The sequence below is a fragment of the Zalophus californianus genome, chromosome 16 (genome assembly GCF_009762305.2).
Source record: "Zalophus californianus isolate mZalCal1 chromosome 16, mZalCal1.pri.v2, whole genome shotgun sequence".
Taxonomy (NCBI): Eukaryota; Metazoa; Chordata; class Mammalia; order Carnivora; family Otariidae; genus Zalophus; species Zalophus californianus.
In genome coordinates, this window is record NC_045610.1 from 24,380,368 (window position 1) to 24,450,675 (window position 70,308).

Sequence of the window (70,308 nt, forward strand, 5' to 3'; positions counted from 1 at the left end):
CATGCCTAATCATACTGGGAGCACTCATTTTTAGCCCTGGATTTGATTTCTATTTCAAATTCTATATTAACTTGTCAGCAAATATCTCTTCAACTATATCAATTAAACCCACAGAATGCAAATCTGTGGTTAATAACAGCAGGAAGCCACGGAGAAAAGCTAGGCTGGCATTAGCAAGGGGATTCAGCCACAGTCAAAGTAAAAAGATACCCCCGTCCTGCCTCTCTTCCTTCTGGCTTCTGAGGGACCATTCAGCTCCCCATCAGGTCTCCCCTCTACTTGTTAAAACATCGAATAACACACCGATTATCTAAACATCAGATTTTCTATTTTTATTAAAAACTCACAAATTTATTCAACATGTTTTCTTTCATACAGTGAATGGTCTAATATGCACTGGAGGTCACACAAGCTTAGGTTTATCAGAACAATAAAAGACATATGAGAAATTTAATATATAAAGAAAAAAGTAGCAGCTGTTGACTGCATATTTGACCATAAAATTTAAATATTTTGGACTTTTATTTTAAAGACACAAAAATAAAACCTGTGTGGGTCTATATAAGTCATATTAACAATTCCATGAATGTTCAACAGGACTAAAAATTAGCAAAGATGTTTTTTTTTTTAAACCTTGTAACACTTTTTTTTTTTAACACTTTCTCAGGTTGTGGTGCTAGGCACCTTTACAGTATTTGTGCTATAATTATTCTATTTGGCAAGTGTCTGAATATCATGTTTTCTCTTTGCCTTGTGTAAACAACACCTTTTTACATACTAGCACAGTGAGCTGCGAGCCCTGCAAATCTGTCAGAACATCTACAGGAAAAGAAAATGAACAATTTTGGTTGATTGCTCAAAACATTTTGTTTTTGAACAAGAGGTTTCAAAACAGGATATATTAATAAAACACTGAACTCCTGAATTTAACATTATACGTAAACAGTTGACTGTTTTTAGTTCAATAGTCTTTTTTTAAAACTTTTTTTTTTGTATGTGTGAAGGTAGAATACTTTCTTGTACAGTTGATGTTCAAGTCATTTTACTGAGAGGTCTGGCTGGAGACCATCCTATCCAGGGTGTTTGCGTGTGTGTGTGTGTGTGTGTGTGTGTAGAGCTTTGTGAAGGTAGAAGAGTTGATACTGAGGGCTTTACATTTAGAATTTTGCAATTTTGGCAAAAACAAAAACCAAAAACCCAGATAGACAAAAAAAATATATATATATAGTCCCACCTGATGCACAGCAGGTCGGCGTTTCTGAAGCTATAAGAGTTTGTTGTCGCTGTTCCTGAACACTGAGACAACACTAGTGAGAGATTTCCCAGAGCCAGAACCCTCCTGGCTGGCCCGGGAGCGCCCCGGGCTGCTTCTCCTCCCTCGCCCGGCTGTGCCTCTCGGCCTCCCTCCCTGCGGCTCCTGGCGTCACCACCGGCTGTGCGCTCCCGCGGCCGCCGTGGGTGTTCCTGTGCCGCCCTCTGGCCGGGCGCGCACGCTCGTGGAGTCTGTCCCCGCATCCGGGTCCAGGTGGAAGATGGGGAGAGGTCTGCATTTCCCTTCGGGAGCCCCAGTTCTGCACCTCGCCAGCCAGCGCACGGATCCCAGTTCTACCTCCAGGCGGAATTGGATCCTGTTTCTTGTCCCCCTTTCCCATCCGGACTCCCCAGACGGAAAATGGTCCCCGAGGCTGAAGGAAGTGTGTGTGTGTGTTGGGGGGGGGGGGTGACTTGCTTTTTATGTGTTTTTTTTTTTCTTCTTTTTTCTATTTTTCTTAAATAAAGGTTCATTTCTGTACAACCACGAACTCCGCGGACCGTGCGAGATCCCGCTACCACACGGCCGCCTCGTTCATTTCGGGGGGGTGAGACAGGTGGTTCCCATAGCTCGCCCCGCCGTTGACCGACAGCGATGAGAAGGGCGGGCTGGGCCCGAAGACCTCAGCCGACATTGAGTGTAGAGGCCCGGGCAGGCTGGGCTCAGGGCTGGGCGAGTCCCCGGGGGGATGCGCCAGGATGTCAGTGAACCGCTGCGCCTCGCTCGACGGGTGGTGGCCGGGCAGCGGGTGCTCCAGGCCGCCCAGAGGCGTCCCGGAGGGCCCGGACGACGGCACGAAGGGCAGGTCCACTGGCGTCTGAGCCTGCGAGGACGGGGGGCCTTGCGGGAAGAAGTCGTAGTTGCCCCCGGGCCCGTAGTACTCGCTCTGGTAATCTGCGGAGCAGCGGGGAGGAGGAGGTCAGGGCGGAGGAGGAAGGTCGAGAAAGGCAACTCCGGGAACTCGCGGTTGGCGGGCTCCCCCGCGGGGCTGGCAGCGGGGGGAAGCCTGGTGCAAACACTGGAGCTGCTCCCTACCAGCCCACCCGCCTCGTTCACCGTCGGGAATTCGGCCCTCGGTCTCGACTACCGACCCTTGATTGACTCCCCAGCCTTTTCCACCTCTCCCCCACTCGCCACTTCTCTAAAGAAAACCAGGAGCGCCTCCCGCGCTGCCACCCGCTTCCAACGAAGCCAACCCCGGCTGGCCCCGCCCTGCCACTCGGCAGCACACTCACCTCCGTAGAAGGAGAAGGGCCCGTTGGGGATGAGCTCGCCCGGCTCCAGGCGGTCCACGAGCGGCCGCATCCGGCGCGGACTGCGGAAGAAGGCGTGGCGCCGGGCGCCCAGCGCGCTCAGCTGCTTCATCCTCCGTTCCTTGGAGCGTCTATTCTGGAACCAGACCTGAAGCACACACGCGGCGAGGTGAGGCCCCGACGATCCTCCCCACTCCCCCATCCCTCACTTCGGGTGCGCGGCTGATCGGCCCCTAACCCCTCCAATAGCTAGCTCGGTTCAGGGCTCTGAGAGTGTGTGTGTGTTGTGTTGTGCTGTGTTGTGTTGTGGGGGTGTGTCTCTGAGTAGGGCCGCGCAGGGCGGCCCTTGGAGCCAATGATATACGGGATTCCCGACTGGGGACCTGGGCAAGCCTCCCTGCCCGACATGAGGCAGTTGGAGTTGTTTCCAACAGTCACACTATCACAATTACAGCTCCTGGGGCCTCTCCACACACAGACACTGAACCTCCCCCAATAGTGTCGGACACACGCAGATTCCAATTCACCGTCCCTGGCAGCCCCCTTCCTGCATGATCGTGACAGAGAACTAAACAGCCTCCTGCTGACACTCAGTCTACCAAGGATAGTGACACCAAAACCCACAATCTCTTTTTCACATCCACGCAAATCTCCCAGTGCCAAATATACTTATCCACAGCCTCTCGCTGACGAGGACACAAACATGCAACCTTCCATTCACAGTGCACACGTCGGCACAGCCTCCCGGGTGCTGCAAGGCCTCTCATGGAGGTCAGCTGCATATGTGTGCCCATGCACACTCAGCCTCCCAGGCACAGCCGCCACATCCTCGAAGAGCCCCCGCAGGTGAACCAGACACCTAACCTTGGGCGGGAGACTCAGGCCCAAATCACACACAGTCCCAAGTCCTCACAACACACTGGCACAGATGCCCAGATGTCCACCTCCCTTCCCTATCCCACGGTAGACTGCCAGAAGCTGAGCTGACTCCAGCCCGCGCCTTTCCCCCCCGCAAACCAGGATGCCCCATCTCTCTTTGGAGAAGACGTCTCTGCTCTGGGGCTTGTCTAACTGAGGCAAGAGATCCACAAAGTAGGTGGGGGACACAGAGAGAGATCTATGTTATGGAGAAGCCGGTGAAATTGATTAATTCTGGCATGCTCAGAGACCTCTGGGCTCCTTCCAAACAAGGTGCGTGGTGCAGAAGAAAGGGTCCCAACTCCCTAGCGGTGTCCAACAATGTCCCCTCCTCCAGCCTCATGCTGAGCTCCCCATCCCTCCCCCTCTGCCACTACTGTCACCAGCTTCCAGTTGGGAAATGGAGGGAGCCTAGGGATTTCCAGATGCCCTATAAAATGGGGCAATACAACACAGGTGTCCCTCCCAGGACTCAGTCCCCTCCTTGAGGCTGGGTTTCCACAGCTTGGCCTGGGTGCCTGCTTAAAGGAGACATGTCGGTCTGGATGGGGGGCGGGGGGATGAGTGGCATGCCCAGGCCCTGACCTGGATGACACGCATGTTGAGGCCAGTCTCCTGAGCCAGCTGCTCACGGATATGGCGCGTGGGCTTGGGGGTAGCAGCGAAGGCCGCCTTCAGAGTTTCCAGTTGCTTCGCCTTGATGGTGGTACGCGGGCCCCGCCGCTTGGCGCCCAGGTTCTGGTCGTCATTCTCATTGCTGCCCCCTTCCTTGTCTGATACGTTGGCACTCTCTGAGTCCTTGGCATCATCCTGTGATGGGTCTTGGGAGTCCGGAGACAAACTGGGGTCACTGCCCGTGGTGGCTGGGGAGAGGGAAGGGACAGGTGAGCAGTGGCCTCAGTGGGCCTTCTTCCCCCAGGACCCGCCCGCCCCTAGCGAGCTGGGAATTGGGGCCTCACCCGAGTGGAGGCTGTTCTCTTTGGCGACACTGCTGTTGCTTAGGTAATCCTCTTTGCAGACAAATTTGTTCTCGTCGATGATATAGAGCTCCTCGCCAGTGGAGAGCTGCTTGTTACACATCATGCAGGTGAAGCAGTTTAGATGAAACACTTTGCTCCGCGCTCTCCGCACCAGGTCGCTAGGGGAGATGCCCTGCGCGCAGCCGGCGCATTTGGTACCGAAACATCTGCAGGATGGGAGAAGACGGGTTGGTGAGGGGCAAGGGGAGAATGGAGGCCAGGAAAAAGATGATAGAGAAAGAGAGAAATAGAAAGTGGAGGAAGAAGAGAAGGAAGGGAGAAAAGAAGAGAGACAGCCAGAAAGAGGCAGAATGCCGACCGAGCAGTCAAGAAGGCAGGAGAGGACATGGGGCACAAGTGAAAAGTCAGTGAGGAGATACACACTGTTAGAATGAGAGCGCGAGGGGCCCGAGCTGCCCCCCTCCCTCCCAGCCTCATGCCCAGTGTTGTCCCAGAGGAAAAGAGCGCCTGCGGAAGAAGGCGGCAAGGCGGCGATTGGAAGGGGGAGGGAGGCAACTATTTTCCCCGTTTGATTCAGAGAACAGTCGAATTCTAATTAGAGCTCCATGTAAACGCATCCCGAGCGCTGCTTTTCTCTCCTAGTGTCGCCTTTCACCGCAGAGAGGGGTGCTTAAGCTGAGGGTTGGCAAGGTCCAGTCCTGCCGCGGATAAAGAAACAGCCGTGGAGCGCGCAGACGGCTGCAGCTGGGCCACCGCCACGTTCAAGCCCAAAGCCCGGCAGGTTGGCCCAAGCTAGAGCCACTGCTGGGGCTCTAGGTGCCGGGCTGCGCTTTGCGGGGAGCCAGGCCTCTGGGGCCCACTGGCAGCTAGGCACCGTTCGCCGTTCTCCAGTTCGGCTCCAGCCAGTATTAGGGACACCAGGCGCTGCCGGCCGGGGTTCAGAGACTCAGCCTGCGTTTGCTCGGGGCGATACCAGCCTGCCCAGCGCTTTTCTCCATGGTTCCCGGCAATCAGAGACACGCTTCCGGGGGCAGCGTTGGGGACAGCGCGTTCTGGGCCTCTGAGCAAAGCGACCCAGATGGCTTCGCACCCCTACCCCCGGGGTCCCAGTTTGACCTGTCACCAAAAACTCAGAGGAGAGCAGAGACCAAGTCAACCGAGTAAACTGGAAGGTTTCAAACCAGTACAGAGGAATTAAAATTCGCATTTGCTCCTGTTCTTCTCGGTTGACTTTTGTGTTTGTATGGATTTCATGGCACGATAGTGCGTTTAAGAGAATAAATTAAAATGCTAAACGAAAGAGGGGGCGTCTGGAGTAGTCTCCCGGCTCAGAAGAGCGGGGGCCTGGGTTTTTCCCGGTTTCGGCAAGGAGGTGGGGCAAGGGGATGGCGGGCAGTGCCTGGGAGAGCTCCGAGCGGAGCCTGCGCCACAAAGCCGAGGTTCGTGTTGGGCGGAGGCCGATCCTCCCGCCAACCCAGGCAGCCGGGAAGCGGGGGGCGTGGGGGAAGGTCTTCCCGGAGGCTGGAGCCTTGGGGCATTTCACAGGCACGTCGCGGTTTGCCCAGGCCGGCGCTTGGAGGCAGGCCGGTTGGGGTTTCAAGAACACCCTGGAATGTGCACCATAGGCATTAGGGCAGAGTTTTTCCCTTTTGCCGCCAAGGCAAGAGACTCAAACACTCCACGCGAAAGCCTCGGTGGTTCCCGCCAAGACCTTTCGGAGACGAAAAGGCAGTGGCAGGGATCTAGCCCGGGCTTCTAAGCTCAGCCTGGAGAGCCAGCAACCTGAGAGGCTCAGAGAATGCAGTTGCTGGTGAGCTCTGTGCAGGGAGGGAAAGACAGGAGCTGGGATTACAACGCCCCGGGTTGTGCTGCCTCCTTCTAAACTTGGAGGGGCTTCTGGGCTTAAGCGGACTCACACCCTTTCTTCCCAGGCACGTGCAGCTAAGCCGGGACCCACAATTTCCAGGGCGCAAGCAGGGCCGCGTCAGGGGCGCCCAGCGCGCCAGCTGGCGAAGAGGCGGGTGCTGGTGGGACTTGGCTGTCCTCTCCAAGGCTGCTCCTACCGCGGTTGCTTCGGCCACGCTGACCTCTGATCCGAAGCTGGTGGGGAAGAGCCCGCGGGGAGGAAGCAGCAGAGCCGCGCCAGGGAAGTACTCACCGGAAAAAGTCGTTCTTGCAGTAGAGCTTGCCTTCCCGGGAGAAGCACTTCTCGGTCAGGTTGCATTTACATTCACAGCACTGGACGCACTTGACATGCCAGGCCCTGTCCAGCACGTTCAAGAGGAAGCGGTCCAGGATGGGCCTTTTGCAGCCGGCACAGTGCACCATGGTCTTTGGTTTGGTCGGGTGAGGCCGGGAGAGAGAAGAGCAGGTAGAGCCTAGGGAATGACTCCCGAAGACGTCAGCAAGAACTCCCCAGCCCCTCCAAAAAGAGGAGACACACAGGGGGTGCAAGCCAAAACCCGCACCAGGAAATCAAAAGGGGGTGAAAATGAGGCTGATGGGGAGCGGAGGGCACCTCGATGGAGTGTGCAGCCTGGGAGTCCCAGGGCCCCGGGGCACAGCAGCGCCGCTGCAGCTCCTGGGGCGAGGAAGAGTCTCAGGCGGGCGAGAAAGCGGCTCTTCTGCCCAGAGCACGCGGAGGAGTGAAGGTCACCGAGAACGGGGACGGGAACAGAAATAAATAAAAAGGAGTCGGAGAAGGAAGAGGAGGACGCAGCGAGCTCGGGTTGCAGGGAAAGCGCCGTGGAGTTCTCTTGGGCTTGAGGTAGAGCTGTCAGAAGTCAAAGTGCATCTGCTTTTGTCGGGGTATGAGGGCGGGTGTGTGTGTGCCCGGCTGCTTGCCACCGACCGGGATTTCCCCTCCTCTTTTTTTTTTTTTTTTTTTTAAAGAAAAGAACAAAACGAGTGGAGAAGCTTTGGATCCTAAACTGCCGGCATCGCGCAGCGGGTCCGGACGCGCGGGGCGCCCGCGGTGGGCCTGGGGGGAGGGGGCGGGGGCAGGCCAAGGGAGGAGGGAGGGAGGGAGGGGAAGGCAGGAGGAAGATCTCGTTGTTGATTGTTGTTGCTGCTTAGATTCCCCCCGTTTGGAGAAGTGTTTGTGTCAATCGTGAACGCAGAGGGACAACTCCAGGCGGACGCAGCCAGGTGCGCTTGCTCGCTCCCCACCGCCCCAGCCCCGTCACCTCGGCCCGTGGCCTGCCTGGCGGCCTCCGTGTTTTCGGGACGGCCCTCCCTGCTCCCGGACTCCTTCGGGGAGGTGATGCGGTCTGGCTCCTCACCGCGCCTGGCCGTGCATCGTGGCTCCAGTCACAACTCGCGGCCGCCCGGGCGCGCAGCCCCGCATCGCTCGGCCCGCGCTCCGGCTGCCTGCGTCCAACCCCACAGTCGCTTGACTTTCTTTTCCTTTTCCCCCTTTTTTCGTTGTGGTGGCAAATCTGGGTTTCCTTTCTAGCCTCTTTCCTTCCTTCCTTCCTTTTTTTTTTTTTTCTTTTGCAGCGGGAGGAGTCGGGGGGAGGGGGAGTAGCTTGGAGAGCTTTGAAAAAACGTCCTGGTGCAGCAGCTATAGTTCTGTGCGGCTGGAACAGCTCAGCAAGGGCCGCTGCTGTCGCCGCCCAGGCCGCAGTTCGTTGCTGGCTGTCCCCGGACAAGCGTCCCTCTGTCCCTGGTCTCCTGGCCCAGTCCGCCGCCCTGGCGCGTCTCTCCCCAGCTCCGGCGGCTCGGTCACTGCTCCTGGCTGTTGGCTGAGCTCTGGAAGCCCCCTCGCCTTAATGCAGCGCCCGCCGACGTCACCGCGGCCTGCGACCAATCAGCGGCTCGCGGTCCCTCTGTAAACCATTCTGCATCCCCCGGCCGGGGAGAGTGCCGGGAGACCGCGTTTAGAGGATCAGTGGCGGCCGCATCCGCGGCCCCGCGCGGTGCGGGCGGCGGGCAGCAAGGTGCCCGAGCCCCTCCTGCTCCGGTAAGGCCTCGGTTTCTATGGGAAGGACTGAGAAAGCGTGGGAGTAGGCGCAGGCGGAGGGCGGAGTACTGTTGGAAGGTGGGATTAATCCAAGGTGGAGCCTTGTTGAAGGTTGGGGTGCAGAAGGGTCCGGGAACCCCGGAGGCCCTGGTGAACTGTTTGACTTTGCAATTCAGCGGGTGCTGGGCTTTTTTTTTTTTCTTCCCTTTTTCCCTTCCTTGTGTTTTCTTGGCCTAGAAGTTGGTCCCGAGCACAGCGAGCGTTTTAACGGGAGTGGGGGAGGGAGGGCTACAGAATCTTAACTCCTCCTGTCCCTCCGTGCCTCCTCCCCCAGTCCATCCAAAGTCCACAGGGTCTCGGTCTCGGGGAGATCTGGGTGTCTTGTTCCCCGCAGCGCAGTCTTGGAAAGTTGATTCCGGCGGTTTCCTGGTGGGGGCGGGGGAGACCGGAGGCGCGGCGCCGGGGAGGGGGAAAGGAGTGGGTGGGGAAGCGCCTCGGGCGAGGAGTTGCAACCCAGGCGAGAAGTTGTGAGAAAACTGTGATCCGGAGACACATTTTACATACAAAAACAAACGACTAGGCGGGAAACGACAGGGCTTCAGTGGCGGCTGGCGGGTGGTAGTAGCGGCAGTGGGGAGCAGGGACGTCTGGGGCTCCACAGAGAGGCTGCAATGGATTCGGGTGTGCAGCGCACGGGCTGAGCGGGCCCGGCTTCTCCTCCTCCCCTGTTCCAGGCTCCGGGCTAGCAACAGCTTCCCGAGACAACCGCAGACCACACCCCCTGTAGTTCACGCCTCAGGGAGCCCTTACCTTCCTAATTCCGAATAAAACCTCGGGACCACTGCCTGGAGGCAGATTATTCCAAACGTGGGGTTCAGGTCCGGGTCCTGAGAACCCTAAGCCTCGAAGAGTCACTCTGGTTTCCTGGCTTACGCCAGTCAAATACCAAATTCCGTTTTGATTAGCACCATTTCTGTGCCAACTCGGATTTCTCGTGAGGTCTGAAGGTGGCAGGGCTGGGCAGTCCTGTTTTTGCTCCTCGTTTTTTGTTTTTGTTTTTGTTTTTTGTGGGGGTGCTAAGAAGGCGCATTCAACCCTAGTGTGGAAGAAAATAAGGATGGGCAGCTAGCCGGGTCTAGCTGGAATTTTGGAATTGGCCTTTCGATCCCACTCATGGTGCGGGACTCAGACATCCCACACAAGGGCCCGGGACTAAGTTGGGGAAAATGCGCGCTGAAACGCAACTGCCATGAAACTGAGCCGGCCCGGGATCCAGGTCTCTGCAAATGGAATACCCTCTTTGGACGAACCGGGAAGCCGCTACAGAAAATTTGGTTTGCGCTCAGCGGGAGTGGAGTTTTAGGACTGTGCCAACAACCCCTTTCCTGCCTTCAAGCTTCTGTCCGCACCACCCTGCAACCCCGAGGCCGCCGGCAGCCTCCACCTTGCCCCCCGCGTCACCTTTTTATTGGAAGCCAAAGCCGAGGTCTGGCCTGCTCCTCTTTGGCGCTCCGCCCATCCTGACCTCTAAATGCGGGGCCTCTAACATCTTCTCCGCACCCTCTCTAAAAACACCTGGGCTGGGGTTCCCCCGCTACGGGGAGGGAGGAGTGTTGGGGCTGGTTATCTCTCTCGCATCAGTCCCCACCGTGGGCCTCTCTCAGGGCCCCGCTCGGGTCAGGAGTAAGGTGGGGAGGGCGGTTCTCCAACCCAGCAGGCGGGCTTCGCGAGATCCGACTAGGTTTTTGTGTTCCTCCTGCCGACCCAACGCTCTCAGGAACGAGCGGATCCGTAGCCAATACTCCAGCTCCCGCGGAGGCACTAGGAGCTACTTGGCTCAGGGGACCCCATCTCCTCCACCCGGAGCCCGAGGTGCCTCCCCAGCCCGCTGCGTTGGGTGAGACCCGCGGGGGAGGGGCTGGTCCAGTTGAGCGGTCCCCCACGCTCCCCCCCTCCCCCAGCTGTCCTGGTTCTCGCCGCTAGCGCCCTCGACCCAAGCGCCCCTTTCTGGAATCTAAAGCCGTCAGAGTCCCGAGTGGCTCAACCCCCGCCCCTGTCCCAGCTGGGCTCCTTCTCATGCAAAGCAGAGGGGCCGCGGGGGTGGAGGGCGGTCGGCGGAGACCTACGGGGCGACAGCTGGACCCGGCTGCCGGCCTTCCTGAACCCAAGGCCCGCTGTCTTCTTTCGGGTGGAGAGGAGGGGGCTGCTCCACCCGTTTGGGGGTGCTGTGTGTGATCTTGGGACCTCGACGTGGGGGGAAAGAGGGCCCCTCCCTGCGGGCGGACCAACGCGGTAGGGGAGTTGAGGACGAGAACGGGTCGGGGGCTCTGGGGCATCAGGCTCTGCTTGTCCCTGTGTCCAGATGGTTCTGTAAATAGGTCTGCGGGAACCAACCCCCGCGTCTACCAGGGAGTCCCGGAGCGCAGCTCTAGGCGCGCCTCTTAGCTCCTGATTCTAGGTTTAAAGTCCAGATTGAACGCCTCCACGGGGACAGCACACCATATTAATGTAGTTTGTTTGTTTGTTTGTTTCCATTGAGCTTTTATTTTAAAATATATTTGGTCGCACAGTCATGGAGAGAAAACTGACCCAGCTTTCCAAATTAGCCGCCTCTGAAGGCTCTCAGCCCAGCTCTGCATTTAAACCAATGGCTGCTCCGCGAAGAGCACCAGCCTTCCCTTCTTACCCTCACCGCCACACTTACTGCCAGCGGCCTGAAGTACACAGCGCTTCCCTAGGCAAGGACCTCCAAGTAGCGCAGACCCACAACCACGCACACCGCCCCCAGGGCGCGCAAGCTCTAGGCGCGGTGCTGTGAGGGTCAATTTCGCCGCCAAGTCTTCGCTCAGTGGCCGCGGAATTCTTTCCACCGCATCCCCAGGCTTTCTTGGAAAAGGCCCCAGAGGGGCCAGGCAGCGGCTTTCACAGTACAAGCTCTACTCCGGAGAAGCGCCTTGAGAGTCCTGAGAGGCGGGACCCCGCTGGGGAACTGGGGACCGAGCGGGTTCTGCTAGCCCTCCCCAGACGCCCTGCAGGTTGGGGGGATTGATGGCGCCCTCTCCTGCATCCGCTTTCCTCCCGTGAGCTCCGTGGTTCCCAGCCCCAGATCGCCTTGCTTCCTAACGTTCCCGAGTGGCTCGCGTGGCCCAAGGACCCGAGCCGGCCTGGCACCGTCAGCTGCTGTAGATGCGAGAGTGGCGATAGCCCCTGGCGGCTCCCCTCCTGGCCCAGCGCGCTCCCGTGCAGCTCGACACCCCCAGAAAAGCCCGGTGAGGCCGTGAAAGGAGGCGCTCGCGGCGGAGCGGACTCTAGGCGGTTAACAGAGCGGGGTTTCTGGCCTGGGGCGCAACCAGCTTTCCCCGGTCAGGCAGAGGGAGGAGGGAGGGAGCGGGTCTTCTGGAGGGGTCCGAGAGGCCGCACAAACTCCGCACGGACTCGGCAGGACGCCGCAGATGCGACGCCGGAAACTTTGGCCCGGGGCACTTGGATCTGATCCTAAGTCCCCGGCTCTCCTTTCCCTCTCTCTCGCCTTTGCTCCTGACTCAGGTTGCCTTAATCTCACTCCATCACTCACTCCTGGAAATGACCTACTTGTGTGCACCATTTTACAGTTTATATCGCTATCTCCCCTGAACCACATAGTGGGGGAGGGGGGATTGGTTTTAACTCCTTTTTCCCCGGGAAAGAAACCCAAGTTAGGAGGTTGGTCCGAGATCCCTGGGCCAGTGCACTATGGAAGGTGAGAAATTTGGGGTGGGGGCTTGTCACCCTGCACCGCTGTGTACTTTGCCCCAGCAGTAGTTTCCAAGTTGGGGATGGGAGGGGTGGGGAACAGCGAGGCCAGGAAAGGGCAGCATCCGGCCGGGGCTTCACGGTGTGCGCTCGGGCTGGGTAAACAAGGCTGGCTTCCCACGGGGACTGGGCGGGGCGGGGGGGACTCTGGGCTTGGAAGGGGTGGAAGGTCAAGCGTGGCGATCTCAAATGCAAGGCAGCGCTGCGGCGCAGAGACCGGTGGTGGGTAATCGTGGAAAGGAGAGGGTGAATGGAGGAGGCAGGAGAGAGAGAGAGAGAGAGATGAAATCGAGGGGAGAGGGACAGGGAAAGGGAATAAGGACAGAAAACCAGGGGAAAGAAAAGGAATGCAGAAAAGTAAGCAAGGATAAAAGGAGGGAAAATGCATTGGGGGAAAGGTGTGGAGGAGTAGACGAAAAGAAACAGAAGAGACCCAGAAAGACACTCAGCGACAAAAGAGGTGGCGGGGAGAGGCACACAGCTGGGCACCCTGCAGGGGCAGGGGGGACATCCGGCGGGACTGGAGGGTGCGCGGGTGTGTGACAGTCGCCTTCATAGGCGGGAGAAAAGGAGGCGGCATGTTTGGTGGGCGACTCAGCACCCGTGGAAAAACATGTGAGCGGCTCTGGGCAGGAATCCAACAAATAAATAAAACGTCTAAGACGGCGTGACAACAATGTGTATTTGGGTGCGTGCCCGTGTTCCTCTGTCTGAACACATACTCACACCCAGTAAGGAAGACAAACGGGGCTCGTGCCTCAGAGTAATTAATCCTCTCACTAATTGACTCTCTCCCCTTACCTAATGGTAGTGGTCACTGCAGATATCTGGAGAGATATCAAAGATGGAGGGGGAAGAGACCCCCAAAGCTAACCACATTTGGGACTGGGATTGAGTTCTTTCTGGACTTGGCAGTTCTAAGCCCCTCTCTCCTTTTGGGGGGGGGCAGAATTCAATAGATGTTGCTGCCTCACCAGCCTCTCCATGTTTGCATTTATAAAAATCTCCTCATATTAGGGGTGACCAGGAGCTGTCCACATATACACGGAAGGCTTTCATCAATCTCAGAGGCTGAAAGCCACCCACTGCCCCTCTGCAGGACGTTTCCTACCTTCAGGCAACACCAAAGTTCCCCCTCCCCTGCTGCTCCCCTGGGAGCCCAGTCCCTGCACCCCCTTCTTTCAGTCATGACTTAGTCTTCCCAGGGCCTGGGATGTGTCCTGCAGCCCCTAGTAGAGCAGGTGAAGTTTTGAATGGGCTGGGAAGCAGCCTTGGGTAGATGGAGGGAGAGCAGCGAAAGGGATGAGGCCAGGGCAAGGATGGGAAGAAGCTTCTAGAAACAAACCCACTCAGACACAGGTGGAGAGATAACAGAAGCACAGAGGAGAGCCGTGCACCTGGCAAGAGTGAGGCCTCCGGGGACAGAGGAGAAAGAAGGTAGACACTGTGCAGGGTGGGAGAGAGTGTCAAGTGTGCAGGAGGGCAGGCAGATGACTGTGTCTCCGTGACTGTGAGGGTGACAGTTCTTTCTGCGTGCGAGCATGGGGAGGGGCCCCTCCTACTTTCTCCCACAGCACCCTCAGTTCTCAGGACTGGAGAAAGAGGCAGGGGAGAGGGTGTTGGACTTGGAGCAACTCCTTGGTAGCTGGGCTGGCCAGAAGGGGCCCAAGGCCCACAGTTGGTTTGAGGATGCAGCTTTGAGGCTTGGGTTTGGGAGGTGAATGTCAACTCTCACCCCTTTTAGGTGGCAACTCTGCACTGTTGCCCTCCTCGGAGGCTAAATAAATAATTGCTGAGATCCATAAACTGCCTAGCATAGGGAGAAGAAGGAGCAGGGAAGGGTGGCTCCCCAGAAAAAAAAAAAAAAGTCCACTTCCCTCCCACCCCCCACTAAACACATTCTTAATTGTCCCTTGGGGACATTTGTACATTTGACCAAAGCAAATCCCCAAGCAGGAACAGCAAAATTCGTCATAGGGGCTGGCAGTCCTGAGAGAGCTAGGGGTCTGGGAAGGGGGAGGCGGGGAGACATGGGGGGCATGTCTGAGAGGCTGAGAAACTTGGCTCTTCTCTCCCTGTCTCTGTCATGCTGTAGAGAGAAAGTGAACGAGAGAAATAAAGTTCCAGAGGAAAGAAAGAGAAGGACATATAAAAGTCAAATCCAAACCAGAAAGGAAAGAAAGTGAAGAAGAAAGAAAAAGGCAGGGAGAGGTGGGGTGGGGGGGGAGACACGCTAATAAAAAAGGGTGAAGGCGGCCCCAGGAGGCTGGGCCTCGTCCCAAACCATCGGTCTTCATTGTCTCCGTGTGTGCAAAGGCAACTCCGGCATAAGGAAAAGCCACTATTGGAGCCGCGGCTTTATTTTATATCCTATACATCAGGAGGGAGGCAAAGCTTTATTTTCGCCAAGAGACAGATATTTTATTTCTCTCTTACGGTTTTATGTGTGAGAGATGTCAGGTTGCCACAATGGATGGCTAATGCATAGGCAAGAGGAAGCCGTGTTGGCATGCTGTGTGTCATGGGGTCTTGGGGGGGCGAGCGGGCCTGGGATTTAGGGCTGATGGGACACTCTGGGGGATTTCTGCTAAAACATCTCTCTTCATAAATCCAGAAGCATGGTCAGCTCAACAGGGAGAAGAAGGAGTTTTAGAGGGAAAAGAGTTGGGCTTAGAAAGAAATGAACACACAAAGGAGCCGCTTCCCTTCCAACAGGCTGGGGCAACGGGTTGGGTGGGGGCAGGGTGGCCCTGCGGAAAAGCGGAGACCCACGTCCAAACACACGTGCACCTTGGCGGGGAAGTGTTTTCCTACAGAATCCACTGTCATTGTGCTTCCTTTCCCCGTTTTATATTTTTCCACCCTGTTCTTCCCTCTCTTCACCAGAAATCTTTTTTTTTTTTTTTCCCACCTCCTCAGAGCCTCGGGGGGGGGAAAGAGCTATTAATTTGCAAATCATCTGATCTGTGAAAAGGATCAAGAAGCCTGTTTTTCACCGCTAAACCCAATGTCTTGGGTGGACACACATATGCACACGTGAGCCCATCATGCTGAGAATCCTGGGAGCGGAGGTGCCAGATTGCAATCCGAGAAACACGCCCCACTCCCCACTTCCCTCTGGGACCTATGACCGAATTAAGCCTTAGATCCCAAACTGCATAATGTTCATATTTTTGAACCCAGAGAGAAGGGAGAGATGAGGGGACAAAGAGAGAGAGGGAAGTGTGTTAATTGATGTGTGCCGTTCAGGACTTGGACTAGTCGCCCTACTCCCAACCCCACAAACCATTTCTTCCAAGAGTTCCAAGAGTTGTACTCATCCGCAGTTCCTCCTCTTCTAATGTTGTGATTTCTTGGTCTATAACCACTGTGGACCAAAAAGGCGATTCTGCTCTTTTCCTCCTTCCAGGGGATGAGAGGCGGCACTGGATCTCTAGACAATGAACATGGCGGGGGGAACCAACCACTGTCCTTAGCTGTGGCCTCTGGGGAAGTTATTTAACCTTCCTGGGCCTCAGTTTCCTCATCCGTATTGGGCTAAGTGATTGCTAAGGTCCCTTCCAGCTCCAACCGAATGAGATAATGTGTGAAAACATTTTGTAAACGCTAAAGCCGGACGAATGCCAAGGATTATTATTACGATTCTAATCAATCCTCTTTTCTCCACATGGATCTTGGCTGTTTAGCACCAGCAAGCAGGCTAAAGAGGGCTGAAAGCGAGAGAGCTTAGCGGAGATGGAAAAGCTCTGTGGCGTGGACAGAAAAAAAACCCTGCATCTGCAGAAACATTCTGTCTCTGTGTGCTCCCTGGGGCCTGGTGGGAAGGGGTGAGGAAGAAGAGGCGTGTCTTGGTATGACCCGTTGCAGTCTACACGGAGGCAGAGAGTATATTTCTCCTCAAGCATCGTTTGTCTCCAAGTGACTGACATAGGAACCCGATGTGAAGGCGAAGGCAGTCCGCAATTGTTTTTTTTCCAGGAAGAAAGGAAAGAGCAAGGTGTAGCTGATTAGCAAGTTAATTATTTCAGTCTCCCAAGGGTGCCAGTGTGTTGGTAAGTTGTCCAGCCCTGGTGTAATTTCACAGTCCATGCATTTCCTGGTGAGCACCTGGGGTGCCCTGGTCTGTCTCTCTCTCCATCCACCTGCTTCATGTCTTCTTGATACACCTGGGGAGATGGGCAGGGCTGGGGAGGGAGATGGCACAGTGCACACATTTGGCCTAGGCTGCCGGTGGGGGGCCCAGCAAGAGAACAGAGTGGAGGAATCCTCCTACCGCCACTGAGTGTTTAATTATCTGGACTTTACTTTTTTTTTTTTAAATCTTTTGTTTAATAAATATTAATGAAGCAGATTATCAGAAAGTGGAGGAGCTCTGAAGTCATTTTCCCCACACTCATTGCACAGAGCCATTTGGGTACGAGGGGTCCTTTTGCCTCTTCTCTTCTCCTAGCCCTGGCCCATCTCTCCAGCACTCAGGTTTGCTTTCTCAACTCTGGCCACCAGTTGGTCTGCGGTGGCCTCCTCCAGTCTGACTTCAAGATCTGATTTCCCCTTGGGGGAGGGGAGGGAGGATTGTGTGGTCAAACGGACGCCCCCCTCCGAGAGATAAGTTGGGGATGGGAACATGAGCCCCAGAAGGAGCAGCTTCTGCTGCTCTCTGCTGTCCAGGCTGGTAGGGCCAGCCCCCTGCCGCTCCTCCTGAGGTGGACCAAGGGAGGGCTCTGCCGTTTACTTAAGACTGGTCCCATCTGCTCAGACTGGCCTTTCATAAGGGGAGGGATTTATGCAATGTCCTTGTGCACAGACCTGGGATTTGCCTGAAAACCTCGGGCCTCCGAGAATATTGTTGAACGCTAAAATGTTCAGCCACGGAGATGATTCATGATTTGTGTGTATGGACAGGGTGTGTGTGTGTGTGTGTGTGTGTGTATGTGTGTGTGTGTGTGGGGGGGTAGGCACAAACATTGATGGGTACTTTTCACCATTCCTACCCCTAAATCCCAACATGAGGAAACTTCTTTTTCTGTATGTACTCAGGAGGCAGCCCACGGCACCAGGCTCCAGAGACCCAACTTCCTGACTTCAGCGGTGTGAAGATGGTCCAGTACTTTTTGATGCGGGCATGCAGCTGTCCCCCAAGCAGGTTGGCCGATATCCCTGCTGGTGGAAAGGGGTCGGGGGGGGGGCTATCTGGAAATGTAGTTCTGATGGCTGCTTCATTGTGGGTGGCAGAGGATTTGGGGAACAGGGCTGGGTGAATAGCTGTTCCAACTGCTTTTGGCTGTCTTTACCTTAGAGGCCTTAGGGATCTCAGTACAGGAGAAGTTAAACCTAGGACACAGGAAGGCAGGTGTAGGGCGTTCCTTGGCTCAGTCTTGGTGCCACACCAAGATGAAGCCCAGGCATGGTCAACAGAGATCCTATAGCGCAGGGTTTGGAGGTCCTACATGGGATCTTGGCCCTGGTTCCTGGGATATTAAGAGGGCCTTTGCAAGTTGTGGAAAGACCTACAAATTCCATTTATTCACCAGCGCTGGGAAGTAAATGCAACCTCTTTTCACTGCCTAGTGGCTGGGAAGACGCCTTTTTGTCCTCTGTGAGCCTCATTTGTGGTTCTACCATTTTCTTGCTCTTGTTCCAGTTTGGACTTCTCAGTTCTTGAGCTTTGTTTTCCCTCAGGCCATTCATAATTCAGCCAACGGCCTAGGCCAGGGGGCGGCACACATTTTGAAAGGTGAGCTTGGCAGGCCTGTAACTACGTGGAAGGTGGTTCTCATTTGGGCTCAAGGGATGATAGCGGCTTCCCCTTAAAAAAGAAGCATTTCTGTGACTCTTTTAATGAAGGATTTACTACTCATTTGATAAGTTCAACACTCTTTTGTATTCATTCTGAACGAAAAACTTTGTCAGTCAACCCCGAGGGTCTGCAGAACCTATAAAAATGCTTCCTTTGGTCTCCCGGTTTTAACACATGCTGGGGCTTGGGGCTGCCTCTGACAGACCGGGGAGGAGCAGAAACATTCCAGAGACCTGGTCTTAGAGTGTTATCTCTTCCCCTACCCCAAATCCTCACCCTCCATGTTATCTGTCTTTACGGCACATGCAGAGACCTCCTAGGGAAGTGTGAAGGGCTGGGTCTTAATCAGGTTTGGAGAAAGAAAGGGAATAAGTTGAGCTCAAAAGAAAGGTGGGGTGGTCGGAATGTTAGAGGACCCTCCTCTGTGGTACTTCTTGCGTGTTGTATATGACGGCCTGCAAATTACGCATCGGTTGCAGTCATCTCTCCTGTATAGGTTGGCATTTGCCAAATGCCGCTTCCGGCCAAAACAGTGTTAAATAAAATTGTAAGAAATGCTACCGGGGCTTGCATGGGTTATTTAATTCTATCAATGATAAACAATATTAATGTGGAGCATCTCAGCTGGCAGAATATCATGTTTCATTTATATATGCCGAGATATATTTAAGCATGAAAGATAGAGTTTTCCAACGCATATATTTCCCAGTGATTACTCTGAAGAAATGTGATGGAAGCAACAGAAACCTCTTCTCTCGCCGCATAAACTTGGTCCCCGTGCCCACCAGCTGCCAGTTGTACATATTTCCACGGCCGGCCAGCCACACACGTACTGTCACAGGGGGGCCTGCACTGGTAGATATAAACGTCGACACTGTAAGTGTAGGTCCAGCTTTCTGCCCTTGTGCACAACTACACAGACACAATATGCCCACATTTGAGGGTCTTTGGTGCATTCGCCCATAGGGTCTCACACCCTGCCGCGTAAACGGATGCCACTGTGAACACGCACACCGTCCCGCAGGTGGATATTTATATGCACATAGGTAAGTGTTCTCATGCAAGTGCCCCCGTGCTGGAGCCTCCAACATAAGTGTGCATCTACGTACACATGCACCTTTGTACACACGTCCTCCCACACCCTTGCTCTGGAGTGTCCACCAACAACACTCCATATGGCCACGGTGTCACAGCTGCCCCGTTATTCTCGGAGGCTCCAGACCTGGGGGACAGTATTTGAATTGGATGTTTGCCCTGTATGAGCCCTGAGGCCTCCAGAATGGAAGGCCAGAAGGAACGGGGTCAAGATGCCAGGCTGCCTGGCTTCTGATGAAAATAACATGAAACTGTGGGGGATGAGATGAGGGGTTGGGTAGCTGGTCTCTGCAGCTAGGGATGCCTCCAAAAGATCAATCTTTTATTTGCTCATTTAAACGTCAGGATACCCGAGTGGCTTCTGTGGTCCTGTTTCTGCTGCCACTTGTCCGTATGAGCCTAGGTAACCTGCTCTCTGGACTTCACTTTCTGTCTCTGTAAAATGAAGCACTGACCCAGACCTGTGGTTCTCAGCCCTGGGTACACAGAATCATCTGGGGAGCTTTTTAAAGAAACACAGGCACCTGGGCTCCATCCCAGACCAATTAGATCAGACTCTCTGGAGGTGGGTGCCCAGCATCTTATTTTTTTAAAAGCACCCCGGGTGATTCTATATTCAATGGATGTTGAGACCCACTGGCCTAGATACTCTCCAAGGCCCTTCCAGCCCTAAAACTCTGTGCTCTGGAGGACCTTTTATCTATAAAGCACCATGCTGGGCACCAGGGCACTCTGCTGGAAGTTCTGATTTACCAGCTTAAGATCCTACGAAGCCCCTAAAATCATTCTTCTTTCAGTTTAGGAAGAGGAGAATTTTTGCACAGACTATATGTATCCTGGAAAAACTCATGCCCGTGTTTCCAGTTGTCTCTTTGTTTCCTTCTATCTTTGTTCCCATCCGCCATCTCTCAGACTCTCCCTCATCAAACATTAATTATATGCCATATATGCAAATGCTATAGGCGGGTGCCTGATCACTGTGATAGAAACCTTGCTACCTGCCCGTATTTTATGTCTAGCTCCCCAACCCGATCTGGTGGGCGGCAGAGTATTGTTAGTAGGGTAAATGATAAGGAACATTCCCCCCCACCCCGTGGGGGGAATGCTTTCTCCCTCCCCCAGCTCTGAGTCAGGGAGCAGCCCCTCGGCCCATGCCCCAGTTCTGGAAGCTGGAGAGGTGGCTGAAGAAAGCCTTGAGCTGCGTGTCCTAGAAAGCTGCTGTCAGACTTGGGCCTTTGGGAATCCTACTTTAATATTCTCCAACAACCATTCCCCAGACAGAGCCAGTCCCCCTTGAAAACAAATCGGCTCATGGCCCTGCACCTGCCAGAGGAGGCTGAACCCAGCTGGGGCGCCTCATCCACGTGGGAGGTGGAAGGCAGAGCCGGGACGAGTGGGCTGCCCGCCTGTGGGCCCCATCTCTGGCTGGGGATGCTGATGAGAGCAGGGGCAGGGCTTCTGCCTTCCACCTGGCGGGTGGTGGAGGACGAGGGTTCATTCTAGATGGAGGACTTCCACTTCTGCCTCCGTGCTATCACTCCCCAAAGTTGATGTTTGGGGTGACTCTCCCCCAGAGAAACTCAGCACTGGCCTGTTCTCTCTCTCTCTCCCGCACTCTCTCCTCAGCTCCACTGGCCGGCTGACAAGATAGGCTTGGCTGGGTTGATTTTCTCCTGAAGGTGTTTGGACTAGTTTTCTTTTTTTCTTTTTTTAAAGGCTTTATTTATATATTTGAGAGCGAGAACAGGAGCAGAGGGAGAGGGAGAAGCGGACTCCCTGCTGAGCAGGGAGCCTGACATGGGCTCGATCCCAGGACCCTGGGATCATGACCTGAGCCGAAGGCAGATGCTTAACGACTGAGCCACCCAGGTGCCCCTGGACTAGTTTTCTTTAGGGGAGCTGCTCTGGCGTGCCAGGTGGGCACTGGAGGTCGTGATGGGGCCTGAGGCCTCTGTGGTTTCAGCTCTACGTCTCTCATCCACACGTGCTATTTCTCCATTTGCCTCTTGATTTTTCTCCCCCTCCCTTTCATTTTGTCCCCTGCGCCCCTGATGACATGCCAAGTCAGGTCTTGGCCCCCAGGGAGGCCTGCACATAGGGCACAAAAGGTTGCTGATCACAGCGGCCACCTCGGGCTGGGCTACCCTTCCTCCTGTCCCCTCATTTCTCCTGCACAGGGGCAGGCCTGTTGCTAAGGAGGGAGCCCCAGACACTGCACAAGATCCTCCGATTCTAAATCTAGATCCAGAGCCCAGTTTCCCACGCCTGCACCCCTTCCCAGGGCCTACCTCCCCTTGGGCCTGGGGACCATCACACCCCAGGACGTGATGGATTCCCCAGGCACCTTCAAAGGGCTTCACATTTGTTTGCAATGCAGACCTTGAATCCTGCTCTGGTCATAAATGTTGTTTATTTTGACTAGGACCTACTGAAAGGGGATTGGGGGTTAGGGAGGGCACAGAGAGGATGCCTAGGGAAGATCATAAAACCATTAGCAGGACAGGGCTTTTAGGGGTCACGGGATCATAGAATTTTCTGGCTGGAAGGAACGTAGGCCATTAGGAAGGTCAGAGATGACCCTCTGTCAGGAAGAGGTCTCTAGGTGCCACATGGAGCTAGGGTGGGGAGCTTTGGGCCTCTTTCTAGAAAGGGAACACAGGGTGTGGGGGCATGACCCCCCAATAACCTTACACGGGGTGGGGCAATAGTTTGCTGAACATGATGGATTTGCCCTCCCAGTGGGAAGAACCAGTTGCTTGAATGTGCAGTGGAGCTTCTTGTTCTGGGGAGTGGGCACAGCTCTGGGTAAAGGAAATACAATTCTGCTTTTACCATTATTTAGAGCAGGTAGGAGATACCAGGTGCGAAGCCTGATGCTCTTCCAGTACCTTCAAAACAATTTTGAAAGAGATGTTATCTCCATTTTGCAGATAAGATAAACTGAAGCTCAGAGAGGGGAGGTGGTTTGCCCAAGGCCACACAGCAAGTTAGTGGTAAGGCTGGGACTAGACCTTAAGACTTTGGAGTCTTAAACCTAATCTCCTTCCTGCCCCCCCCCCCGCCCCCATGCTTTGGTCTGGTCCTGAGCAACCAAATGGGAGCTGGGCTCCCTTCCCTCGAAAGCTCATGGTGGGGGCTCAGGAAAGCTCAGGAGCAAACCCCCTTCTATTAAGAACATCAGGGTCTAGGGCTCCTTCCAGCCCCTGGCATAGACCTGGCTGACTTTGCAGAGAGCATGCTCCCATAAATCCTGCCATAGTCAGGAAATCATCTCGGTTGCCCTTTATTAGCTGTGTGACTCAGAGCCAGTCACTTCACCTCTCTGAGCCACACCCTCGGGATCCACCTCCAGACCTCTGGTCTTCATAGAAGGTGAGGGTTGGTGAAGGTGGTGGCAAGTCGGTCCCTTTTGAGCTCCTTTGTGGTGTCATAGCTCTGGGGATAAGAGGAGATGAGATTTGGTTTTGCCCTCAAGGCTGACTCAGACCACGAAAAAGATACCTCAGAAGCAGGCGAGGCTAGGCTGGTTAAGATCCCTGCTGAGAACAGGAGGCTGAGAGCCAGGGCAGGGGCTGGGCTGTGAAGAGGCAGCTTAAGCCGCGAGTTATTCCCTGATCCCCTGACTGTGTAATCCAGTTGCTTGGAGAATGGAGAATCCCCTTCTCCTGCCCCCCACCCCCTCCCCAATAAAGGCCTCCTAATAGGCCTGCCAGCCTTGGGGCACTAATCTTCCCAGGCATCACTCTGGGAACAGGTTGCCAGGGGTTCCAATCCCACCCGTCCCTCAGTGGAAGATGGGGAAGGCTGGGAGGGGGCAGGGGTCTGGGGACTTGTGTGTGTGTGTGTGTGTGTGTGTGTGTGTGTGTTGGGGGGGGTGTCTCCTGCTCTCTGGCCTACCCAAAGGATTGGGGACACTGATGGGCCTCTGTGCTGAGGGAAACTTCAGGGTTGGGGACAGGGGCAGGAGGGCTGGGTCTTAGGGCAGAGGTGCCTTGCACAGGGCTTATTATTAAACATCCCCATTATTTCATCCAGCATGTTCCTTTCATTTTTATTTGAAGACGGCTCCCTCCCCAGCACCTTCGCCTCCCCACCCCCTACACTTTCACTCATCCGTCTCAGGAGTCCCTGACAGCTGCCCTGCGGGTGAACTCCTGATCCTCCTGCGGCTGGAGAGACCCTGGGGGGGGGGGGTCGGTCAGGCCAGAGCGTGCCCCCTTCCAGCTCCCCAGCCCTCCACATAGTCACTCCCTCACGACAGCGGCACCTCTGTTCCAGGAATGAGACCTAGAGGGAAGAAAATGAAGGAGGGAGGAACAGGCAGGAGAACCAGGAGGAGGAAGAGAATGAGAAAGGAAGAAATGAAGGGGGCGGTGGGGAGAAGAGGAAGGAAAAATACAACCAAGAAGCAGCACTGGAGAGGAAAAGAGGGGCCATGGGGAAGGAGAAGGGAGAGGAAGGAAAGGAGGGAGGGCTGCGGCCAGAGGATCGGGAGATGCTCAAGGGATGGGGGGAGCCAGACCGGGCTGGGGGCTGGGGGAGGGGGGGTTGCACCTGCTACAGGGAAGCCCAGGTTTCTCCAGGTGTGTGGGATGCTGGAGGGGGGCTCCCGCCCACCTAGCACTACCTCTGGGAACGCAGCCCTCCCTCTGGCTGAAGGGTAAGCACTAGGAGGACACGGACCCAGACCGGTGCCCTGGGCTGTAATCAGGGGGTCTCTTGCTTGTGGTGGTCGGGACAGCCAGTGGTTGGCACCTTCCCAGGATGGTGACTGCTTCTTCCTGGCCCACATGCCCATGCCCACCTCAGCTGGCCTCACGGCGGGCGGCCTCTGTCCTGCCTGCCCCTCTTTGGCTCCAGTGCCCATTGGGAATTGGTCCTAATTGTTGGGTGATGATGTGATGTTGGACAGGGCCTTAAAGACCAAGTATTTTCCACCCCTTCACATTACAGATGGGGAACTGAGGCCTAGAGATGGGAAGAAACTTGCTCACGGTCACATTGTGAGTAAATGGGGAGCCCTGCCTTTTTTTTTTTAATTTTATTTTATTATGTTAATCACCGTACATTACATCATTAGTTTTTGAGGTAGTGTTCCATGATTCGTTGTTTGTGTATAAAGGAGCCCTGCCTTTCTACTATCACAGGTTAACATGGAAACAACAGCCAAAGAGGAGTGGGGGCAGCCTGGTGTCTCTCTTGAGAGGGCCACCATTTGATCCCCTCTGCTGCGAACACTGCCACCATGTTTTGTATCTTAGCGGAGGGAAAACCTTTGTGATTACAATAGTTAACCACATTCTGAGTGTATGCCGGGAACTTTGACATGCATTATTCTCAATAACTCCTCACACATATCCTGTGTGGGGGATAGTCTATGACCTGCATTTACAGAGACATAAATCAAGGCCCAGAGATGTTAAGTAATTTGCCCAAAGTCACGAAGGTAGGAGTTCGAGCTGGGATTTGCTCATGCCATATTCTCTCTTGGATGATGATAGACAATGCTCTCCACCCCTCACCCTAGTCTCTACCCCCTCCCCCCATGCTCCAGGATTTAGATCAGAGTCACCCCCCTCTCCATGCTGTACAGGACTGATATTGTCAGGGAGAACCCAGCTGGGTGGAATCCCCTCTGACCAGACCCAGTGACTCCCACCAAAGACCCCACAAGGACAAGGGTAAGGTCCCCCGAGACTCTGTGTGATTTATCTGGCAATATTGTTATTTTATGGGATGGGCCAAAGAGGTGTCAGGAGGCAAGTTTGCTGTAAATCTCTTCTCTCTGCTCCCTTTCCCTCTGCATGTCCCCTCCTGGGATTTATGGTGGAAAATGTTCAGAACTAGGGACTTGGGGCTTGGGTTCAGGCTTGGGGTGGGAAGGCAAAGGACAATACATCTTCCTCCTCTGAGATCTGCTAAATGTGCGAGGGTGTGTGTGTGTGTGTGTGTGTGTGCGCGCGTGCGAGCACCAGCCATGCTCCATCGCAAGCCCGCCATGTATAGACCACAAAATCTTTATTAAGACCTCCACGGCACTTGAATGGCTCTGCGGACAGAGTGTATTGCCTGCACTCAAGCTGTGTGATGGGGAGCAACCCATAGGCTGGTGTCCCCTGTGTGCTTCCCTCACCGGTGGGTGTGAATTTCTGAATCAAGCCAGGAAATTGGGAGCAGAATCATCCTGGGAGCAGATGTGTGACCCATATGCAACCTTCGTAGATGGGAAGAAGCAGGGGGCTCCCCATGGGGCATGGGGCAGTTGGAAAGGAACCTGCTTCTGGGTACTTTTTGCGATTGGGGAGGCAGGTAGCAGGACAGTTTAAGTTTGCCTTTAAGAGACACCAAGGCTCCTGTCCCTGGGTAAAGGAGGCCCAGCTCCCTAGAGAGATGGAGCAAGAAGCTGCAAATCTGACTCCCTATGTGTAAAGAGCCCAGAGCGTGGCCATCTCCTTGCTGTAGGGTCTGTCCCAGGAGGTGAGCACGAGGTCACACTGGTGCACCATCTCCCCTTTCACACCTCTCCCCCCATCTTGAGATTTCAGGGCTGTGAATGCTGGGTTGTTTGCTCCCAGCTGAGCTATAGCCGGACGCCTAGAGACAGCTCAACCCAAAGAGGGACGAGGACCAGGAAGGAAAGGGAAGAAGAGCTGAGTAGGGGAGGGGAAGAAGGGGGGAAGCTAGGGAGAACCTTTCCTGACTTGTCCCACCGCTCCCTTCCCCAGACGCCTCTTCTTTCTGTTGAACCCCCTTCCCATCCCCGAGCTCCTTACACAGGTTCTGGTGGTCTCCACTTCTGGTCCCCTCCATTGCAGGGGAATTTCTCCAGAGTCTATGGCGGTCCGGAGGACACGGCTGGGGCACTCCCCAACTCACCACAGTCCCACATCCAAGGTACAGGACCTTAAGGAGCACTCAGTGAATCCTGCCAAATGAATCCAGGAGAAAAGCCGAGACGTCACCCTTCGTGTTAATACCGGGTCACTCTCCCACCCCATTTTTTCCCCCTGCTCCTCTCCCGGCTGCCCAGACCAGGGCTGTGCTGTGTCTCTGGTTAAATATATGGAATTATCTATTACAATACTTCAATATTTATTACATTGATTTCACTTTAAATGCTTTGTAAATCATAGCAAAAAATAATGGCCTTCCAACAGAGAGTCATATACCGTAATCAACTGGAAGAAAGTCGGCATTGTAATTTAAAATAAAAAAAAATCCTTATGTGAGTCTCTCGTTTAAATTAAGAGACAGGACGTGATTCAAATAATAAGACCCCAGTGAGGCTGGTTTTTCTTGGCAAATTAGTAGAGGTTTTAGCTGGAACTGAAAAGGAGTTAAGGTGGAACACTGACCTTATTAGACCTTAATTATTTTCTGTTGTTACATTCCTGGAGCAGAGGGTTTTTGGTTGGTTTTTTTTTTTCTTCCCCAAAGTGGCCATGTTAAGCCTCATCGCAGGAACTTTGGCTTTAGAGAGATAGCACTTCTCAAGAGGTATTAGTGGGATAAAGAGCAGATGCTGTGTCTGTGTCCCTTTGCTTCATGCCAGAGTTTCCAGGGCTCCCACAACTCTGGTTTGGAGGCCCCCTTCTTGTCCTTGAAAGCCGAGAATTCACCTCACCGCGCTCTACCTCCGGCTTCTTACATTCAGACGTCTAGTGTCAGCCTCCTCCCCTGGGACTATATCCTCCGTGGGCTCCTGAAACTTGCATCCACCTGGTGGAGAGGAGGGGCCTGTGCGCGCGCCTGTGTGCGTGTTGGGCGCGCGCGCGCGCGCGCGCGCACACGGGCTGTGGGGCACAGCCGGTTGCACTTTCCTAATCTTTCACTGTAACCATCCCGCTCCGCCTTTCGTGGCCAAATTTGGCTGATCGCTGGTCCCAAAGCTAGCCAGACCCAGCGCAAGATGCCCACGGCACCTGGAGATGCACTCAGAGCAAATGCCCTCCTCTCTAAGTGCCGATAATTCGAGTAAGTGACCTAGTGCTGTGCCGGGCACAGAGTGGGCATCCAATAGTGCTGCTTTTATTGTTTGCTGGAAGGGCAGTCAGAAAAAGGCCTTTTCTGGGGCGCCTGGATGGCTCAGCCGTTAAGCGTCTGCCTTCGGCTCAGGTCATGATCCCAGGGTCGTGGGATCGAGCCCCGCATCAGGCTCCCCGCTCCCCTGCTCTGTGGGAAGCCTGCTTCTCCCTCTCCCTCTCCCACTCCCCCTGCTTGTGTTCCCTCTCTTGCTGTCTCTCTCTGTCAAACACATAAAATCTTAAAAAAAAAAGGCCTTTTCCACTTGCTTCCAGAGCTTCCCCCACCCCCCGCCAGAACTCCCTGCAATATACCCCCCTGGCCCTGGGGTGGGGTGCAGTGGTAGGAAAGACATACTGAGCCCCAGGAAGCCCCAGTGCAGATTTCCATTTCCACACACTCCTCCTGGAAGATAACCCAGCTGAGCTCTTTTTATTAAACTCAATCAGCTGCATTCCTCCCACTGGCCTCCAAATTGACTTCAGATTTGATCAGAGTGAAGGAGAACTTTTTCCGAGGTCTGGTGTCGTGCGGACCACGTCTGGTGGTTCATCACTATGCAGGAGAAGGTTGGGGTGGAGGTGGAGGATGATGGAGAGTGACGGCAAAGGCCTGGGGGTGGGGGGACCCATTAGGCCATTACAGGTGAGAGGGATCCCCAAAGGAAGCGGGAAATCACGGCTTGCTTTGGTTGCCCATCAGCTGTGTCAGGGCATAGGCTGTAGACGTGGGACCTGTATTCTTCAGAGGATATCCAGAACCCTAGAACAGCGGGTCTGAAAGTGTTTTAGAGACTATCTAGGCAGACTCTCTGGCTTTATAAAGGGGATCCTGAGGCAATATGAAATGATCAAACACCCTGCCTGAGAATCCATGGGGGTGCAGAGTAGAGATTGTGAGGGAGGGAGCACAAAAGCTACAGGTGCCGTGGTCTCTGGCTGGGTGTGTGTGTGTTGGGGGGGGCGGGGACTGGCCGAGCTGGAGGCCTGGAACCTGGATGTACAGGCTTGTCCCAGCAGTACAGCTGGAGTGACCCTTTCTGGGCCCCATTCGTGTCTCTCATCACTCAGAAAGGTCATGGATAAGGACATTATGCCCAAAGGAGCCAAGGGTCTGGGCTGCAGCCTCAGCAGCTACATATGACCCAGGAAGCTCTTCCCCTATCTGAACCCGTTTCTTCCCTGCCCGGGGGTGGCTGTAAACTGTGATGTCCTACACACAGGTGGGAGGGACTATTGTGGCCAGCCTGGGTGTAGAGATCCAGATGTAGAGAAAACTTAATCAGACTTTGATTTGTAGGCTCAGATTGAGTTCTGCTTCCCTCTCCTACCTTCCTCGTGGCTTAACTCCAAATTCTGCCCCCAGCCCACCAAGATGGGACAAGGGAGGAAGCTTAATTTCCTAATAATATGACCGCAAGATAGGCGATAGGTATTCTTCTACCCATGTTATAGAGAAATAAACTGAGGCACAGGTAGATTAACCACCCAGCCCTCCCCTCTCCCCAGCTGCTGAGACGCAGAACTGGGATAGGAACCCAAGTGTGTCTGACCCTGGATCCATCAAAATCCCAAGTGAAAGGGTGATAATACACAGCGGAATATGGGCTCTCCAAGGGGCAGGGATTTGTAGATGCTTTATTCACTGCTGTATCCCCAGCCCCTGGAATAGTGCCTGGTACACAGCGATGAATAATTATTGTTAAATGATGAACGTCAACTTGAAGGAAAGGTTTGGTGTAGCAAAAGCTAGTTAGCAATAAACAACTTACTGGGGGCTTTATCTTACGTCACAGTTTCACAGAACGGCTCTGTGCAGTGGAGAATTTAGGGTAGCATTTCATTGTTCACGGGAGCCCCTTCTGGCTGTTTTTATATCTAGTTACCACCGTGCCAGAGGTTGGGGCCTCAGTCGTTAAGGAAAAAGGAAATAAAATGTAGAAACAGCAACACTGGCGGTAGAGTAGTATCTCTGTAGGCATTCAAGTGATGTCACAGAGGGAAATACTATCTTGTTCCTTGGGAGAGCCCCTGGGAAGACCTTATGGAGAAGAGAACTCTGCACATTTTCCTAATCAATTCATCCTTTAATTTTATGACTAAAGATATCGGCCCTTGATGCAAAGGCACCCAACCTTTCATTCAGCCAATTTTTACTGAGCACCTACTATAGGCCGTGCACTGGGTTAGGTCCTGGCAGGTGCAGGGAGGCCCAAGGCATGGCCCATGGGCCTCAGGAGCATGGTCAGTGCCTCAGGAGCCAGGCTTGTCCAGCAGCTTGCTTGGCTCTTCCTTCTCTCCTCCGTGGTACGCAGAGAGTCAGCATCTTGCTCCAGGTCAGCCTGAGGGTCTCTCTCTCCACTCCCACCCTCACTTCTCACCCTCCACCCCCAGCTCCCTAGCTGACTGAAAAGGTGCAAAAGGGAATCTGAGAGATTCTGTGCTGTTTGTTTTGGGTTCAATGGAATCTCATTTACACGTGTTAATTGCAACTAATTGGCACTAATTGGATGAACAGGAAACCCTCTGGGAACACTCATACCTTTAATTTGTAGTAAATATCATTAATTAACATATGCTAATTAGAACCAATTAACATTGATTAAGGGTTTCCAGCTACTTGGAAAGTACAACTCTGTGTCCTCCCTTGGTTGCCTGAAGTCAGTGCAAAATACACCATGTGAAGTCAGGAGAGAGAGGACTGCCCTTCTGGAGACAGCCCGCCCCCCAGCTGGGTGCTTGGAGGATGGCACCCTGTCCTCTCCTGCCCCAGGGCAGAGATGTATGCAGGGGTCAGGGCTGTGAGGTTAGCACTTCTCAGGGAGTGAGAGAGTCTGACTGTTGGGAGGTTCTCTGGGCCTGGCTCCCAGTGTGGGTTGAAAGGGCACACTAGAGGTCAGCCTAGCCGGGAGGGTGCGGCTGCTGAGACCAAGCAATGTTGAGCCTCCTCCCTCAAAGATGCTGGAGGGTGACACACCCATCAGCCTGAGTCCTATTTGGTGCACACACACACACACACCTCCTCCATCTGACAAAGTTATGTCGATGTTGACCTCCTCTATCTGACACTGATGTGCGAATGGGGATACCTCCGTGGTCTGACAGATGCATGGATGGTGGGACCATCTCAGTCAGAGATCTCCTTTGCCCATCTTAGGATCTTTCTCACTGAAGACAGGGATGCTGTTCAAATTATAATCCAGAGGATGGGTGTCAGATTAAAAAAAAAATCATGGGGCGCCTGGGTGGCTCAGTCATTGGGCACCTGTCTTTGGCTCGGGTCATGGTCCCGGGGTCCTGGGATCGAGCCCCACATCAGGCTCCCTGCTCAGCGGGAAGCCTGCTTCTCCCTCTCCCACTCCCCCTGCTTGTGTTCCCTCTCTCGCTGTGTCTCTCTCTGTCAAATGAATAAATAAATAAAATCTTTAAAAAAAAATCATTTGCCTGGGAACCAGAAGACTTCTCGGTCTACTTTCAGTTCTGTTACTAACTAGCTATGGGACTCTTGAATTCATTAAAATATCTATATAAATTATTTTTAGTCCAATTACAAAAAATTAAATGTTTACTGCAGACTGCCCCTCTCCCCCCACATCTAAGATTCCAGGCCCTGCCTTTCCTTTTCTGCAATATTCACCTTACTACATCATGTCTGATGTCCATCTTCCTCAACAAGCCACAAGTTCCCTGAAAGCAGGGTTTGAGGCTGGCTTGTTCACTCTGGCACTTCAAGGGCACTGAAAAAGCTGCTGCTGAGTTAAATAATATATGGGAGGAAAAAAATTGGTTGAACGAATGAATGAACACATACAACAAAGCCATCTTTAATTTCAACCACCACAGAGGGAACAACATTTGTGTGGTATGTGTGTGTATACTTACATTTATATATAAATAAAATAGGTTATATATATCAAATGCACACACATAACATGAATATCTATCCCAAAAAGCTTAATGCTGTTTTTGCTCTAATAACTTCAAAAGTATAAGTGTTCCAAACTTTAAAAACCAAAGAAATCACTTAAAACTTTATTTACATCCTTTGTGCATTAATTTTGTGAATTTTGAATAATACTTTTTAAATTTTAAATGTCTGTTTCAGTCCCTCTGAATGGCAGTAGCAAACAGTGACTCAAAAATTAAAACAAAAAGTTTATTATTAAAAATTCACGAGACTAAATATGTGTATTTCTGCCAGCCCTGAGAACTGTTCTCTTTCGACCACCAGGTACGTCCTGAAGCCAATTTTCTCATCTCTGCAATGTGGCTACGAGTACTTGTACTAACTCTCCAGGCTTCTCATGTGGGAAGTGTGGGTGATTTTGTAACCCCAGGAAAGGAGTATTCTCCAGGCCACTTGAGAAGAAAAGGCTCTCTAGCTCCCAGATCCTAGCTACTGGCTCTGATGGAAAGAGATGGGGGCCTGAATGGGGCAGAACCTCGCAGCATCCTCACCTCCCAGGGGACCTCGGTGGTAGATCCTTCCTTACCTAAACAGAGAAACAGGATTGCCCTGTGGCAGTGCGGGGTGTGGGGGATGTTTTGGGATTCAGGACAATGCAAATGCAAGGTGGGAAAGATTGCCCTGTGAGGGCTTGCCCCCACACAGGGAAAAGTGGATTAAAAGCCTTTGGGGTACATACATTCATTCACTTAATTCTCCTATAATCCCATGATACGGCACGATTATTAGCCCCATTTCACAGATGAGGGAACTGAGGCTCAGAGAAGTCATGTATGTGTCCTTGCTCACACAGCCAAGTGGCAGGACTACAATTTGAACTGAAGTTTGGCTGCTCGGTGCCGCCCCTTCCTCCCACCCGCATTTTTGGTGCCCATAGAATGGCTCCACGAGGCTGTAGCTCCTGGGGTGCTATCCCCAGGGCAGGGAGCTCCTGGTCCTGCTTCGGTCTCAGCAGCATTGCTGAGTGGACCCCTCATTCCCAGCTCCCTCCCTGTGGAAATCTGAGGTCTGAGGGAGGGCTGCTGACAAGGTTCACAGCAGCTTAATTACCAAAGTAATTTCAATTTGTTTTTGTTAATTGAAATCTCATTAAGCAAGTAATTTACTCCAACACAGCTCAGGAGTCCACAATTCCACGGATGAGGAGGCTAAAGGGGTTTTTAGAACTCGCCTTAATCTGGGGAGTGTGCTTCTCACTTTGTCCTGTGGCCTGTGTGTGTGTGTGTGTGTGTATGAGTGGGCACATGAGTGGGTGTGCACGTGTGCCCCCTGTGGAAGGGCCCCTCCAGCTGACCAGGGGCACCCTTTCTCCTTCTCGGCCTATACTCCCCTGTCCCACCACCGCAGGGCCCTGGACCCCACCTGCCTTGCCCCGTACCCTGGGATGATGAGAAAAAAGGGGACCCAGGCCTCACCCTCTGGGTGTGTGCACCCGGGAACAGGGCCTGTGGAATAGACACATGCACAGAGACACCATTTGGTATGCCAAGCACTGCTCTAGGCACAAACTGGAGACCCCGAGGGCATGGATGGCACCTTCTGAAGGACATCTTTTCTGAGCCCTGGTCTTTGTGAGTTCACCTGCCAGACGTCCCGAGTCGTCTTTCCTGACTCATAGCTCATGCACAGCAAGCCCCTTGCCAAAGTTGTGCTTCCTCGACTGTAAACTCCAAGAAGGCGGGGGCCCTTCTGCTTCCTCAGGGCTTCCTAACTGGGTCTGGGGTGGGCCAATTCTTTATTGAATGGGACGCTACTGGGAGCTGCAATCCTTTTTAGCATTCCTGGCTTGTTTATTTAATACCAGGAGCCCATCTCCAAATAACTGTGATGACCCAAACATGCCCTTCACCTGTTTCCAACCTCCTCCAAGTGCAAGGGTCCACACACTGCCTGGCACGTGGTAGGTGTTCCGTGAGCATCTGCTGAGCGGGTGACTGAACGTGGAGGAGTGGTGCCTCTGATCTGGTCCATGCTTGTCTCTGGGGTGTGTGTGTGTGTGTGTGTGTGTGTGTGTGTGTGTGTGTGTGTGTGTGTGTGTGTGTGTGTGTGTGTGTGTGACTGAGCCTCTGATCTGGTCCATGCTTGTCTCTGGTGTGTGTGTGTGTGTGTGTGTGTGTGTGTGTGTGTGTGTGTGTGACTGAGCATTGCACGAGCAGCTCCTCCGGCCTGTGCTCCTGGGTGCGCTGCGCCAGCAGTGGGTTCTGGGCCCTGGGGGTCCCAGTTCTCCAGAGCTTGGACTGCACCAGGTGTCTTCCCTCCCTCTCCCTGTGGCTTCGTTCCCTGGCTGCCTCTCCAAGGCCCCCGCCACCCAGCTGCCTTCTCCTTTTGCCCCTGACTATGGCCACTTGGTAGTTTCCCAGGTCTGACATTTCCAACATGCAATGCCATATGTATTACCACTCTCAGGTAATTATCACGTAAAATTAAGCTAGTCTTGTACATGAAACCAGCAATTAGCCAGGGATTGAAGGTCAGGGAGAGCTCGTTTATAGAGTCGCTAACAAAATGTTAAGTGGAAGTGTGTGTCAGATGGGCCAGGAGGCTGGATTAGCCGGGGTCGCAGCGGTGGGACTGGAGAGCCATGGAGACTCCCGGCTCTGCAGCGCTGGGCACAGCAGGAGGAGGTGGGGATTTATGGCTCACACTTTTCTCTTCCAGCTCTCAATCTGGGGCACGGCTTTGGGAAAGAAGGTTGCTAAGCCTGCTAAATCCTGTGCACACCAACACCCCATTCATCTGGAAACCTGGTAGGTCCTGCCTAAAAGCCTGGATGTCAATTCCACCTCCTGCCTGGCTGCCACCACCCCGGCATTTTGCACTCAAGCCCTTCTGATCTGTTTTGGGTATCTGAAGACAGGAAGATCTTTCAAGACTCAGAAACTTTGCACGTGCCATTCCCTTCGCTTGGAACACCTTTCCCTCTCTCCCATCAGCCTGAAATTTTTCTTTCTTTCTTTTTTTTTTAGAGAGAGAGCATGTGTGCACGCTCGAGCTGGGGGGAGGGGCAGAGAGAGAAAGAATCAAGTGTGGAGGCTGCCGCTGGGCTCGATCTCACGACCCTGAGATCATGACCTGAGCCGAAATCAGGGCCACCCAGGTGCCCCAGCTTGGAAGTTTTCTATTTCCCTTCCTGCAGTTTCGGTCCTCGCTTCTCCAGGAGCCTTCCCAGACCATCCCCACCCCCCCAACTTTATTTCAGAAGGGGCGATCTTTGCTTTTGTAACGTGAGCATGTTTCCACCATGGTGCTTATACTCTACGGCAATTTATCGGTGATTTGTCTGTCTCTACTGCTGGACTGTGAATTACTCATCTCTTCCTGGCAATCTGGAGCTGCTCAATAAATGTGTGTGGAATGGATATAGAGATTATTCTCTGTTTGCTTTGTTCTTTTGCATATCCTTCAAGGTCCTGCTCAAATACCACCTCCTCTGGGCAGCTTTCCTGAATTCCTTCCCTGGTAGAAGAAATCATTCCTTCTGTATTCCCATAGCACTTTGTGTACCTTTTTATTACTGCACTTACAAATTGTCTCATATTTCATTATGGGGCTACTTAGGGCTACCACGTTGCACAACTCCAGAGGGCGCCATTCACACTGAGCCAGGTAAGGCAGAGATGGTACCTGTACTTGCCCACGAGGCAGTGACCCTTAGCGGGGCCAAGATCCTATCCCTTTGCTAACAGCCTGCATATAGTGTGCTCTCATTGGCCACATTAGTGTCAGTTCAGAGGAGGTAAGCAATAGACATGCAATAAACATGTGTTTAGTTATTGAACAGGAACAGATGGTTCAGCAGAGAGAGCTCGGATTTGGAAACTGGGGAACTGCGTTCCAGTTCGGGCTCTGCCACTAGATTGCTGTGTAGCCATAAGTGAATCACTCAACCTCTCTGGTCCTTATCCTTTAAAATCAGGTTGTATGTGTCAAAGTGCCCGAGACACAGCCAGTGCTCACTGCATGTTAGTTTCCCACCTCCCTTTTTTCATCTGTAAAATGGGAATTTTAAGATTTCTTGTGGTGTGGAGAATTATGGGCTCTTAGGATTAGAAGAAGTTTTGAGAGACATCTGATGTAACCCCTGGCATCTCCGGTAGGTGGTCATCCAGTTCTGGTTTGTACATCTCTAATGCCAAGCAGCTCCCTTCCTCACAATGTAGGCCATTCTATTTTCAGACAGCTCTGCCTTAAACGAGAGCCCCAGTATCTGACACTTGGCTGCCCAGAGATTCCATTACAGGGCCTGGTTCTGCATCATGTGGCCAGGCCCATGGCCCAAGATGATATTCACAGAAGATGATCTGCTTCAGGCCCCAAGACACAGTCCCATCACCATCCCTCATGTGACTTAATTTCAAGTCTATTCACCCTCTTTGTTACCCTCCTCTGCGCTTGTTCCCCTTTGTCCAAAGACCTCTTGAGATGGGGCATCAGAGCAGGATAGGACTATCACCTTCCTTTGCCTAGAACCTGTACTTCTATTAAGAATCCAGGTTGGAGGGGCGCCTGGTTGGCTCAGTCGTTAAGCGTCTGCCTTCGGCTCAGGTCATGATCCCGGGGTCCTGGGGTCGAGCCCCATGTCAGGCTCTCTGCTCCGCGGGAAGCCTGCTTCTCTCTCCCACTCCCCCTGCTTGTGTTCCCTCTCTTGCTGTCTCTCCTCTGTCAACTAAATAAATAAAATCTTAAAAAAAAAAAAAAAAAAAGAATCCAGGTTGGAATCCAAGATCAATTTTTTGGGACCCATAGCTCAACCCTAGCAAACATTTCACCATGAGAGACAAAGCTGGGAATGAGCAAAATTGTTCTTAAATTCTATTTTACATTTTTAAAAAGTCTGCCAAGGGGCACCTGGGTAGCTCAGTCGGTTGTGTCCGACTCTTGATTTCAGCTCAGGTTATAATCTTGGGGTCATGAGATCGAGGCCCAAGTTGGGCTCTGTGCTGAGCAGCGAGCCTGCTTGGGATTCTCTCTCTCCCTCTCTCTCTGCCCCTCCCCCTGCTTGCACACACTCATTCCAATTTACTTTGCTCACGATTGCAGTTGCACTTTCCTAAATGAACCTAGTTCCTGAGGCCTCCCCCCCGCCACTCAATAATCTTTGATGGCTCCCTATTAAGTCCAAACTCCCCGTCCAGGGTCTCAGGATCTCCTGTCATCTGACCCCAATCACCCCACCACTCTTTCCTCATGGTCTTCACCACAGAAAAATGGAACTATTTGCTCTCCCCCCTGCCAATATCCAGGCTGTGCCTTGGACTGTGCTTCTTGGGAAATCGAGAACTGCTGCCCTCTGCTGCCACACGTCCTCCCCACTCTTTAAGACGCATCACACACCTCTTCCTCCAGGAGGGTGACCTCGATGCCTCGAGCTGGAGGTGGTCTCTCACTTTTTATCTGCAGCTCCCTTACAGCATATAGGTTTCTTTGAACCCTATAGTAAAGCTCTTCCCATACCTGAAAACTGTTCTCCTAAGCTATTGGAAGGAAGGCAGAGTTCAAGTTTGATTCCTGTTTGTATTGTCCTCAGAGCCCCGGGAAATGTCAGACACATAATAGGTATTCGAGAAATGCTAAAGGAATGCATAGGCCTAAGTCTAGTGGTGGGTAAGTCTGTCTGGTCTTTGTATCATCTGAGCCATCATTATCAGCGTCCTCATCAGCGGGGAAAAGACTTTCGCAGGCCTACTTGTGCACAGCCTGTGTGGGGCCTTCTGGAGAGTGGCTCAGCACGAGCCCACGGCAGCCCATCCACGCCCACCAGCCTGGCTGCAGAAAAGGGGCCCAGACGTGACCAGACGGTGAGGCAGCCACATTCCAGACGGATGAGGCACGCCTGGGAAGTCACATGTCTGGCTCACCAACCCACCTGCAGGCACTCAAGCTTTACAAACCCTCAGGCCGACCTGGGGTTCGAGTCCTCCCTCATGCTGTGTGACCACACAAATGGCAAGTCCCTGAGTGTCAGGGACATCACCTATGATAGGGGAACGGCCAGACCTGCCTCACGTGTCGCTTTGAGGATGGAGGAGAGTGGCAGTAGGTGCCTTGCTGTGGGCCTGGCATCTGGCAGGTTCTCCAGGGCTGATTACCCAGAACCTGGGCCTGCCAAGCCACAGACATTCAGGAAGTCACATCAGCCCAAGCTAAACCTAGAAAGGTAAATGTATTGCCAAAAACCCCATATGCCAAGCAGCTCTTTATTGCAAAGCCAAACAGATTTTTTTTTGGCTCAACCATTGTTTGGGATTATTTTGCCACAGTTAACGCTCTGTTGGTGAGAACACTCGAGACCTACCCAGGATGTGGTGTATATGATGGATACACACGTGAACGGACCGTGCCTGGGTACACAGACACATGGATATGTGTGCTTATTGTGAGAGGCGTGCACATCCGCTCCCATGCCTGTGGACTCTCCAGCGGTCACGCCTGTGAGTGCCCCTGTGACTGTCCATGTAGTCACACATGGACGTGTCTGCATGGGGCCATTCATATGGTAGTGTCAGCGTGGCGACCTGGGTCAGTGAGAATGCGCTGTCGGGGGGAAGAAAGGCTGGGTAGAGAGATGATGAGAAAAGATAGGGCCAAAGGGAAAAAGCCATGTAAAGACTAAAAATGTGGGCGAGGGGTAAAAGGCGGTAGGGGGAGGGGGCTAAGCATGAACTTGAACCTCTCCTGGGTTGAACCCTCCCTCGGCCGGCCGATGCCCAGCTCGTGAACTTGGGGCGGTGGGTCCCTCCATCTTTCTCTGCCTCAGTTGCTCATCTGTAAGATGGGGCCGAGAGCAACAGCGTGGCTCATCGGGACCATCTCGAGGACTGAGTGAACACAGGTAAAGCGCTCCTTGGAGCCAGGCACAAAGCAAAAGCAGGCGGGACACACGGCAGTGAGGGGTGTAGCACCCACCGGGCCTCTCTCCTCACCTCCCAGCTTCTGTCCCTCCTCCTCTCTCTCCGCCCCACTGAGCTCCCTCGGCACCCCACGGCACCCTGGTCTTTGCCAGAGCCAGGCTGGGAGCAGGCAGTGCGTGCCACAGGCAGGGGAAGAAAGCCAAAGGGAACAGGAGGAGGTGGGGACGCCGGCTTCTTCCCTGTGTCCCTAGCCATGCTCCCAGAGGCGGGAGGTTTGGGGGTGGGGGTGGGGGGGAGGGGCAGAGGGCCGGCTCCAAAGAACAGACAATCGCAGCTATTCCCTGGTGGGCTGGGGGTCAGGGCCCCTCCTCGCTCCATCTGCCTTTGCCGCAGCCTGTGCCATCCGGCTGGCCAGCCCGGCCCGGCCCGGCCCAGCCCAGCGGGCTGGGATCGCAGGCTGTGCCAGCCCGGGCCCGGCCAGGGGTGGGAGTGGGCTGCAGCCCCGGGGTCTGCGCAGGGTTCCGCCACTTTGCCTCATCGTCCCATATCCCCTCTTTGCTTTCAGAGCCCCGGTCTTTCCCAGCCCTGGGGCTCTGACTCGGGTCTGTGCCAGTCTCTGGCTGTCTCGTCCATCCCTGCATCTCTGCCACCACCTGCCCCGGGGGCCTCTGCCAGCTCTGGGCTCAGGAAGCATCAGGCTCTGTCACCCTCGGCTCCCGCACGCACCCCGCCCCGCCCCCTGGCTGAAGGCTGGCGGCCCCAGCATCAGGAGGGGCTGGCTCTCTGCTCCGGCTGCCCTGGGCCCAGGGTCCCCAATCCTGTTCCCCACCCCTCCTCCCCTCTCCCTCTCTCCCCAGCGACTAGAGTCTTCTTCCCACCCCTCTGCCTCCTCCCTGCCCAGGACAGCTTGCTTCCCTCCAGGCCTTGGCTGGAGGCTCACAATGAAACTGCCTCCCCCCACAGACTGGGAGGTGGAGAATCACCATGACAACCAAGAAAGCCTCTCCTCCCTCCCCTCCCCTTCCTTTCCTGGCTTCACTGAAGGGGCTAGAGGTCTGGTGGGGAGTCCAAGCTCTCAGGGATACAGGATGGAGAATGACAGGCAGACAGGAGTGGATGATGGGAATGTTTGTGAGAGAGCTGGCCAATTGTGGGACCACAACTCTTGAGGAACAGGGGCCAAGTGTGTGACGAGTGTGGCCTCGGCCACCAGTTGAGTTCCCCCAACATGGCTGCGATTCATCTGGGCAGCGGGGTAAATAAAGAGCCTCTGGTACCATGTGAGCTCTACTCAGGCCCAATCTCCAGAGTTGGGTCCTTGGAACCTGTATTTTAGAAATTCTCCCCAGGCGATTCCTACACATCCCGCAGTGGAAGACCCACCAGTATCCAGAAGGCTGGAATACAATGGACCCCTGCTTATTTTATTATTATTATTTTTAAAGATTTTATTTTTACATAATCTCTACATTCAACGTGGGGCCCAAACTGACAACGCCGAGATCAAGAGTCACACGCTCCACCGACTGAGCTGGCCAGGCGCCCCAGTCCTGTGTATAAATCCTAGCTTGCTCACGAAAAGTCAAGTGGCAAGTCTTGCCATCTCTCCAAAGCTCAGTTTTCACTTCTGTAAAATGGGATTACAGGATCAGCTCCGAAGGGTGTTTGAGAATTGGCCCTCCCGGATAAAGCATCTTCCACAGAGCTTGACCTCTGCTGTCTTCTGCACGAGGCTCTGCCATCTCCAGGGTAGGAGCTGGGGGAGGGGGCGGGAGTGTGACCCCCTCCCACCAGGGCCTGCCCCAGCCTGGGCCTTCTCTGCCATTATGTGTTACGAGACACTGCAAATTCTCCACACCAGAGCAACACAAAATCATTAAGGCAAAACAATAAATAAAGGCCCAGAAGTTATTACAGGGCTGACAAGCACACAATGCCGTCCTGCAAAGCAAATATGAATTATTTCAGAACATTTTAAGATGAAAAATCCTCTCTTCTTCCTGCCTGGCTCTGTAATCCATTAACTCCTCTTTTCACTCCCTTTTCCGGAGGGGGGCGGGGAGAGTGGCCAGGCCGGGGGTTGGGGGGGGGTCCCAGAACAGGGCTTCCTGTGCCCCGGGCGGGCCAGTTCCTGCTGCCAAGTCAGCCTGGAAGCCAGCCTGCTGCTTCTTTGGCCTTGAACACCTTCTGGTTCGCTCCAAGCATCTCCCTGTTCCTTGTCTCCACTTGGAATCAGTGCACAAACAGGACCGAGAACTTCTCCTACCTCTCTGTGGTTCCCAGTTGACAAGAGAAGCCCCCAACAGCTCCTGGAAGAGGGGCTCTGTTCTTCCCCATTTAGAGACAGGGAAACAGGGTCAGAGGGTTCAGTGATGGGTCCCTGGGCTGGTAAATCGCAGAGCTGGGACTCAAACCTGAGTCTTCGGATTCTAGGTGTAAATGAGACAATGTATGCAGAGTACTTGCATGGCATACTTGGAACTATTATTACTCTTGTCGTTGTTATTATTATTTCTAAGTACTCTTTCCAATAGGCCCCAGCTGTCCGGTCCTCTGGTTCTACTGCTGTGGCCATCTGTCAGTTTCGACTGCTCAGCATCCCTTCCCTGTTCTGCTGGTAACAGCACCCCTTGCCTTTGGAGTACGGCCCCCCCTTTCCACATCACTTGATGAGCTGTCAGTCCTGTGCCGGGCCCTCTCCTGCTTCCTGGCATGGACAGGAGGTCCAGACTTACTCAGCCATACTGCCCCAGCCTTCAGACCCCAGGGATCAGACCTGAGTGGGAACCATCAGAGAGCATTGAGCTGGGATTTTCCATACAGATGCGGAGAGAGGCCAGGTTCCCCCTCCTTCCCTCACCAGTTCCGTGGGCTGCGCCTAGCCCCTTCCCACCCACCCCACCCCCACCCGACGTGGAGGAGGCCTGTCAGCAGGAGGTGAGCATGTGGTCGGCACCCAGAGCTAAGCGGAGGGGAAGGGCTTGGTGAGACTGCTTGAGTGCCTGAAGCTAGCTACATATGGAGGCAGCCACACCTGCCCTGCTCAGTGACACAGGCCATTCACCTGCTCTTTGGGATTAAGTGAGACGCACTTGGGTTTCAGCCGCTTGCTCCGATGGGTCGGGGTGCTGTGTGTGCATGAACTCAGTACATGTCTTTAGCAGTGGCCCGAGTGAGGTGGTCTCATCACCTCCTGACCCCTCCAGGCGTATAGAAGGCCGAGTGCACCCTGGACCAGGAGATCATGCCTGGGGGTATAACCCCAGCAGAGCCTTTGATTTATCCTCCGGGTGGTTTGGAGTAAGCCCCACTTCTCCGGACCTCAGCTTCCTCATTTGTCAAATGGAGGTTAAGACTATATTATCTCAAAGGGGTCTTGTACTGACAATGTTCTAGAATTCACTCTGTATGCCGATGTGCAGTAGGCATGGGCCACAAGGTCTTCCACATTCCCACTCCCATCAGCCTCTTCCCTTCCATCTCCCACGATTCCCCCTACCCCCCACCTCACCCCTTGTACTCTACACACCTCTGCAGCCCTACATTCTTGTTTACTTGTAGCTCCTGGAACAAGTCAACTGTCCGTCCATCCATCCATCCATCCATCCATCCATCCATCCTTCCATCCATATTATCAATCCACCCACCCATCCAATGAGCTCCTGAAATGTGTCAGGCACCATCTCTGATGCTATAGGGACCACAAGTCTTTGCCCTCATGGAGCGAACAAGTGAACACAGTGCGTAGAGAACTAGGAAAGGAGAGACATAGGATACTATGGCAGCATCTAGAAGGGGGCTGTACCTCTCACAGAGGAAGGGATAGTTCTTTAAGGCAAGGCTCGAAGGTTGAATAAACAATAGTCATGGGAAGGAGAGGAAGAACATTTCAGGCCATTGGAACAGCACAAAGAGTGCTGGGGTAACAGAAACTCCTAAAGGAAAGTGCGTAGTCAGCAAAATGATGAGAAGTGCGATGTGTGGCCAGAAATGGCAGGAGGCGGGCAATCATGATGATCTCTTTGCCTTTCTGTCTACTTGGCAAACTCCTATTCATCCTTAAAAACCCTGCTGAGAACGTGCCCTCCTTTGGCCCTGAAGTTAATTGCTATTTCCTCTGTACCTGGCTTATACTCCTGTAAGTGCACCTGTTCCCCTGCCTTCTCATGACCTCTTTCCACATTTGTCCCTCCGCTTAATTTCCTTCAGGGCTTGAAGCTGTTTGTCATTGCAGCGCATGGCACATCTAAGCGCTCAATAAATGCTTTTGGACGGAACTGAATCACACAGTGTGTGTGTCGCCATGAGATAACTATGTTTGTATTTGGGGAAGGGGCAGGAGGAGTGACACGCATGTCTGTGGCTAACTCTGTGTTTGGATTTAAATTCAACAATGTTTCCAGAGAGCTTTTTGGAGTCAGTGGACTGTGACAAGCTGCTGACCATTTTCTCAACACTAAGAAAACTCGCTGGGCTCGGGTGGGGGCGTGGGTGAAGCCAGTTGGGCTTGAGGCTGACCTGCCCGCCCCTCCACTCCCCCACCCCTCCTTGCTTTCCTTCCCCTTCCCTACACACTCCTGCCTACTCGGTGCCCTCAACCCTTCAGGGCTCTGTGGTAAGGTGAGGTGGTAGACTGAGGCTGCGGCCCCCACCTGGGTGCCCACTGGCTGCTGGCCGAGCTGGTTTCTTTGCCAAAGAAGCTGATCAATGGGGGCCCCAGCTGATCAACGTGGGTCAGATCGCTGTCTGTGTTGGTGATGGGGAGCCCAGGTCCCGTTCCCGGTGATCTGTGGGGGGAGCAGAGGAACAGCCTGACACAGGGGGACAGGCATTTAACCAGAGGAGCTCCTCCGGGAAAGGGCTGCCCCAATGTTCTTGATCATCTTTATCTGCTTCAACTCTAAGGGGCCTGGTACTTGCCTGGAGCAAGAGAGGATAACCAGTGGGGAAGGAAGAGGAAAAATGAGCTATTGCCCCCTCACCCCACCACGTCACCTACAAGCCAGGCCCAGACCCGAGGCCCTTTGCAGTCCCAGCAACCCTGAGATGTGGTTCTCCCCCTCCAGCCACGTCCATCCATCAGTCCGCACGTAGCCTACCCCATGATTTTGGGGTGGGAGGAAGCTGCGGCATTTGGGGAAGATCTACCATGTTCAGGCTCCTGGTACAGTCACATTTAATTCTCTCAACAGTCTTGGGCAGACACTATCATCCCCTTTAGGAGATGGGAAAACTGAGGCTCTAAGAAGTTCAGAAGCATGGCCGAGAGCCCAGAGCTTCGGCTCTCTTCTCTCCTGTTCTTCTGCCCTAAGGCACTGGTGGCTGACCTCAGGAGGCCACCCCATCAAGGAAGGAGATAAGACACACCTGAAGATGTAACCAGCCATAGCCTCCACTTATGAGCATGTGACCCATAAGCACCACCTGCCCGCCATGGTCCTCAGCCAGAACTGGCTGCCCTTCTCTCTGCTTCTAAGGATGCCTGGGTCCTCTTCTTCTTCTTCCTCTCCTTTTGGCCACCGACCCCCAGAAAGCCATTTTTTTTTCTGCTGTGGTCTTGGTGTAAGACCGAGGGCAGAAAGTCCCCTGCTCTGCTGTCATTGTGGGGTGGGAGGGAAGAGAGGGGCATGGATCCTGTGCCTGGAGGCTAAGGTTGGAACTAGAATGACCTTTCCCTTAGCTTTCTCAAGGTGACAGGGACCTTGAGCAGATCATTTAAGCTCTCTGTTTCCTCACTTGTAAAATGAGGGTACACCTTGCAGAATTTTATAAAAGAGATGAAACAAGATCACGTGTCTATTGCTATGTTGCCGTCACTCAAGGAAGGTTTGAAAATAAAAATGGTGAGTTGGAGGGTGGCTGGACAGGAGAGAGAACAGAGCTGGTATGTGCGGAGGAGCAGGCTAAGGAGGAGTACAGTGGCGTGGCGGGCTGGGGGCGGGGGGGGGGGACCAGGAGGCTGCATCCCAGGAGTGAGGCTGGGCAAGGAGAGGTTGGGGAGGGTTCTGAATGCCAAGCTGACTTTGGACTTTGTCCTAGGGATTAACTGTCTTCACACCTGGAGTCCTTTGTTCAAATGAGCTCCTGTTTGGAAGTCTAATAGGTTAAGCAGATAAATGGTTAGAGGGAGAATGGGAGGTTCCAGAGTCCTGCTTTCAACCTCTGTCTGTATCAGCCCTGGTCCTAGGAAGGGCCCCGCGGAAGCCACTGAGTGACACTGAGCCAGTCTGTAAAGCCTCCACAGTGGAGAATGATCTGAGTAGAACCAGAAGGGCCTGAGCAAGGACAGTGGGAGGGAGGGCTCAGTGTCCTTGTGAGCCCCCTCCCCGTCACCCTGTATACACGTTGACTGTGGCACCCGCTGGGAAGGCTGGGTCCAGCTTTTAGTTCTCTCCTGGGTCCGGGTGACGGAGTGCAGTAGATCTCCCTGCTGGCATGAAGGCTCCAGAGCAAGCGCCTTATGGGTGTCCCACCACATGGTCAAGGGCCCATTCCATCCGCTCCAGCATTTACCCCACTCCGGTGGGGGTTGGGCACGTCCTTTCTTCCGCTCCGCTTCTCTACGTGGCCAGCTCCTCCCTGTCATCAGGCCTCAGCTGGGCTGAGGCTTCCTCCAGAAAGCCTTCCTTCTCCCCCTGCACACTGGATTGGATGCCCCCTCTCCGTGCCCCCACTGCCTCTCTTGTAGCAAGAGTCCCCGAGTGTTGTCATCGTCTGCCCACTTATCCTGCTTCTCTGCTGGGTTTTAAATTTGAAGGTGGGGATCCTATTGCCAGAGCTCTAACACCGCAGGCTCTGCCGGAAGCAAAGTAGGTGCTTAATAAATGCTGGTAGAGCATGGGTGCAGGGAGAGCCCCCAACAAGGGTGTGAGGTCTTGACAGATGAGGGCTGAACTTCCAAAGAAGGGGTGAAGGCTGGGAGGAGAACCCAGGCACCGGGGGCCGGGGCTGGGGGTGGCACTGTCCCACTAGGCACATCTCCCTCTTTTCTCTCCCGTGTCTTTCCTGCAGGGGTCTTGCCCTCCAAGCCGTGCTTGCCCTCTGCGCTGTCCAGTTGCCCACTGCTGTGCACGCCCACCTGTGCGTGCGTGCAAATGCTCAGGTGTATTAGCTAGATCTTTGCGTTCCTGGGCCTGAATGAATATGAGTGGGTGCAGAGCTGCCTGGCTGTGTGTGCATGTGTGTGCGTGTATGTGTGTGTACATACACACATGGCAACAGTAAGTTTGGTGTGCGCATGCGTCCTTGCGATTCCAGGTACAGGTGTGACGCCTTTGCGCACACAGCTCTGCATGCGGAACGTGCCCAGGTATGTTTTTGTATCTGCGAGTGTGTTTGTGCTTGCCCAGATAGAAGTGTGACGACCACTGGGGCTGGTAGGGCCAGGTGCGTTCTGTCACAGCGCTCTGATTAGCCTTGGCTTGCAAGCATTTAGGTGACAATTTACAGCTGCACCTGACCCTGGCCTCTCTGCCCTGGCCCATGTGTGCTGCTGCGGCTGGCCCCTGGCCCCCCGCCCACCCCCAGCCCCCCCTGGCCACATGCCTGTGATTTATGGCCAGCCTGTGGGGAGGGGGCCCCCAGGCCACCGCCCACCTCTCCGCAGCTCCTGCACCAGATGGGCTGCCTGCTGCCCCCCAAGAAGCTCCACCAGGGAGGGTGAGGCGAGAGGATCCCCTCCCGGTGCGGCTCGGACCCCTCCCTCGCCCACTGCCCACCCGCTTGCCAGCAGCCCCTGGCATCCTGTCTTGGGCTTGTTCGTGGCTATTGGAATTGTGAGCTGAGGTGGGAGGTCAGAGTCGGTGACATAGAACAGAAACTGCCCCCGGCCTTCCCGGCCTCTCTGCCACAGACGCAGATGGCCAGATGGACAGACACGCACAAATGAAGGCATCGATAGGTCCTCCTACAGGGACGCTCAGAGGGTCAAGTCTGACACATGCACGTGTACACACACACACACACAGACACACACAGTGAGTGTTCGTGGGGGATCTGCCTATGTGTGGGGGCCGGGAAGGGAGCCAGGCCCCCCCCCACAGCCAGGCCAAGCCTCCCCCACTCCCCGCTGGGTCCCCGCCTCTCTGCCCCTGCGTCTACACTCCCCAATGCCAAAGGCTATCTTCTCCAGCTCATGCCAATCCATTATGAAGGTCCACTCAACCAGCAAGGGCATTTCTGGGGGGGCGTCCCGAGGTGGGCCCTTGGGGGCCGGGGCCCAACCCCAGACTCCCAGGCCGGCGTTGCTGGGTGCAGGGGGTGTTAGAGAGACCCTGGGCTGTGTCAGGCTGAAGGTGAGCGCTGGAAACAAAAAGATTGGAGTAAATTATTATTCCCCCCATGGCTTTCCCAAGGAAAGTGGAAGCAGCAGCCTGAGGCCCGTTTTCCTATTTGATGGGGAATCAGATAAATGGCAGGCAGCTTGCTCTGATAAGGCCTTGCTCTGGGCACAACCTCTCTCTCTGAAACCCTCTTACTATGCATAGAGGGAGGCTATCTGTGCAGCTGCACCTTGACACAAATATATCTGCACCCGAGATGAAGCAATTCCCCCAGAAATTACAGCAGGGGGATTGCATCTGAGGAGGGGACCCTGGGGAGGGGTGGGGGCTGCATGGGAGGGAGGGGGGAAGAGGGGGAGGAAGGAGAAGCCCGGGCAGGCAGGGAGGAGAAGAGGGAGGCGGCCAGGAGACTGGGAGCCCAGAGGAAGAGGTCAAAGAGGCCCGCACCAGGGAGGGGCCCAGAAGCAGCTCCGTACAAAATTTATACATCCCCCCCACCCAAGTGGCTTTCAGGGAAATAGTCTCCTCCTGTATCATCTTCTTAATAGGGCAACCCCTCACCACCCCCCCTCCCCACTGCCCTTACCACACTCTCCTCTGCCCATAGAATTAAAGAAAAATATATGTGCACAATAAAATAGATTTTACAATTAGTTGCCTAAATGGAGGAGTCTCAGCTGCCTTAACATTTTTCTTTCCAGAGGGGGCGTGGGTGGTAACGCAACTTAAATAAATAAGCACACAAATAAATAAATGTTTTTGAAAGCATGGAGCGCGCAGTCTTCTGTGTGTTCACGCATTTGAAACAGTTTTCCAATGTGTCACAGGGCTCTGTGTGTGCACGCACACACGTGTGTGTATGGGTGAAAGACGTGCGTGAACACACCCGCGCGTTTGTCTGGGTGTGTTCTCACAGGGGTAACTCCTACACATGCGGACACACACAACTCCCGGCTCTTTCTGCTTAGTCTCACAAGCACCGCACTCTCCCTCTCTCCCCCCTACCATCAGTGTCTGCCCATCTCTTCGAGCCCGTGTTTCTGGCCTCCACCCTCCCAGGTCTGAAGAATGGAGCCTCCAGCCTCCTAGGAGGTCTCCGGGAAGCCCTCTGGCCCCAGGAAGAAAAGCTTAAGTGAGAGACATCCCATCAGGCACAAGGGTCCCGTCTCCTGCCAGACACCCCGCCCCCCCCAGCTCCTCCTTGGCTGGGCAAAGGTGCCCAAGGGCATAGGCAGCAGGCTCGGCAGGGCACGTACATGGGGGAAGGGTAGTGGGACCATATGGGATGGGGGCCCTGTCCCCAAAGCCCTGGGTCTTAGAGGTGCAGGGTGGGCTTCCTAGGGTGGGGTAGGCAACAGGAGGCATTGCATGTGCAGGGGTGTGTGGGAGAGGAGGAAGTGGGGTATGAGTGCCTGTGTCGGTGTCCCCTCCCTCCCCAAACTGGCACCTGCCTTGGGTCTGACTGTTGAGCAGCTGCGAGACACAAGAGTCGGCCGACAGATGCCACGGCCAGGCTTTTGTCTGAGCGAGAGAAAATCACACCCTCCCCTTAAGCCCCTGCGGCGGGTGAGGCTGGGGTGCTTACGCATCTCACCCTCTGGCTCCGTCTCCAACTCTGGAAAGCAACAGGGGCCTTCATCCTGCCCCCCACCCCAGCTTTTGGGAATTGGAGGGTGATGGGGAAGATGTAGGAAAGTGAAGGTTTGGGTGGGGGGATGCTTTCAACCCCTTTGCCCAAATTGTGTGATAAATTCCCAGAGCCCACCTATGGCAGGGGGTGGTGGTATTGGCAGCTGGCGGGGGGGAACTCTGTCATATCTCCCTGATGTAGCTAGAAAAGGGCTGAGCTGGTAGGCAGGAAATCAAGCTTCTAGTTCTATCTCTGCCACTTCTCTGTGGCCTCACTTTTCTCATCTGTTAAATGGGGGAAGCAATCATTCAAATGTCAGATATAACGTTAAATAACATGGATAATGGGTTTTTTGACATGCACCAGAGGCCAGGCAATGAGGCCAGAACGGACTGGTTGTGACTGCATCTCACCTGCTATGGGTTTGGGCTCAGCCCTGGGGAACCCAAGGCCTGGTCTCCCTGCGGGAAATAATCCTCTTCTCGGCTGGGAGTCTCTGGATGTACTTGCAAGCTGGCTATGGAGACAGGTTAGGGAACAGGAGTCCTCCAAGGAGAACTGCTTTGGGCAACCAGACTGGGCCAAGTTGCAGGCAGAACACTGACCCCATCCCCAATTTTTCTGCAGTGGAGGACTTAGCCAGGAGGGTGAAAGGGCCAGGGAGTTCTGGGAACTGTAACTTCAGATCAAATAAGAGAAGGAAAAGCCACCTGGGAAAGGGGCTTGGAGAGGTACTGTTTTCCATATTGGCAAGCTGGTGTGCACACTGGGGCACAAACCCCCATCCATTCCTATAGCGGGATTTGGGCTATCATTGATCTCAGTTGGGACACTGACTGTCACACCCATTGTTGTGTATCATTGCCTGCCATTGATCCTCATGCTGGGACATTGATTCCCTTTAACCAACTCTGAACTGGGGCATTGATCTCAACATTGGGATGTTGATTCCCTTACCCATTTCTATGGCGGGACATCGATTCCTCTCAACCAACTCTGTCGGGACATTGATTCCCGCAGGGGACCCTGCTTACCAGATTACATTGATCAACCAAATCTTCACTGGGGTATTGATCCCTACATTGGAATGTGGACTCCTTTCCCAACCAACTCTGGATTGAGACATTGATCCCACATTGGGTCACTGATTGATTCTTCTCTCTCAGTATCGGGATATTCTCTACCACCCGACCCTGAATAAAGACACTGATTTTTATTTTAGGGCTTTGGTCCATTTATTCCATCAGTCATTCATTTGTTACATCTACTGTGTGTCAGTTTTTGTGCTAATGGTTAGGATATCTGTTTTTCTTTCTCTTCCTGCCATCAGCCTCCAAGTGAAAACCCCAAATTCCCCTTTAGGATTTGTGGTCGAAGACTGACCCACCTTCTTGCATCCCCCACCCCACTCTTTTGCCCCCAATGACTTCAGTTCAGCTCTATGGCCATCAGTCAGGTGACGAGAGCCTAATAAAGAGGAGAGACTCTGGAGTCATTAGTTGGAATCCTGGGCTTCACCAAATACCTCAGTTTCCTCATCTTTCAAGGGGGGATAAGAACACCTACTTTTCAGATTTCCTGTGCAGATTAAAGGCAAGAATACAGACGGGAGCACTCAATGGGACCTGGAGCATAGAGCCCACAGTACTTCATAACAAGGCTTTCCTTCCCCTCCCCCTTGCCCCCTAGCCCAGGGAGATGGCTCTTAAGTTCACACATCCTTGTGCACCCCCCCATACACCTGATGCAGCTGAGACCCTCCCTTTCCCCAAATCCACCACAGGCAGCGTCCCCCGTGAAGTAGAGCCCTCACAAAATTCCAGAGTCTCTCTCATTTTTTTTAAAGATTTTTATTTATTTATTTGTCAGAGAGAGAGAGAGAGCACAAGCAGGGGGAGCAGCAGAGGGAGAGGGAGAAGCAGGCTCCTCGCTGAGCAAGGAGCCCGATGCAGGGCTCGATCTCAGGACCCTGGGATCATGACCTGAGCCGAAGGCAGACGCTTAACGACTGAGCCACCCAGGGGCCCCCAGGAGTCTCTCTCATTTAAAAAAAATCCATATTCTATCGATAGTGAAAAGGAGAGCAACTTTTCCACCCTGAGCCTGTATGTAATTACATATTTTGGCCGCGTGCTGGGCCTGGGATAAATCTGTATGGTAATGCAGGCCAGGGGCTTACGATGTAGGCACACATGCTAATTTTTAAACCACAAAATCGTGGCTGTTTTTCATTTTCATTTCCAACAACACTGGCAGAGATTAGGTCCTATTAAGCGCCATGGGGCCTGTTCTCCCCCTGGCCACCTGCGGGGCTCCTCATGGCTTTCACGGGCTATTTGGGCCTGGCACTGAGGCAAACACAGCCTTCCTAATTGTAGGGCAAAGCTCTCCCAGGAGGAGGTGTCCAGGTTGGCAGACCGAGGCCGTCTACTCCCCTCAATCCCATCCGGGGCTATGGCTAGGTCTCACTCCACCTGGGGAGGGAGGATTCAGAGTCCCCAGGGCCCATGAGGCTTGACATTTCCAGGCTGATGCCTCTCCTCATGGGAAAGGCAAGTCGGCTGCCCCCCCCCCCACCACCAAAGCCCTGGAAGCTGTCCTCAGGACCCTGAAGAGCAAGGGCTTGGGTCACTGACCCCATCAGTCCAAGCCCAGCCTCCTCTGGATGTGTGACCTTGTGCAAGTCACTTCCCTTACCTAGCCCTCCGATTTCCCCGTGTCCCTGTGAGGTGATCTGGACCATTCCTTCCAGCCCTGACGTTCTGCATCCGAGCACCCTGTTTCCTGCTAAAGGGCAAATGGAGCAGGGATGATGGCAGCTAACACGGGTTACCTGTGGACCAAGTGCTGAGCCGTAAATGTTCACTATGTCATTTAATCTTCCCCTTGATTCCCTGAGGGAGCAGCAGGGTAAACAGCAAATCCCACATTCATCCCTCGCTGGTCGGGGGAATCTGTTTTCTCATTCGTACAACGAGAGCATAATTGACCACAGTACTACTGACAAGGTACTCCTGAGATCAAATGAATTGGCACACAGTATGCAAGACACTTAGAACAGGGCCAGGCACATGGTCAGCATCATCTATATGCTGGGCGTTACTATTATTTTACAGACAAGGAGACGGAAGCTCAGAAAAGGGTAAGTGGCTCACTCAAGGCCACACTATTGGAACTCCAGCTGGATCCCGTTAGCTCCCCGACTGATGTTTTTGTCCCATTCAGAAATAAGTAAAGAAGAAGCAGGGGTAGGTTCTCTGCCTCCCCTTAGTCCCAATTCCTGGGCACTGGGCAAAAATGGCAGCAGAGATGCTGAGATAAGCAGAAGGGTCCAAGAGGCCCCCTGAATGGGGTTCTGGCCTGGTCGCCACCCCAGCCCTGACTCTCTGGGGTCCGTGGGCACAAGGGAGCCAGCCCAGGCTTCAGCCTGACACCGGGGTCTGGCAGACCCTCTGCTTGTGTGAAGAAAGAGGAGGGCGGGGAGGGGCTGGGGAGGACCCGGCTCAGCCCCCTTCCATTCTCCCTCCATCTGCACCCAGAAGCAGCCGAGCGTGGCATGGGCCACCCCTCCCACTCCCACCCCCTCGGCATTCTCCCCTCCTGGGCGAGGGCTGCCCTGTCTCTGGGGGGACCCTGGTCTGTGCTCAATTTCATGCCACTTAATTCCCACGTCTGCCCGTGAAAATGGCGACAAATCTGCCGCAACTGCCCAAATGTCCCATCCCATCTCCGACGGCTATCTGCAACCCCCTCCTCTGCCAGTCCTTCACCAATCAGACTGGAGAGGGAGCTGAGAGGGCCTTACCGCTGCCCCAGACTCACAGGGGGCTCTCTTCCCTGACCCCCCCCACCCCAAAAACATCCTTTTTCCACCAGGGCCAAAGCCAGAGGCAACCCATTGCAGGCTCCTCAAGCACACGGTCAATGTCCGGGCACTGTTTTATTTTGAAACTTAATGTTACTGCGTAATGCTTTATTCTTTTCCTTATTTGTGTATTCTCCTTTAAGAACAATTTATGTTTTGAATAGCTAACATGTTCACATGATCAAATTTCATAAAGCATAAAAAGGAGAGTGAAATGGCTCCCACCCACGCTTGCACCCATTCCCCGTGGGCTCCCATCCCAAGGGTGACTAACATCCCCAGATGCTTGGGTATTCTTGGGTATCTGTTCTGCAGAAATAAGCAAACACATTTGGTCTTTCTTGCCTTTTCCACAAATGGTGGTACCTGCTGATCTGCACGTGTTTACTACGCCTCAGTGGCCAGAGTCTCCACCCTTACCTCCCCACCCCCCCCACAGGGTATATTTGAACTTCTCCTCACCCTCCACCTGCCCACCATAAAGGTTTTGAAGCCATGCAGACCAGAGTCCAATCCTACCTATGCCGATTACTCTCTGGGTGACCTTGACACGATCAATTTCTTCATTGACCTCCATCTCCAAATCAGTAAAATGGGAATATTCGTGTACAGCCACCTCACAAGACTACTGGGGGTGGGCGGGTTAGAAAGAAGATAAAGTGCCAGGTGAAACATAACTGCCTGTTCCTTTCCCCTTTCTCTCCATCCTCCCACCGAATGAATGCCCCACTCATCCCTGAGCTGATCTGGGGGATAGGGACAGATATGGAGGTGAAGAAGCTTCCCACCCAAAAAGAGCATAAAGTCTTCAGTGGCAAAAGCGGGATCAGAATAGAATTGATCCAGGGGCACCTGGGTGGCTCAGTCGGTTAAGCATCTGCCTTCGGCTCAGGTCGTGATTCCAGAGTCCAGGGATCGAGCCCTGCATCAAACTCGGCATTGAGCCTTGCATCCGGCTCCCTGCTGGCAGGGAGTCTGCTTCTCCCCCTCCCTCCACCCCTCCCCCGACTCATGCTCTCTCGCTCGCTCGCTCACTCTCTCAAATAAATAAATAAAATCTTTAAAAAAGAAGAAAAGAATTGATCCAGTTGGCAAGTGGAGGTGGCAAAAGGAAGTAGAGCTAGAGTTTTAGGAGAGACAAAGGAGAAAGGGAAAAGCGGTGTGAGAATATAGTAACCTGTTAGACTTTGGAGAAAGGACTAAAGATAATTTTAAGAGAGCTTTTTTTTCTTTTTTTAAGATTTTAAGTAATCTCTACACCCAACCTGAGGCTCGAACTCACAACCCTGAGATCAAGAGGTGTATGCTCCTCTGAGGCAGCCAGGCACCCCAATTTTGAGAGAGTTTTGCTCTCTGTTGAGCCACGTAATTTCCTTCTCCACTTTGCTGCTTGTCCAAGAACGTTCAGTAAAGCCTTCCTAGCAAATCGGTGCTTTCTGGAGCTCTGAGGGTTTCTTTTGGATGTGACCTGGGCTGATTTATTTGGATTGCATTGTACAATCTCTGGGCCAGGCTTAGCATAAGTATGGAATGATAGAAAATTGAGAGGGATAGGTGGAGGGAGGCAGGGAGAGTGCACACAGGCTGTGGCTCTCAGTCCTTTCTCTGGGCAGCCCATGTGATGGACAATGATCACGTGTTCATAACATGTCTCCTGGGGAGCCCCCAGATTTTGGTGAACCACCTCCCCAGCCCCTGCTCCCCAGATTTGTACATAAATAGCCCTAAGGTTTGTAACTGGCACAACTACTAAGGACATCTCAGAAATACTCCCTCTCAATGGTTGTGGCACAGACAAGAGGGGGTGGGTGTTGGTGTGATTCCCTCCCAGGCTTTTTCTTTCTCTGCCTCTCAAGAAAGCTATCAGGAAATAGGTGAGCTAGATACTCCTAGATAACCATTGCCTCATTTTATTCCTTTCAGCAATCTTGTGAGGTAGGATTGACGTTCCCATTTTTTTTTAAGATTTTATTTACTTATTTGAGAGAGAGAGTGAGCGAGAGAGAAAGAGAGAAAGATCATGAATGGGGGGGGCAGGGAGAGGGAGAAGCAGACTCCCTGTTGAGCAGGGAGCCAGATGCGGGGCTTGATCCCAGGACCCTGGAGTCATGACCTGAGCCGAAGACAGACGCTTAACCGACTGAGCCACCCAGGCACTCCTGACATCCCCATTTTAATTTCAATTTCCAATTGTTTATTGTTAGCATGTAGAAATACAATTTATTTTTGTAAGTTGCCCTTGTATCCATCAACTTTATTAAACCTATTAGTTCTAGTAGTTTTTTTTGTGGGGGAGGGTTGATTCTTTGGGTTTTCTGTGAAGATGATCATGTCTGTGAATAAAGATGGTTTTTCTTTTTCCTTTCCAATCTATAGGTCTTTTGTCTCTTCTTCCTGTCTTATTGCACTGACCAGGATCTCTGGTACAGTGTGGAATAGGAGTGGTAAGAGCAGAAATCCTTGCCTCGTTCCCGACCTTAGGGATGAAAATTGTTCAGTTCTTTAGTTGAGAAGATTGAGTCACAGATATTCAGTAACAAGCCCAAGGACCCGTCGCTAGTCAGTGACAGTGCCAAAATCAGAACTCAGATCTGTCTGGCTCCAAAGCCTATGCTCTTTCTACTGCTCTAAGCTTTGCAAACACTAGTAAAGTGCTGTACACATATATGGAGTTATCATAAGTTCCTCTTTATAGCCCCCAGTTACCTGCCCAGTGAACACAGCCACTGCTTGGTGGAAATTTGCTAACCGGAAGCGAGGCACAAACAGCAACATGGAGTGACCTCCCACCTTGACTGTGGGTACACAGGGGCGTTGGGGATGGGGGAATTTCCATTCCTCTCTAGAGGCTCACTTCAAGAGGAATGGTCCCCTTGGGTGGACAGAGAAGATGTTTCTTGGAGACAAATGAGGGATTCCGTATAGACGGCTGAGCGGCAAAAGAGGGTGTGGGGGTACAGCCGGATCTTTGAAGAACTGGTGGTGGACAAAAAATGAAGACTGTGGAGACAGACTTCCTAGGCTTGAAGCCCACTTTCACCACCTGCCAGCCACGTGACCTTGGGTAAGTCACTCAGCCTCTCTGTGCTTTCATCTCATCCGTGGAACAGATAATTGCATTTGTAGCTCATAAACTCAGCGTGAGGGTTACATGAGCTCATACACCGTAAATGCCCTTGGTAAGTGCTACACGAGGGTGAACAACCCTTATTTTTATTGAGTCACTGGACTGTTGGAGGGAGGACCTCCAGAAGCCACCAGAAACTGTTCATCTTCCCTCTTTGGAAACACACACCCACACAACACACCACATACATGCACACATCCTGCTTCGTATCACCACACACAACTGTATTTGGAGAGAGCTATGTCACAGCTGGTCAAGTTGCTTAACCTCTCTGAGCCTGTTTCTTCAGATACGGAACGTATGCTGTGACGGGACAGCCAGCCAAGGCATGGTAAAGCACTGTAAACATTTGGTAACGGCCACTTCCAAGGGCCTCCTCTCTCTGAGGCAACTGCGAGCGCTTAATCCGTGTGTTCTCACTTCTTGCAACGCCCCTGTGAGGTCGACGGGGTTGTCCCATTTTCCACATGAGGAAACCAAGCCCTAGAGGTCAAATGACATAAGGGCCTTCAGCCGGGATTGAACCCAGGTAGGCCCACTTCCAAAGTCTGGATCTTTTATTATTTTGGCACAGTTCTCCTCCTGGGACCAAGGGGCCCGAGCCACAGCATCTGGGTACAGGTGCCCCCTCCCCCCCCGGCCTCTCCCCACCCCCCACCCCGCCCCCGGGCCCTCCCCTGGGCGAGGGGCTGCCCTTCACTCACTCGCTTGTCCAGCCAAATGCAGGCGGGCGGCGGGAGGCTTTGGTGCATGAGGCAGATGGGACTTTCACAAAAGCCCCGCACCTCTCCAAGCTGGTCCCCCCCACACGCCTGATTACCCCCCAATACCCAAGTTACCATTGATACAGTGGTGCTGGGTGATTCAATTAGTGCAGCCCGCATGAAGGCAACGGCACAAAGAGCTGGGGTAGTTAGAAACTCATTTTCTTTTGATTATTATAGCATCTCACACGTGGAAGCAGAAAATTATAGGCTCATGTGTCTTTGCTTAATATCCTCTGGGGCCAGATTTGTCGTCATGTTGAAGTTAGCTGTCAGAATTGACAAAATCATGTGGAGTTGATGGATTTACAGGGCCTGGGCCCAGCCATGCTGGAGAGGTGCAGACCCACGCAGACACACAGAGAGACAGACATGCCCACCGACACTCAGCGACGCACACACAGACACTCATGCTCACACACGCGACACAGCCCACTCTGACACAAAGATACACACCCCCTGCACTCCAGATGCCGATGAGAAGACACTCTCACGGCGACTCATGCACGGATATACACACTCCGCGCACACTGAAAAACACAGAGATACATACACACCCCAAATACTGATACATGTACACAGACACACACAAATACACGTATCACACACACTGCTATACACTCACCCAGTCTCACATAGGATATGCACTGCCTCAGCCCACCCAAACACGTACACACACACACACACACTCTCACACTGTACTCCACATAAACTGCTAAGCAGACACAGTTGGTGATATGCACGCACACATCTTCCAAGCCGATAACTCCACCCAGACACACACCCAAATAGTCATACCCTCCCACACACTGGTACACGCCTACCCAGACACACACAGATACTTAGAATCATGCACACTGATATGCACCCACACATACACCCACACACCTTGATACGCACCCAAACAGACACATACACAGACACACATACACACAACATGCTGATTCACCCCCATCAGATAATCTTCCTCCACACCAGTACACACCCACATGGACCCACATTCAGATCTTCACCCCACACTGACGTGCACCCATGCAGTCACACACACTTACACCCATACATAATGACACACACTCATCCAAATACACACACACACACACACACACATCCATACACTATGCACTCCCCTTCAGACATACATGTACACAGAGCACCCCTGACTCACACACACATACCCAGACTCAGACATCAGAGGCAGGTAGGCACACACAGAGCAACAGACACACAGCCATCTACAACACACACAAGTCACAGTGATACACAGACACACATACATGGAGGCCCAGACAAGTACCCAACACGCATGGACGGGAGACAGAGGGAAGACCATACAGACTGACAGACACATAAATGCAGAAGCAAATTCACAGAGGCTCGTGACCATGAACGCAGCAGGCGGCTTCCGGCTTCGACCACTGCAGACCCCTTCCCTTCCCTTTCTCTCTCTGCCTCTCCCCACACCCATCCTTGCTTGCCTTAGCTGGCCGGGAGAGATCTGGGGAGCGAGATGGAGATAGAAACATAGGGTAAGGACTGGGGCACACCTCTACTTCTGGATGGTGAGTAGATCAGGGACTGAATTTCAGCCCCATCTGGCTCCCCATGTAGGGTGCAATCTGAGGCAAATTCCTGGGGCAGCAAAGGAAGGCTGCCTGGTCCTGGAAGTTTCCCTGGAGATGGCTCAGGTCCACTGCCTCCCTTTCCAGAGGGAAATTCAAGGGCCCTGCCTGTGCTCACCAACAGGTGATGGGGCACCTGCTACGGGAGGCCACACCCCCGGTCTCCTTGGGAAGGGGAGAGGAGATCTGCCCTGGTGGGGCCCTGGGGCAGAGGGTCCAGTCCCAGCCGTCTGTGTTGTGGTTAGAAGCCTGGACTCGGCCCAGACAGGCCTGGGTCGGGCCCTGACACATTACTTGGGAAGCACCAGGTTAATGTTGACATTGGTGTCACGTCGACAGAGTGGGGAGAGGAGCCTGTGGTCACTTGGCCAAGGCTCTGGGCTCCTGAAGGTGGAAGTAGAGTCACAAGTTCTAGAATCTTTGAACCTTGGCTCAGCCAGCCTCCATCCCCTCGCAAGGGGAAAACTTCCCCTGTCTGAACTCCAGGCCAGAATGCGTGCCACCTGACCTCATCGCCTGCTTTTGGCAACCCCAGAAGCTGGTCTTATCCTCCCTACTTGGCCCAAGAGAAGGAACAGGACTTGCCCAAAGTCACAGAGTTCGTGAAACAGGATCTGAACCCAGGGCTCCCAAGCCCTTGCTCAAGCCCCTCCACCAGGTGAGGTCGGCAAGGAAGGACTACCCAGCCTTGACCAGGCATTAGGGCCCAGGGTCCAGCCATTAACTTTCTTGGATGACGTCACTCAGGGGCTGGGGGGCAATGGCTAGGCGGAGAGCCTGGGCTTTGGGGCTCAGCCCAAGCTGGGTTTGAATCTTGACTCAACTTTGGGAAAATCATTTTGCCTCTCTGAACCTAACTTCCTAACTGGCAGGTGGAAATGATAATATCTCTCCACTTAAGGCCCGGGGAGAATCTGTATACAGGGCTTAGATCTAGGAAGAGCTGTTCTCAGCAGTTACCATCAAGGCCCCCCAGCAGTCCCAGGGCAGTGTCCTGGGCCCATTCCCACTTTGGGTTACTCATGCCATCTTCTGTCCCTCCTCACCTCTTCCACGGTCCCCACCCTGACCCCTGCCCAGGTCTGTGGCTTCTGGGTGCCCTGGAGACTTGGAATGGCTCCAAGACCCCAGGCATCATTCAGGCCAGAGATTCTCAACGCTGTCTACACGTTAGAATCATCACTAGAACCACTGCGCTGGGCCCTCTAAAGAGTGACCTGTGGACCAGCAGGAGCGGCGTCACCTGGGAGCTTGTCTGGAGGGCAGAAGCTCACCCCAGACCCAATGATTCAGAATCAGCATCTTAGGAGGATCTCCAGGTGATCTGTACTCACCTTGAAGTTTGAGAAGCCCTGCTCGGGGGCACTCTCTTGTTTGAGAGAAGAACCAGCCGAGGTCCAGGGAGTTGCAATGGACACAGCAGGACCAAGGCTCCCATTAAGGTCTTCACTGACCGAAGCTTCACTGACAAAACCTCTTTTCCAGAAAAGGCCATCAGGGAGCAGACATCTCAGCCCAACTCCTCCTGGTGGGACTCCTGGTCAACCCGTCCCCAAGTGCCCATCGCTGGGTCCTTGCCTCCTCCAACTCAGTCCGTCTTGAAGATATGCTAATCAGCATGGGGCGGGGGGGTTCCCCCTTGCACAGAATTATCATATATGAGCCGCTCTTCATCTCAGGATAATTTTCTCATCTGCATAATCGTATTTGACTTCCTTACGGATGTAAAAACCCCCTTACCTTGGGCGAGTTAATCTTCATTGATTGAATATCAAATTCATTCGAATGCGGGAGAAGAGGCTTTTCGTTCTCAGCGGCAGAGCTGGGCTGAAAGCCTGGCTCAGCTGGGGGCCGGGGTGGGGGGATGAGCTTTGTCTCTGTCCTTGCCCAGCTGCTTGAGGGACCCTTCCCTTCCGACCCACTTTCTCTGTGGCAGCATCTTTCCAGCTTCTGATAATTTTCCTTCTTTCTCGTTCTTTCTGGGTTTTGTCTCCATTTTTGTATCTGTGGTGTCCCTTAGTGCCTCAGTCTTTTGATTCTGGGGTCCCCCCCATCTTACCTCATTTTCCTATCCTTACTGGTTTCTCTCTTTCTCTGCTCTTCCCTCCCCACCCCCTTTCCTGCTTCTCTAAGTCTCAGAGTCTCCCTTGACCTGAAACCCCAAGTGTCTCTGCTATGTCCTCACCCGCAATTTGGTGGAAGGAAAAAAAAAATCCCACCCAACAAGGTATATTCCAGATGTTCACAACAATCCTGTGGTTTGGGTAGTATTTTCCCCTTCTACAGACGGGGACATGGCCAACATGCCCAGGTCCCACAGTAGAGGTGGGATCAGGATTTGAACCCAGGCCCACCTGACCCTGCAGGCAGCCCATGGTGATCCAGGGAAAGGCTGAAGTCAGGCCTTCTGCTCCCAGTAAGCCTGGAAGCAAGTGAATGAATCAACTTAATGAGTCTCCAGCTTGTCACTTCTCCTCAAGCTGATATTATTTGGAGTGCTTAACAAACCATTTGGTACATGGGAAGTACCCAGCACACGCTGGGTAGCTATCACCACCATCTTTACGGTTATTCAAATCCAGGCCAGGGTTCAAATTCTCGCTCAGGTGCATGAAATCGGTGTGACCTCTACTACTATAAGGACCAGAGCTCCGCATACAAAACACCCAGCTCCATGCCAAGTACATAGTAGGAGCTCAAGAAATGTTAGCAATGAATTTCACTTTACTACTGTCGTTAACATTGCTATTATCACTGGTGTTACTCTCATCATCATTCTTATCTCTGAATGCCTAGCACCTAGTAGGTGCTTGGTAAATATCAGTGAATGAATGACCTTCTGTAGAAGCCCCTTTTATACCTTCATTACAGTTCCTGACTCTCTGACTTCATTTCTCCTATATATTTTGCAGCGTAATGGTGAAGAGCTGGGCTCTGGAATGAACAAGACATGGTTGAGCATCCCAGCTCTGTCACCTGCTATGAGCCTCTCTGAGTCTCTGTCCTTCTGTCTGCAGAAAGAGGCGATCAACAGCACACACCTCATTGGGCAGGGGGAGGCATAGCTAAGCCGGGGAAGGGGGTGGGAAGAGGTAGGAGCAGAGGTATCTTACAGGAGCAGAGAGAGAAAGTGGGACCAAGCTGTGAAGGCCTTGAATGCCAGGCTAGCTGGTTCCAAATTGGGCCTCGCTTCCTCTTTCCCAGGCTGCTGGAAAGGGACCCTGGTCTGAGGGCTCTGCCTGCAGACCCTTCAAGACAAAGCCAGGATAGAGGCATTCATTCTGCCCAGGCAGGAATGCATCTTCCCTGGACGCCTCACTCTCAGTTCTAACTGGAGCTGGAGCGGTGGGGAAGGGAAGGCCACTTGCATTTCAGACCTGGGGCAGGTGGGAGGGCTTCTTGGGGCACGGGTGGAGTCAGCTGCCTCACTTCTCACATCCTGACCCCAGACCTGCCTTTTCCGGCCGCTGCCCCTTGGAGTATGACCCAGACTCTGACCTGTACCCAACGCTACTTTACATAAGCTAACTGATAATCACAGGAGGGACATACCATCACTATAGATTATATAGATAAGGGAAATGAGGCCCAGAGAGGCAAAGCAACTCGCCCAAGGTCACACAGCAGTCCGCAGCAGAGCCGGCATCCACACCAGACCTCTTGACTGCCGAGCCTACTTTCTTACTCATGTATCACACCGCCTAAAACTCCCGCCCAGTTGCAACCCTTCCACCTTCTGCCCCAAAGCCCTGGGAGGATATTGTATGAAGTGCACTCACCCCACTTTGCTGAATTTCTACTGTGAACCAGACCAGAGGGCACATCCCATCTCCTTCAAAGCCCATGCAGTTCTCTGGGCCTGTGAGGCCACCTTAGCAGACAGGTCATGGGGCTCAGGCCCCTCCGACTCTGGGCCTCCCGGAACCTCTGGATCATCACAGGTGATCCAGGAAGTGACCAGGCAGGGCAGGTGCCGAGACTCCCAGGCAGGAGACCCCCGGACTCCTGGTTAACCAGTCTGGGATAACACAGCTCAGACTGCTGGGGGCCCCTGACTCCCTCTGACTTTCCACAAACAGAGAGGAAGTACTAGGGGTGAAGCACCTTCCCACACATGCTCATCACCGACCTCCAGCCAGCCTAGGGTCCTGGGGAAGCAGGCTCCATTGGCTCCGTCTTCCAAAAGAGAAAATGGCTATTCCAACAAGGCTCTTAGCCAGTCTTTGCTCCTTGATGGAGAAAAAGGTCCACCCTCCTTCCCTTTCCCTCCCTTTCCTCTCCTTGATCCCTGGGGGGAAATGGATGGGGGTGGGGTGCAAACTCCTTCACCAGGAGGGCCATTTCTCCTCCAAGGGGCTTCTATGCGGATGAAGTCATTCATCCAGGTGGGAGGCAATGCGTGAGTGAGTGAATGGAGCTGGATGGTTCTGGACAGACCCTCCCTGCTGAAGCCCCCCTGTGGCCCTCCCAGCTGTGTGACCTCGTGCAAGCCACCATTCTCTCTGCCACCAGCTGCCTCACCCATGCAATGGGCAAAGCAGATTTCCTCCTCCACAGGATTAGTGAAGCCAATCAGCTAGCCCATGCTTAATGAACGAATGCTCCAACCACTGCCCCCCAACAAGCTCTTGGTTCCCTAGCGGAGCCTGTCCGCCTCCCTCGTGACCTCTGACCCCTCCGACTCCTCTCCTCAAATCCTTCTCAGCGGGGGCTGTGAGTCCCTCCCCGACTCCCCCAACGAGGCCCAGGGGGCCCGGAGAAATTAGACCGAATCAAAGCAGAAAATGAGTTTTCATTCATCTTGGAATGATGCGAGAGGTTCCGGGCAAGACAAATAGCGGCCTCCCTCCTTCCTTTATCACTGTCACCGCAATTAATAGGCTGTGGCCTTCGTTACCCGGGCCTCTGCTAAGGAGGGCGCAGACCCCTGGGCGACACTAACGAGGGAGAGGAAGCAGACCTGTCTCCCGCCACGTTCTGTCATGAGGCCATATGCTCACCTGGCCCTTCGGTCTCGCCGTCGGGGCTCGGACGTGCCAGGAGGGTGCTCAGCAGCACATGGGGCAGCCCCATGGGGCCACACCTCAGCCTCGGGGAGAGGGCAGCCTCGGTCCCCGGTTCCCCCGGGCGGGTCGGCCGGGCTGTGTGTTTGACCATGGGCTGTGCCTCTTGAGAGCGTCCAGCGTGGCGGTGACGAGGCACGCGTGGCTTCCGCTTATGCAACACCCTACGAGCAAGGCACCTGATCTCTGAGTTTTCTGATGGGGGATACTGGGACTCAGAGAGGTACAGCTACTCGTTTGAGGTCACACAGGATTTTGGAAGGGCACCAGGATTTGAATGAACTCAGGCCTGCTTGACCCCCAAGCTTGGGTTCCTCACTATCACGTTTGGTCATCCCACAATATGGAGGGAGAAAGGACTGGGAGATGGGTTCCCGAACCCCACCCTGGCCCAGTCCTGCGGTCCTCAGACCATGGAGGGACCTGGAAGTCGTGGCAGTCCTTAGCCTAAAGCAAGTCTTTGTCATGCACCACAACAAAGGCCCTTTTTCCAAGTGGGAGTAGATACCATTGAGATGATTCTTTTTTTTTCAACATTTTTTTTAAAGATTTTATTTATTTGACAGAGAGAGACACAGCGAGAGAGGGAACACAAGCAGGGGGAGTGGGAGAGGGAGAAGCAGGCTTCCTGCTGAGCAGGGAGCCCAATGTGGGACTCGATCCCAGGACCCTGGGACCATGACCTGAGCCGAAGGCAGACGCTTAACGACTGAGCCACCCAGGCGCCCCCATTGAGATGATTTTTAAAAGAATTCCTGTAAAGGGTTACCGAAAGCCTAGGAGGTTTGGCTCATTGGCTATTTGCTTCACGAAGACCACATTACTTGTCTATTGCTGTGAACAAATTACCCACTCCCCCCAAATGAGTAGCTTACAATAATAACAAACTTTTAGTATCTTTCACAGTTTCTATGGGTCAGGAATTCAGGAGTGGCTTGGCTAGCAGTTCTGGCTTAGGTCTCTCCTGAGGCTACGATCGTATGTTGGCCTGGCCTGCAGCCATCTGAAGGCTTAACTAGAGTTGGAAGATCTGTTTCCAAGATGGTGCACTCCAATGGCTGGCACCTTGGTGCTGGCCGTGGATGGGAGGCCTCGGTTCCTCTTCATGTGGAGCTCTCCACAAGATGGCTCACAACATGGCAGCTAGTTTCCTCTGAGCTAGTAGATCCAATGGAGCAAGGGAGGAGCCACAATGCCCTTTATGACCTAGCCTCAGAAGCCATACACCGGCACCTCTGCTATACTGTATTGGTCACAAAGAACACTCTGATTCAGTGTGGGAGAGGACTACACAGTGTGAATACCAGCAAACCAGCACCAGCGGGGGTAATCTTGGAGACCGGCTACCACAGATAATTTTGAAATCAAAAGAGCATTCTGTAGAGGTTGAAAAGGGATCCTTGAGGTTCAAAAAAAAAACAGGTAAAACTTAACCTACAGTGTGAAAAATCAGGAGAATCTTTACCTTTGGGGCAGACAAGAATGGAGAAGAGCCCCAGGGGAACATCTGGGGAGCTGAATGTTTTATTTCTTGATCGGGGTGCTGGTCATATGAACATGTTTACTTTGCGAAAAATCCTTGGATATGATGCTTGTCCTTTTTTGTATGCACATGACGCTTCAATAAAAACATTTTGGAAGGGATGCTCATACTTGAAAAGGCTTGGAGTGATCTGTGTGCTCAAATCATCTCATTTTATAGGAGAGGAAACACTGGGGCTCAGAGAGGGAAGGTGACTTGCTCACGTTCCCTTGGCAGGTGGGTCGGGGGTGAGGTCTTGGGCTGGCCATGAGCCTTTTGGCTCCTGGGGAACGGGCCTTTGCAGGCTCTGTTTGCATGAGCTGCTGCCATCAGCAGGCTGGGGCGGTGGGCGGGGTTGGGGGCTCCCCATCCTGTGCTTTCGCTGCCCTTCCTCTCCCCAGCTTCCCCAGAGATGCTCCAGAACTGGAGAGAGACTGTGTCAGGGTCCAGCGCACACAGCCCCCTCCCAGCTCGTCCTCCCTGGGGCCCATGGTGGCACTCCCTGCCCACAGACCGGCAGTCTAGAATGTTCAGAGAAAGAGTGAGTTTCGCAAGAGGGCTGTGTCCTGAGGTGGGGAAGGGACAGGTGTTGGGGTGCTGCTTCCTCCGTGTACACGCCTCTGTTAGAACGTGCCTCTCACTCAGATGACGAAGTCCCTCTCCTGTGGCTGGACTCGGTGGCTTTTCAGGGCAGGGACTCAGCCTTATTTCAGCTCTGCGTGTCTTGTATCCATCAGTTCATCCAGCCATCCACCCATTTGGCCAATATTTTCCGAGCACCTGGTGGAAGCACTGGAGCTATGACAATGAACAGAACTGGCAAAATCCCTGCCCTCGGGGAACTAACACTCTCGTAAGGGTAGACACCATAAATGAGATATAGATATCTATGGGGGATGGGGTATAGGAGTATGTGTGTGCGTGTGCGTGTGCGTGTGTGTGTACACACGTACTCTCAGTTGTATCAGGAAAGACTTCAGCGTGAAAACGACATCTGAGCAAAGGCTTGAAGGAGGTGAGGGGGTGAGCCTAAGGTTATCAGCAGGAAGAGTATTCCAGGCAGAGGGAGCAGCATGTACAAAGGCTCAGAGGCGAGGGCACGCCTGGTGTACTAAGAACGAGCCAGGAGGCCGGTGAGGCCTGAGCGAGGTGAGCAAGGAGGAAGCAGCTGGTGGAGATCCCGCAGCTCAGGCGCCTGTCAGACCTGGGTTTAAGCCGTGGTCCTGCGTCCCCTAACTGGAGGACCTGAGGGCTCTTGGTTGTAATCAGGAGAATACCATCTACCTCGAAGGGCCTCTGGAGGCTTAAACTCAGCCCTGCCTTTAGTGAATGTCCACGAAGGTTGAACAGGATAGACAGTCCTGCTGTACCCCCCTCCCCTGGAACATGGGCTTCACGAAGGCCAGGGATTTTGTCTGTTTTGTTCACCACTAAATCCCCAGACCCAGAATAGTGTCCTCCACAAGGGCCCTTACAGACTTTACAGTTAAACAAACAATGACCATCCACTGTGAGGAGACATATCTGGAAGAAGAAATGCAGGGAGCCAAGGGAGCTCTTAGCAAGAAAGCCTAACACGGACCTGGAGAATGGCAGGGAGGGCTTCCTGGAAGAAGTTATGGCTGAGCCGTACTTATGAGTAGGAGTTAGTCCAGGGGTGTTCCAGGCAGAGGGAACAGCACGTGTGAAAGGCCAGAGGCTGGAGAGAGCCAATATTTTGAAGGATATCAGTACTAGAAATTGCATCGGGAGAGATAAAGGGGCAGTATGGTATGGGGTTGTGGGGCCAGAGGGAGGGGCGGCTGGATGGCAGAGTGCCAGGTCCTAAGGGCTGTGGAAGACCCTGGGAGCCATTCCGTCTGTGACACAGTTCCTGGCACATCAAAGTGAGATGGAGGAGGGGTGAGGGGTGGGAGAAGAAAGGGAGGAGAGAAAAATCTGAGCCAGCCATAGTCTAGCCTCCCGGAGTTTTCCGGAGCAGCTGTGGCGAAAGCTCCTGCACAGCCCCGTGTCTCCGGCTCTGAGGGACTCGCCAGCCCGGCCAACAGACCCCGTGGCCTCCCAGGACGGGGCGTGCCCCACTTGCCTCCCTCTCTCCAGGCAGGGCAGGGTGGGACAGGTGAGCCCCGGGGTCTCAGCAGTGGACACAACATTCTGGTTCAGTGGAAGGACCTTAAACTCCGAGACAAGGACACAGCAGTAAAGGATGATGTGGCCGAACACCCCGGTTCTGCGGTGAGCAGACCCCAGGTGTGTGATCGGGAGCAGTTAAATTTCATCATTACCCTTTCTCCGATGGTGTTTTTTATAGTCTTTTTTACTACTGGCCCTAAAGGTTCTGGACTCATCCTGGCGGAGTGGAGGACATCACTTGTAGGGCTGACTGCTCCATGATATAAAAAAATGACAAGTCCCGGCGTAATCTTTCTGATAACTGTGTTCTGCGTCCCCATCCATCTCCACCAAGGGGTTTGGGCGAAGCTGGAAGACAAGAGCATCCCAGCATTTAAGAATGAAAAATTCAGTGCCCCTTTTTAAGCCCCTGTGTGAAGCTCCCTGGCTTGGTGTGATTCTGGAGGTGGGGGGTGGGCAGGGATGAGGGGTAAGGAGTGAGAACCCCTGGAGTCTGGGGTGGGGGAGGTGGACAGTGGGTCCCACACAGTGTCGGGGAGATGTATCCTTGCAAGTGTGTGCGAGTCCTGTGCCCACCTGGGCGGCCTTGGACTTGTGCTTCGGAGTCTCTGGTTTCCTGAGGGTCTGTGGTTATGTCGTGTGTGAGTATTTGGACCTGGTTGTGAGTGTCTAACATGGGAGAATGGAAATAGTCCCTCACTACACATCGATTCCATTCCCAGTTCTACTTGAATGACCCATATAGCCCTTTGTAAGTCATTCCGAGGTGGAATTTGGGGCCTCTGGTGAGTTAGGACCACATGATGCCAAAGTCATCAAACTGAGCCCTTGCTAGCTGGACGACCCTGGGCACATCACACCTCTCCCCTTTGCTTCCATCTCCCCATCGGTTCTGTGAGACCCTTGCTCTGGATGACCTCCAAGGCCGTTTCAGCCCCAAGATGTGAAGACCTTAGGGTTGGTGGGGGGAGGCCAGAAAGACTCCTTCAGGCCCAGGTAACCCTGGCCCAAAGCTAGATTCCAGTTGTGGCTCAGACTTTTCTGCTTGTGCCTAGGACAGCGGCCACCCATTTCCTCTCCGAGCTCCAGAAATGGCCAGCCACAGGCACGGGCTTCGGGAACAGGCTAGAGAGGGCAAGAGCACAGGGTCTGGAGCCTTCAGACCTGGTCTTTGATTCCAGCTTTATGTACCAGTTGTGTCCGTGACCTTCTGAGACTCAGTTACCCTACCTGTGAAATGCAAACAAAGGAGACAATAGGCCTTTCCCCTTGGGTCCAATAAGCCATATAATACACAGGGAGCACTCGCAAAATGCTGGTTGGTGTCGGGGTCTCTCTGACAAGGGCACCCACTCCCTGCCTTCAGAACCACACAGACCCCCAAACAGAGCTTGCCTGTCTGCCACTGCCTCATCCTGTCTCGGCCCCCTTCCTCTCTTCCTGTGGAAGTCCAACAAAGGGGACAAATGGCCCTCTCGCAGAGGGATGCAAGAGCCGGAGGGAGGGGAAAGCTGAGTGGGGGGACTGGCTGAGATCGGCCGCCAGAGGACTGGTTTGTCCCGGAAGGGGCCAAACATTTGTCGTTAATAAGAGTGAGGGTGGGGGGGTGGTGCAGAAAAACTTGCGAGAAGCTCCCACCTGGGCCAGGCAGATGCAGCCCCACACAATCCCTTTATCACCAGCAACGTGGTTTTAGAGAACAAGATGACAGGCTGATAGGCCTCAGTTATCTGGGGCAGGCGGCGTTTATCTGGGAAGCTTCCGCGGGCCAGGATCCCCACCGGTGTGTGTGTTATCTGGGCCGCAGCGGCTGGGGACTTGGGGCCCCCTCCCCCACAGGGCAGCTGCAGGATGGCAAGGCACAGGGGGCAAGGAGGCTCTCTTGCGAGGCTGGAAAGCTTTATGGTTAAGAACGGCCAGGGCCCTTGGGCATCTGGGGCTGGGGCGAACTTGACCCAGTGATTTGGGGCCACCCCCACAGCCACGGTGTCAGTGCAGGAGTCCCTGTCAGGCATAGACAGTGATCTCATTCACCCTGTGGGCAGGAGTATCCATCCCGTTTTCCACACACTGAGGCCTGGACGGGTTATGTCACTTGCCTAAAGGTGCCTGGCCAGAAAATGGCAGAATCAGAAGTTGAGCTCTGGTCTGCCTGATTCCAAAAGCACGAGCCCCTAGAACAAATCCTATGACCAGGGCCCAGTGGACCTCAACCCCTGGCAAAGGAGTGACGCTTCTTCTCAGAGATGGTTTGGGTCTATTCGCTCCATTGATCCCATCCTGGCCCCGGGGGATGGAGAGCTGGAGTCTTATTCTCTTTGCCATTTTACGGACAAGGAAACTGAGGCCCAGAGAGATACAGAGCTTTGGCCAATGGCACCCATGTTAGGGCACAGTTGGGACTTTAAGCCCAGTCCCCTGGCTCCGAGGGCTACCATTCTCAAGGCCCCAACAAAGAGGGTGCTCCCTCTCCTCTGACCTACTGAGGCAATTGGTATGGATACCACCGTGTGGCCCTTAATCCTTTACCGCCCTCGAAAACAGCCTTGGTCAAAGTAAGTCCTGACTCGGACCGATCCGGCCTTGAGTAGCTGCCATTGACGTGCCCGTGGCCCACCTCTCCCGTGGCCCGGAAAGCCCCAGAGGGCCAGAACCAGGTGGCTGCCTATTTTTGTGTCTTCCCTCCTGACATGCGGAGGATGTTTGGTGAGCAAATGCTCAAACTTGGGCCTGATGCTTGGAACACGGGGGAAGGAAAGAAGCTCTGGGGATCAACATAGCAAGGGGGACTTGGCACCTCACACGCTCTAGGACCAAAGTTAATCCCAGGGTCTACTCCATCCCCATTAGTCCACCCGGCTCAGGCCCTGCTGTCTCATACTTGCTGACCAGCAATACAGCCAGGACTCGGCCAAACAGACACCTGACTGTTCCCCTTGGCACTTCCTACCTCCTTGCTCTACCGACCGGTCATTGCCAAGTCCTGTTAATTTTGCATCACATCTTACACATTTTTTTTTTTTTTTAAGATCGGGGCACAGGGCTGCCCTTCTAGACTACTGTAACAGCCTCCAGCCGGCCTCCCTACCTCCAGTCTGCTCTCTGGTTGCAATCAGAGTGGTCTTCTTCCAATACAGACTTGAGCTTGTCCCTCCTCTGCTTAAACTTCCCTGGCCCTCCAAGGTCTTCAAAATGAACTTCCAATGTCTTAATTCCCCCGTGAATTCCTCTGGCTCCGCCCACCACTCCGTGCCTTACCTCCCGCCACTCGTGGCCGCCCTGAATTCTGGGCTCCTCAGGATGCCCCTCCTCGCCTTTGCCAGTGCCCATTTCTGTCAGGAACATTCCTTTTTGCCCTGGCTCCTTTCGTGGCCAGCCCCTCCTCATCCTCCAGGTATGTTTGGTGTTGCTCCCCTGACCTCTACCCCTACCAAGTTAGGGGCCCGCTTGTCCAAGCAAGCTTCTGCCCACAACTGTCATAGCCCTTACAACATGGACTGGGAATGGCCTGGAAACTTGCCTTCTGTCTGTCTCTTCCATTATACTGTAAGCTCTACGAAGGCAAGGCCTGGGTTCCATTTTTTTTTTTTTTTTTAAGATTTATTTATTTATTTGAGGCGGGGGAGGCGAGGAGCAGAGGGAGAGGGAGAATCCCAAGCAGGCTCCACGCTCAGTGGGGCTCGATCTCACGACCCTGAGATCATGACCTGAGCTGAAACCAAGAGTCGGCCGCCTAACCGACGGCGCCACCCAGGCGTCCCTTTAACTCCTCAGAGCGACTTGGGCAGAGAGCCGCTGGGATAGGGAACGGAGGTCATGGAGCCCATCCGGTGTTCTTTTTTTTTTTTTTTTAACTTGGTCCTTTGCCTTTTAATGTTTGTGATATTTTTGATACACATTTTAAAACTTTGACTTTTAGTTTAAAAATGAAATATATGTGTACAAAAATGCAAAGAATATACATATACTGTGTGAAGAATAATAATAATACAGTAACCCTGTACTCACATCTGATTCAAGAATAATATATTTCCAGAACTTCCGAGGCTTGTGTGAGCTCCTACCCACACCACATTTCCCCTTCTCTCTAGAGGTAACCAAGTTCCTTAATCTTGTTCTTATTTTCTTTATCGTTTCGTCACATATGGACAAGTCCTAAGCAACATATCATTTGATTTTGTATCTTTTTGAACTATGTACAATGGGAATCATGCCTTGTGAATTCTTTTGTGACTTCTTTTTTTTTAAACTGAATATTAATCTACCAAGAGTCGCTCATGTTGATACATCCTTTTAAAAGCACGCATCGTACTCTACTGTATGGCCACATCACAATTTATATATTCATTCTTCGCT

At 53.5% G+C, this 70,308-nt stretch overlaps 1 protein-coding gene and 1 long non-coding RNA gene across 2 annotated transcripts; one reads left to right on the forward strand and one right to left on the reverse strand.

Annotated features, from left to right (window-relative positions):
- Positions 1-287: 287 nt before the first annotated feature.
- On the reverse strand, positions 288-7,610 carry LHX1 (LIM homeobox 1). Its single transcript, XM_027568272.2, has 5 exons — positions 6,622-7,610; positions 4,443-4,669; positions 4,069-4,346; positions 2,548-2,713; positions 288-2,206 (listed from the first exon to the last, which is right to left on the reverse strand). The coding sequence occupies exons 1-5, from the start codon at positions 6,789-6,791 to the stop codon at positions 1,827-1,829; spliced, it is 1,221 nt and encodes a 406-aa protein (XP_027424073.1). The 5' UTR covers positions 6,792-7,610; the 3' UTR covers positions 288-1,826.
- A 685-nt stretch (positions 7,611-8,295) lies between these two features.
- Positions 8,296-34,453, forward strand: LOC113908170. The gene is made up of 4 exons (XR_003515377.2): positions 8,296-8,424; positions 17,254-17,359; positions 33,755-33,843; positions 34,063-34,453. It is a non-coding gene; the product is annotated as an uncharacterized LOC113908170 (long non-coding RNA).
- The last annotated feature ends 35,855 nt before the right edge of the window (positions 34,454-70,308 follow it).

What these genes read in the sequence shown, in the direction of transcription:
- LHX1 (XM_027568272.2), bottom strand. Translation starts at nt 6,791, where the DNA reads ATGGTGCACTGTGCCGGCTGCAAAAGGCCCATCCTGGACCGCTTCCTC. An exon ending in AGAGAACAGCCTCCACTCGG is followed by an intron (nt 4,347 to 4,442) that starts GTGAGGCCCCAA and finishes CCCTCTCCCCAG; the next exon opens with CCACCACGGGCAGTGACCCC. An exon ending in TCAACATGCGTGTCATCCAG is followed by an intron (nt 2,714 to 4,068) that starts GTCAGGGCCTGG and finishes TGTGTGCTTCAG; the next exon opens with GTCTGGTTCCAGAATAGACG.